Source organism: Bidens hawaiensis, unplaced genomic scaffold (genome assembly GCF_021521415.1).
Source record: "Bidens hawaiensis isolate Kalapana, Puna unplaced genomic scaffold, B.hawaiensis_p1.1 tig00025007_1, whole genome shotgun sequence".
Lineage (NCBI taxonomy): Eukaryota > Viridiplantae > Streptophyta > Magnoliopsida > Asterales > Asteraceae > Bidens > Bidens hawaiensis.
Window position 1 is genome coordinate 102,980 of NW_027493973.1, and position 72,089 is coordinate 175,068.

The following is a 72,089-nucleotide window of genomic DNA, read 5'->3' on the forward strand; positions in this document are numbered from 1 at the left end:
AATTTCTGCGTGACATTAGGACTTCCGCGGGAAGAATCCCCATGGAAAACCTTAAAACTAAACCCTTTTCAAAACCCTTTGCTTAAGTCCAAAAGTTCACCTAACTTATTAGCAATTCATGAGAAGAACATTGGACTGGGGGGACTTGAAGAGGTAGGTCCCAGCAGAGCACAGTTGGACCCGCAAGACTCACCTCAAAGAGAGACGTCTGCGCAGTTGAACCCGCAAGACTCACCTGCAACAGGGACGTCTACGCAAAGGCTAAACTCGCAAAGACTCACCTTGAAGAGAGACGTCTGCGCAGAAACCAACTGGATCCGCAGGAGCCACCATGCTTAGAGACGTGACGTCCTTACGCGCAGTACGCAAGCTGTTCCCGCAGGAAAAGCCTCCCAATGGTCGACGTACTCCGCCTGTTCCCGCAGCAACGGATACTAGCCATCAGGGAAGGCTACCCGCGCAGCAAGGCTACACGCACAAGGCACTTAACTCTTAAATAATTCAGTAATGTCACCTGAAGAGGAGATGAGCAAGCCGGGAACACTCCCGCACAAAGCCGGGAAAACTCCCGCCCAAATGAGCCAGTCCGTACGATACTGGAGGATCTTTTGTACTGTACCTGACGAGGTATGGACAAAAGATCTGACCAAAGATACGACAGCTCACTGACAACAGTATGACGAGCAGCACGCTCTTGTACTGTATCACTATCAGCCGCTGCCTACTCACCAACCTGTCGGAGGACGTGCATAGCCTGCAGTTGGTGGAACAGGAATAGTACACAGCCGGCCTGGTCACTATCAGCCGCTGCCTACCCACCAACCACCAGCATGGCATGTGCGTAGCCCACAGTTGGCAGAACAGGAATACTATTCAGCCGGCTGTACCTTCTTGGAAACCTACCTTCGGCTATAAATACTCCAACACCTTGGAACGGTATGATCATCTCATCTCATACCATCATATCTGCTCTAGTCATTTCTCTTAATATACACATATTCAAGAGCAATCTAGTCTGATTCTCACGCCGGAGGGTGGTCACAAGGAGGTACCCCCCCCCCATTCTCAGTGACGAGCTCACGGTGTCTGTTTTGCAGGTCATCTGAAGAACCATCTTTGCCGGATCTAACCCCTCGTGGGAAACATCTATTTAACCCCCAGATTATCCGTAATCTGCTTGGGGTCAATTAGTGTTTCTTCAAAATTAAAGATGGAAATAAAGGTGTAAACTTTGGAAAAACACATATATACAAGGTTCGGTTCTCTCATCATCATGGTCAATAACTCAATATCATAATTTCTATTTTTCTTCTCATAAATCTAACACCTAATATATTACACGAGAAAAGCATCAAACTTTCCTAGGAAACGGTTTATCGTTTGACCGCAAAGATGGACGAGAGATAATCTAAAAGGACTTACATGATCTTAGCAAATCCATGTACTCTTGATAAGAAATAACCCCGTCTCCATTAGTATCGATTTCAGACATCATACGTTGAACTTCTTCAACGATCACGACCCATACACTAGGGCGCTTGTGGGTCGTAAATCGAACCAAATCGGCTTTGGACCATATAATACTGCTACTTATTGATCTAAGTCTTATCGATTTGGGTCAAATCAAACAAAAACCAACCTGTTTAGCTTTCAACTGATATTTACCAACAAATGGATTGATATTTGATAATATGTAAGCCCGGATGTTGTTACGATGGGCCTAAACTGTTTTCTTTACAAAATTGAAACAAAATCTAAACCGACGGATCGAAACAAAAACCGGAAAAATGGACACGAATACTATCAGCAGAGTCTAGAGATTGAAATCGATGTATTCATCAATGTTAATAATGAAAAAAGAAATGAGAACAATGCGAAAACAATGTGAGAATATGGTTTCCTATTTTATGTTAAGGGTAATAAGTAGAGGTGGCAATGGGAGTGAGTTGAGTTGGATTTGGGTGATGGGTAGGATGCGTATGGGTCATGATGGATATGAGGTCATGATAGATTTTTAAAATAGAGGATTAGGATGGATATGGGTCAAGATGAGTAAAACTAACCCATCTTGACCCAAGTGAAGGTTGACATATAAAGGGTTTTAGAAACCCCTCAATAAAATATTTAAAAACACTATTAAAAATAACTCAAAATATAAATAAAAAACGCAAAATGTAAAATAACTAAAATGTCCCCCCCGTCATCCTCGTTCATTAAAAAAAACGATTTGTATTGGTTCAGGTTCGAGTTTTTCGGGGTTTTTTTCGGTTCGGTTTTGTTTTTTTCATTTCGGTCGGTTTCGGTATCTGCTCGGTTTCAATGATTTCGGTTTCGATTTTTCGGTTTTTTCGGTTTCAGTGTTGTCTAAAACGAAACTCACTTGTATATTACCAGCCCATCCTGACCCACTTGAAGAATTTTTATGATCCATCCGAACCCATTTTACTTTTAAAGTTTATCCATCTTGACCCAAAACAATCCATTCGGGTTGGGTTTGCCACCCTTAGTAATAAGTTAAAGAATATAAACGTTTACATAAAATAAATAAATGCACTAAAAGCTTTCATGAACAATATATACAGACGAGCATGAATGAACATTCATGAACACGTTATCGAACGCTCATGAACACAATTGAACGAACGGGGGCTTTGTTCATGTTTGTTTGCTTAACTAATAGAACAAAACTTTATGTTCATGCTCGTTCATTTATTAAACAAACGAATATAAACGAAATTTTCACCGAACGGTTCACAAATTGTTTGCTGAACGTTTTGTTCGTTTACAACCCTAGATTTCCGTATCCGAATGACCATTTTGTTGTTCAAACTCAACCACTTTATTATGAGTTGATTTTAAAGTGATTTGAGCATTTAGGTTCCAAAAAGTCTCCTGCTTTTTTTTTAACGACCAAATCCACCAAAACAAAAAGGCACCACCGAAACCACCAAAACAAAATATCAAAAACCAAAAATTACATTACACATTAACATGTTAAAATAACACCATCTTTCCCATGTTAATGCCAACATGTCTCCTCCTTTTAATACCAAGAAAAAAAAATGCATTAAAGTTGAAAAAGTGTCCTGTTTTTAATACCAATAAATATTTATTTTTATTTGTAAACTGGTCTTTGAGGATAATTGTGGAATGCAAACTGCAGTATTTGTCGAATTCCGTGGGGGCGAACCCACACCCGAGCCACTGCTTAGGCACAATGGACTGCTACACGGTCGTGCATCATGATCATGATTCGGTTCAATAATTGAGTTTTCGAATTAGAGCCATGATGGTATTGGTTTATATGTCTCGTTCCAAAACCGAACAGAACCCGACTTGGCAATTGAACCACAACGAACTTATTTGAATGTTTGTTACTAAATTTACGGCTAAGTTGATACTGTCGGGACAAGAGTTTGTTATTGGACTCTTATCGTCATGCATTATAAGCGTAAGCATAATGGCCCATCATACAATATATAGAAATTCTGACCAACCCTAAAACCTAAGGTGCGTACGTGAGCTCACACTAATAATAATAATAGTTGTATGCTTAAATTAATTCATTAATAAGTTAGTTAACAAAAAGATTAGTCTAAAAGTTACATATGGAAGTTCATTATTTGTCTAAACTTTTTTTCATGTCCAAAATGTTTAAAGCTAAAATGTAGAACCAAATATCGAACCAAACTCATACATAAAACCAAAAACCGTAAACAACAAAAACTAGTCTGATTGGTTTTGTTTTAGTTCGAGTTTAAAAAAACTCAAACCGACTCATACGCACTCCTAACTTAAAAGTTGGGTTGCACTGGTATTTAATCTCACTTAATCTATGGAAAAATATATTATGAAAATGTGTTTTGTTTCTCTTACTAATATTGCTAACCTTTATACTGCTTAGAAGACACTTGACAAATATTATTTATTCTGAAAATCTATTATTTTATTTGGTCTGATTCTCATATAAAATAAAAATAAACAAAAAATAAAATAAAATAATTAATAAAATATACCAAGTGAAGTACACCCTATCACGGGGCAAGTGACTCGTGTGATCAAAATCTCTGGCACACATATGATATATCTCTTCGATGAAGCTATAATAATAATAATATTATTATTATATTATAACAAATGTTATTCTTGGAGGAAAACAATTGTTTTTATTACAAGGTCCTAACAAAGTTTGAGTAGTTTAGAATTTTGATCCAATATGCACAAGGTTCATGCACGTATGACAAAATTCGCGTAGACTCACCATTTTAAATTCTTAATAATGAGACTGATACCACTGGGTTTGACCAACATCTTAGTTCTATTGATCAACGCCACTCCATTCGTCTACATCAACTTTTATATATTTTTTGCTTTAGCTTCGGTATCGTGAAAAATGTAACCGAACGAATTTTTTGTTTTAGTTCCGCTACCGTAACAAACATGAAGTAAACGGAACGAATTCCCGTAGACTCATCACCTCAACGATTGGGACTGACAACACTCGATTTTTACCAATAATGCTATACAGTAACGAAAGTAACCGAGATTGACAGAATTCACGTCGACTCCCCTTCGTAATGCTCATGTTTTACCACCACTTGGCACCAATAGCCGAGTTTTTCCGACCGAACAAATAATTTACTATGTTGTACGAGTGTCGTTACTTTTTTTTAGTTTATAATTTTATACATGTTAATTGAACGAACTTTTTATAGTTTTAATATCTATCGAATTCGCGTTAACTCTCCGTGACTAGTTCTTTCTAAAAACAAAAGTTATTGAAACCTACTGAAGCGTTTAAACAGGTTAACCTGGTAAAACTTGTTATGAAGCCGTAATTCACGTGTCCTTTTCATGCAATTTGTCTCATCTTCCTACTATTCTACCGTGTTTGTTAGTTTGTGTAGATATTATTATTATTATTATTAAACCTATGATTAGTGATTACATTACACAGTCCCTATTTCGCCTGTGCACCGGCCGTACGTTCTCCGTCGTCTTCCACCACAACCACCGCCTCCGCCGTCACTCTAAGGTAGTAATAGTAATAATAAAAATAATATTCTCTTCCTCCTCTTTTAACTGCGGTTATATTTACAGATCTGAAAGCTTTAGCGCCAAAACGAAAGCCGATTCTGTAGTTAGTTACTTTATAATATTTGAGTTAGGGTTTCAACGTTAGTTTATCTGCTAGTTTTGATTATTTATTCCGAGTGTGATGAAATATGATATTTGAAGCTGCATATTCGCCTTTCGCTTTATCGCAAACACTTTCGTGTTTTTTACAGTTTTTTACATTTTTTTTACAATTTTTACATACTTTTTTACAATTTTTACATAACATTTTACAATATTTTTACATTTTTTACGATTTTTACATAGTTTTATACAATTTTTTACATAGTTTTTCTTTCTTTACAGTTTTTACATAGTTTTTTAAAATTTTTACATAGTTTTTTAAAATTTTTACATAGTTTTTTTTTTCAATAATCTGTGAAATAAAGCAGGAATTATGACTTTGATGATATGCATATCTAGTTGAATTTAAGAATCACTCATTCAGAGTGATGAAGTGTGAATTTTGCAGCTGCATATTCGCCGTTCGCTTTATCACAAATAGTTTCGCGTTTATTTTTAACAAACTCGGTGCAGTTTTTTACGAGTTTTTTCAATAACCTGTGAAGTTAAACAGAAATTGTGACTTGATGATAGGCATATCTAGGAGAATTTAAGTAGTGCGCTAATATAGCCTGATTATGATCATATATTCATATTCTGTTTGAAGAATCACTCAATCGGAGTGATGAAATGTGAAATTTGTAGCTGCGTTTTACTAGTCACACTTATTAAAGGCGCATGGGCCTTGCTTAGGGCCTAAGTGCAAGGCGCAAAAAAAGGCGAGGCCCTAATATATTATGTATTTGAAAAATTATACTATTTTTCATATAAAATAAACAATAACTATTATATAAAATTTAATATTGTTTAATTAGTACCAAAAATTTTTAAAGAGTCAAGTTTCAAATGTAATTCCAAAACTTGAATAACAAAATGTTCAAAGTAAGGTACCAAGAGTTCAAATACCAAAATGTTAGAAACATGAAAACTAAAAGTTCAAAAAGTAATAAACAGTAAAGGTTCAAATGATCATCGTTCTTGATCCTCAATACCAATAGAGGTGTCGTCAACTTCAAGAAGCAAGGGCCTAGGAACTAGAAGCGCATATATTGGGCCTCGCCTGGAAAATGAGCCTAGGCGCAGGAGGCGAGGGCTTTTAATAACTATGCTACTAGTTAATGAAATTCGAGAAATCGATGCAATTTATCATAGTTTCATACTAATTTGTTTAATAATCTGTGATCTTTAAGAGAAAATGACTTGATGATATGCATATCTAGAAGAATTTCAGGAACATAGCCTAATTATCATCATATTCAGTTTATCATAGTTTTCTACTAATTTGTTAAATAATCTGTGAATTTAATCAGAAAATCTGACTTGATGAGGAGATTTTCAGGGATATAGCTTGATTAGTGATTATCGCCATATTCTGTTTGAAGCATCACTCAATCTGAAAGTCCATTTGCTTTAACAATGGCGAGTGTTCTGCTCGCCGTCATCGTTGCTCTCTGCTCCGTTTCCAGTATCGTCTTAGTCAACACTCAGGGAATTCGAAGGCCGATTAGAGCTAACGATACAGTACAACTACGGTTTAATAAAAATAGAGGCGAATTCAGGATTCTGCAGGTAGCTGATATGCACTATGCAGATGGCAATAAAACTCCTTGTGAAGATGTATTACCACAACAGTTTGCTCACTGCACTGATATCAACACCACTGATTTCATCAACCGTATGATCGAAGCTGAGAAGCCAGACCTAATTGTTTTCACAGGAGATAACATATACGGATTCGATGCAGAAGCATCCTTGAATGAGCCTTTTGCCCCTGCGATAGCTTCCAAAATCCCGTGGGCTGCGGTGTTAGGTAACCACGATCAAGAATCAACGTTATCACGCGAACATGTCATGGATCATATTGTTGGAATGCAGCACACTTTATCTCAATCAAACCCGTATGATGCAAATATTATTGATGGTTTTGGTAATTACAATCTTGAAGTTCATGGAGTCGAAGGGTCAAATCTCATGAACAAATCGGTTCTCAACTTATATTTTCTCGACAGTGGTGATTACTAGACAGTCCCCTCGATTCCTGGTAAGGATGGATCAAACCTTCTCAACAGTTTTGGTTTCAGAAAACGTCTAAACGCCTTCAAAAGAGATCAAAAGCACCGGGCCTCGCTTACTTTCACATCCCATTACCCGAATTTGCATACTTTGATTCATCAAACTTTACCGGTGTGAGACAAGAAGGGATAAGTTCTGCTTCTGTGAATTCTGGATTCTTTACCACATTAGTTGAAGCAGGTGATGTGAAGGCGGTTTTCACCGGTCATGATCATATTAACGATTTCTGTGGTGAGTTAACCGGGATTCATCTTTGTTATGGTGGTGGGTTCGGTTATCATGCTTATGGGAAAGCTGGGTGGTCGAGGAGAGCACGAATGGTTGTGGTTTCCTTGGAAAAAGTGGCTCGTGATGAGTGGGGTGCGGTTAAGTCTATTAAGACGTGGAAGCGGCTCGATGATCGAAACTTAACCACGATTGATGGTCAGGTTCTTTGGAGCCGACAACCGTCTGGGAACCGTAGAAAGAAGCATACTCATCTTGGTTGAATGATTCGTGGTTTTCGTTGTGTTTTACACTAAAAAAGACAAGAGATTAATAAAATGTTTTAGTTAGTAGTTCACACTATTAGATGAGGTAAGGAGTACTTAACAATGGTATTTCTTGTTGCTAGAAAGAATATATGAATCTTGTAGTTTTGAAAATGGGTTTATCATGATATGATTTTTCGTGTTATGTGTTTTATTTTTTTGTATAATTTGAGGACTTGTGGCGTAATCTAAATGATTGAAGTTGCAATTGTAACTTACATGAACACGTGACATCATTTGGTTGGTTCTAAAGCGGTGGGCACCGTGTGTGATTTTCGTGTTCTATTATATTTTCATGACCAAAAAGGTGTGATTTTACCTTTCGGGTTCATGGCATTTTGTTAAATGGTCCTATCACATAAAACTCTATTTGCATATATAATTACTCTACTTGATTTTCACAATTAGAACGTTAATTTTATTTGTACGTTAATACCTTATTACAAAAATGAAAATAGATATAGCAATAATAACTGTTAAAAGAAGTGCGATTAGTACGGCAAGTTCCACAGTTTAAACCATCAAACCTTAAAATCCGAACCGTAAACCAAAATGTTTGGAATTTGGATCTTAAATCAGCCAAACCGGCCAACTTGCTTCGGTTTTGACAGTCTGGTATGTTTCAACAGTTATTTAACACCTCTAACTAACATATGTTCTAGTTTATGCTCCAACCTTATCTTGATATACCAAGAAAGATGTACAAGTCTAATGTTGTTTAGAACAATAAGAGGTTAATGTACAATAAATACCAAGACACAGCCAAATATAAGGATTGCGGTAGTGAACTTTTAATTTGCGTTAGGCATTAATGGCACATACGATGGTGTATACATTAACTAATACAGGTTAGTCACAACTCACACCAGAAGCATACAGTTTGTGAAACACCTTAGAACATGTTAAACGCTTGGACGCATAGCACACGAGAACATGTAGTAAGTATGCCTGGCGACGCAGTTACATTAATATATACACTAAAAACAAAGACAAAATCCATAACCTACAATAACCCAAATGAATGCACTCATCAAGGGTACTACAATACACACGAATCCAAATAACCAATGTAAGCGTCAACTCACTACTAAACAATTATGAAACTCGATCATCAGCATCCTCGCCATCATCATCACCACTCTCACAATCAAAAAGATCACACAAAGCAGTAGCCTGCTGATTCTGAAACTCATCAATAGCATCTTTCGCACCAAAGACGAGCGCGTTTTTCGCAGCTTTAACCGCCTCCTTTCGTTCAGCAGATCCCTGTTTCACTACTTTACTTTTATTATTATTAGCCTTTTCCTCCTTAACACTTGCAGCCTTCCTATTAGCTTCTCTACAATTTAACAAGTCAATATATTTCTCATGTAATGCTTTATTTTTCACCTGCTTCAAAACCGGAGGATCACAAGTGTTGATCCATGTGAACCACTAAACCTTGAAACACTTTTACGAACTGTTAAAGATCTGTTGTGTACGCCCTCGGTTTCTTGGCTGCGATCAGGTGTGGTTAGGACTATATTAAGGTTTGATGACGGGTTAAACGTGGGCTCCAGAAGTGAGAACATGTCTGGTTCAGAATTTTGGTCCGGTTTATACTGGTTTTGTAACATGTGTCGTACGGTTCTCTGGATTATATGACTCTTTTGCTTACGATATCTAGGTGGTTTATTGGTGGGACTTGATGTTTTGAGTAATTTGCTTGCAGATAATGATGGATTTTGTGAACTTGCTACGCGTAGTCTGGTACGCGCACGTGGTTGAGGTGGGGTTAGGTGACTACCGTGTATTTTGTCAAAACATTCCTGCGCAGACTTTCCAGGACCTGAAATAGATATATTGATTGGTTACGAAACAGTAAATTATTGCGAGAACAAAAGGAACAAACCTAAATCATATTATTTTTTCTATAAATGGTTCTGTTTTTTTTAGTTTTACTTTTTACACACAAATGATCGTGTTATGCATACAAAAGAACCATTAAACTATTTTGTTCATACATTTTTTAACGTTTACCTTGTGTAGGTTATGTATAGAAAATATAACCTACACATTTTAGAATATTAAAAGAGGCGAATAAATGTTACATTTCAAAGAGTTTATATATTTTTTAAAGTTTTTTGAGATTGAGAAATGAATTATTTCTTTTGTTTTTCCTGTTCTAGCAAAAAACTGTGTTCTACCTAGAACCGTATGTATAAACATTAAGTTGAACAATCTTTTCAGAACTAATAATATGTTGGAATGAGAACCCAAACAAAAACCGACAGTTTGGTTTTATGTTTTCAAAAAAAAAAATTATTTGGTTTTGCATGTAATTAAAACTGGAAAACACGAACGAAATATATGCATTTCAATCTTTTATTGTAGATTTTAAGTAACTTATAAAAAATTTAATAAATAGTGTAACTCAAATATATATATTTTAAGTAACTTATAAAAAATTTAATAAATAGTGTAACTCAAATAGTGTAACTCATTAGTCTAGGCCATTTTCTTCCGGCCCAAAAATCTCGAGCCTTATGACAAAACCAAGCCCAATCCAAAAACTGGTACAGAACGGTTTTCAAAAACTCAAAAAACGAAATTTCGGTTTTTGGTTCAGTTTGACCCCAAAACCGACCTAAAGTGCAGTATGTGGTTCTCAAGGCTCTCAATATGTTTATTGATTTTAAAACAAACATGTTTATAACGAGGTAGTAAATTACCAGCCTGGAAACCTTCTTCCAAAAATGTGGAGTCGGTTTTGCTTCAAAGTAAGCTCTCTCCAATGCCAACTCTTGATCTTTGGTCCAACTTTGACCAATTCCGATATTATTCTCAATCTGGTTTCTTTTTCTTTTAACCCCAACTTTCCTTTCCCTTTTGTTAACGTCATCCCTCACTATAACAGGTCCTTCTTGCACTACAACAGCAGTGGTAACAGCAACTCTGTTCTTGTTTCTATCTCTGTCTTTTTTGGATAATCCTTCATCCAAAACCGGGGTTTCAATTATCGCCAATGTATCACATTGATCAAAATTACTGTCATGATTTTTGTTACTGCGTTTCACTTTGTTTTTTGGTGACTTACACTTAGATTGTTTGGATATATTAACACCCTCTTCATGTATCCTCTCGTTTGACGAACAACCATTGCTTGTATTATCCAAATCTTTACGAGAACTACATTTTATCTTAGATTGTTTGGATACATTAACGGCCTCTTTATGTATCCTCTCATTTGATAAACAACCATTGTTTGTATCATCTAAATCTTTACAAGAACTGCGTGTTATCCGCCTCTCCAGTTTCCCTACAAATTAGATCACTAACTGTTACTGCAAATAATAACAAAAAAAAGTAGAACATTTGAGGTAAAAAAGATAGATAATCCTCCATTTTTATATTAAAAAAAACTTGATTAGCAATTACTAGAACTTTGTTTATTTACAACCAAGTAAACAATTCATAGCTTCTGCATCGTTTTAACCAGTGTTAGAACTCACTAGCCGCTACGTGAGAGGTGGGGGCATCGACTAGCGATTAATCGGATTGGAATTTTATATGTAATTTTTCATAATTACATGTGTGTGTGTATACACATAATTTTATATATAATTTTTCGAAACAAGTACAAATTTTCAATCACTTCAAATATTTTGACCAAATTGACTGAAATTTGGCCAATTTGACCGATTTGGGCCAGATTGACCGACTACCGATTACATGAAATCGAATCGGTAAGTCACCGATTAAAGACTTGTCTCCGTCTAATTCCAATTTTTATAACACTGGTTCCGACCGGGACCCGTTCCCACCCAAACCAAAACAACTTCCTTTTAATTGACCCGTTCCAACCCAGACCCGTTACGACCCGAACCAAAACAACTCTTTTTTTAATTGACCCGTTCCGACCCTACGCTTTTCGCCCCATGACCCATTTCAACCCGACCCATTTGCCACCCGTAACTGAACCCTAGTTTTGACCTAACTTAAAACCTAAATGCTACACTCCATAACCCTACATTAGGGTTTTATAAGCTTCTAAGTTAACAATGGTGAATCAAATAATAACAACTTAAATAACCTAGGGCTTATTCCAGCTAAAAGTATTAAAACACATCTAGGGTTACATAACTACCATAAAGTAAATAACTAATTAACCAATCAAACAATTAACAAACCTGGAAACTTATCCGTATTACAAGACTCATCAAGCTTCTTCTTCGAACATTTTTCCGGCTTAGATCTGCGGCTTCTACTCCGGTGGGGCTCCGGCGTAGGGGTTTTCGGGTCGACAGGATCCGCCAGCACGATTTGTTGAAGTCTCGGAGAACGCCGGAGGATAACCGGCACTGTTGTCCCGTCAATCTTGCCGGATGTTCTGCGAGGCATTTTATCGAACAGTTGGTGTAGTTTCAAGGTGAATGAATATTATTATTATTATTATTATTATTATTAAGAGGGAAAACTAGTGGTTTGAAAATATGGAGTTTGATAAGTTGGATAAAGTTTGGGCTTTTAAGTTATTTTGGCCCAAATGTTGTGAGTTTGTTTTAAAAGTTTTTTTATAGTTTAGTTTAATTTGTGTTGGTTCGTTTAACTTTAACCGATCGAGTGAACTAATTAAACAAATGTAATTTTTTTTGTTAATGAAGTTTTTTAAAATGAACACACACAAACACAAACACAAACACGTGCTGAAAGTATACAACAGCTTCTAAACTAAAGTCTAGATCCTGTCATTAGCTAGACTTATTTTGCCGTAAAATGTTTGTGAGTTTGAGTTCTCTGGTTCAAATAAGAGATCAAGGATTTAAATTCCAATCACTATAGAGGTAACACTTATATCTGGTTAAAAAAAATGTTTATAAGTGATCAACTGATTTTTAACCAAAAATAGGTACTTTTGCTAGGCTGGGGCGAAGGCTGCTTGTCAAACAACCAACCTTCAAAATTTTGAATATCTTTATTTTTAATGTTTTGTAATATTCAATTTTTTAGAAAAAATATACATAGTCTTTTTTTAAGGTTTTTTTTTTAACATTCCAGTATTTAATTTATTAAACGCCTAGCCCTTTTAAAATAATGTATTTTTGTCTCGTAAAAGTAATTTATTTTGAAATAACTCAGTTTTTAGTAAAATGTATACTGAAATGTCGAATTTTACACGTTAGTACAATCATGCTTTAAGTTGAGGGCCTTTGTAGGTGGATCGTTACAGAAAAGTACAAAAGCTATTTCAATTCACTATCTTATGCTCCTAACAAAAGTACAAAACCACAATGATATTACACTTATCTCAAACAAGGGCATGTTTCTAAATTTGTTTTATAGAAATTTGCCATCTAGGATATTCATGATCAAATAACATCTCTTTAATTAGATTAGTTTTCATCGTAAGGTTGATGATTCAAGTTTCATGATGGATAAATGTATAGATTTAAAAATAAAATTAAAGGATGTGTGTTAGCTGTTAAAAAAAACTAGGCATCACCATCAACTGTTTTACATGTCGATTTTATGTATGTGATGATTTTTTATTGTAGTTTTTCAGCCACTAGCTTGATAAAGTGGTGGTTATAATTTTACACACGTAAAATGTTAAGAAGATCGCTTGCTGTACATATTTCGTGTTAATTATGAGTTTCGACAATAGCTGGTCAATAGCACAAAAATTAATCATAGTTTATCCAGTCTTAGACAAACATAAAAGGTTACTTGGGTTGCTCAATATACATATATTGGATGCATTAATTTTATGCCTTTATCATTGTTAGGATCATTTGAATGGTTTATATTAGCCTCTTAACAGTCATTAAGAGGCTATCTCTTAATGACTCATAACCTCTTAATAGTTAAGAGGTAACCTTAAGTCTGAATGGTTAAGAGACTACGGGGCTGTTTGTTTACATCTGAATGGAACCATTCAGATGTAAACATCTGATTCATTCAGACTTCAGACTGTTTGGTTCCAACCATAAAAACATCTGAATGGTTAAAATTAGGTCTGAATCATTCAGACTTATTGTTGTTGCTGAATGAGACAGAGGTTCATTCAGATCTTAATGAACTAAACAGCCGCTACCTCTTAACCATTAAGAAGTTATGAGCCATTAAGAGGTAGCCTCTTAATGACTGTTAAGAGACTACCAAACAGCCCTAACAAAAAAAGCTAATGCATCTTCTGGTAGTAATTTGGTTTACTATTTGCTCCATTTAGACTAATGCATCTCATTATGATAATTTCTATACGTTTAATATTTGGTAGTAAATTGTTTGAAGACTGTTACATTGATCATTTTAGTCGTACACTCGAGATCAAAATAAATGAAAGAATATCCAATTTGGTGGTTTTGGAGTTTTATTGCGAATGTCGTGTCACCTTACTGTTGTGCATGACTTACCAGTTGCATGATATTTGCACATAGCATTCTTGACTTACCATATGACAAGAGTACGATTGGTAAACTGGTAACGACTTAAGAGCTAGATATACATTTTACTCGACACACGTAACCATCAAATCCAACTAGCATAGCTTCCTAGTGGTTGGTACTTTATCATCATTACATTGATCATGCTCTTAAGTAACGTTCACACATTCTTGTTATATGGTAAGTGAATAACATCTACATTTTTTAGGCCTCAATAAGTTAGTGACAACCTTTAGTGCTTGATTGTATTACGCGTCTCACAATAGTTGTAAAAAGCAAAGGTAAGCAATACAAAAAGCTAGAAACACTACTTTGCTATGGATCTATATATTGCCAAATCTAGCAAAGTATTTAGTTGTGGGGTTTTTGAACAATTGTCATCCTCTTTCGAAAAAACTAACAAGAAAGTCAAGTATTGTAATGTCACCAATGTTACTTATTTTGTTAATTGATCATTAACTTACTAAGGACATAATATCGTGTGGACGTTCTTAACTTACCCATATAACAAAGATGTCTGATAATCAACAAAATGTTCAAGATAATATTATTGACACCTGACTATGTTAGCAAAATTTAAATCAAAATTCGTGTTTTCTACTTGAATTAATCAAGCCACATAATGATTCATAAAGCTTACAACGAGTTTCTACTTGAATTAATCTCATTATGCAAACCTGGCATCCCTTAAGTGACGATCCAACGAAACTTACTTCGATCAGAGATCGAAAACATGAAATAAGTAAATTGACTTAAAAATGTTCCTCATATTCCCAAAGTTGCAAAAGGATTGAAAATGGTTAACCATTTTCCTTAACCCTTATAATCATTAGGAAAAAGTAAGATGGTAATGGAAAAGATCACTTTAGCTGATATGATGGAAAAATTAGGTCAAGAAATTAAAGTAGGCAACAAAATAAATAAAATGCATTTTCAATATATTTTTCAAATCTCAATCTATTGCCTAAGTTTCTACTCCACCTTTTTTTTTGTCGTTTATTGTATTTTACATTACATGATATGATGAAAAATGGAAATGCCATTATAGATTTTATTTACTTAATATGAAACATATATTAAAATAAAAAAAAAAGTTGAAACATGAAAATAACGTAACACTCTAGACCCACTACTAGATGAAACATCACCACATATTCATATTTTGTGAAGTTCATACTAGTGGCATATCAAAGCTACAACAATCAACAATGTAAACATCATTACAAGTTATATGCCATTTTGTAAGATAAGATTAGGTTCACACAAGTGTAATAACTATTATATATAGTCACGTAACGTTTAGATTTTTTCTTAAACATGTGTGACATCACTATATATATAATCACGTGACAATTTTTTAGGACTCAAAATGTTGCATTGTAGGACACGGCAATGTAAGCAATCATATGCGGTCATTTTATTTTTTATTTGTAAAAACCTATAATGAATGTATATTATCGTGAGGACTATGCAAAACATAACACAGTCGCATGCCATGTGCCAATTCCAATCGGGATCAATTTCTAATTTAGAAGTTTTTTTTCTAAAAATGCCCCAGTTTATCTATATGTATTCATTAAGCATGTCCATAGGTGAGTTATCCTAGATGTTATAATAGTCGCAATACAATTTAACTCACAAAAACATCTATATTTAAGATTAAGAACTTACAGTGATACATGAATATAGATGACACTATATACCAAACTACCAACACATTAAGAACTTACACTGATACACGAATATAGATGACACATATTAGACGTGAGTCAGTTTACACATATTCTTAAAATTTAAGCTCTGTACGTGCAATGAACACCCTAAGTTAACCCTTGTAGCACCACTTTGATTCAGGCAAGTGTGGTTGCGAATGGCCAAAGGTAGCCCATGAAAAGGTGACGATTATTTATGATGAACATAAATATACAAACTAATGAAAAGTTAGGGATTAAATTATTATCGACTCAAATTGTTTTATCTAATGATGGTACAACACTTAAATATTTTGAATGAATCTGGTAGATATGATTTTTGAATAAAGAAATGGTTTTTGACTAGCTAGTTATCAATTGGAACTTAAATAATACAAATTAATGTCATTCTTCACAGCTAATCCCATTAAATATCTAAACTTTGGCTTAGCCTGAGCTTGTAAGGTTGTGTAATAGATCAAAAATAATATCGTGTATAAATGTTTATTATATTATAAATAAAACGAAAATGACAAAAAACTTAAAAGAAAAATTAGAGGTTGATTTTAGTTGTTTAGGCATAGTTTGCTCATGGCTGGATGTGTTTATAAAAGTGTTACATGTGATTTTTTTAACTTATAAAAATATAGTTTCTTACTAAAAGAAAAGAAAAAGAAAAGAAATTTCCCTCATATGAAGGTTAAAAAGGCTAAAATGTACATGTTATTCCTTAACGTGTAAAATCATTTTCATACTAAAAGAAAAAAGAAATATTCCTTCATTTGATAGTTAAAAGAAGGTTACAATGAAAATTTGTGTTAAAAAGTACCACACCCTCTTTTGGTTGTTTGATGCTATTCTTTCACTTGTAAAATCTATTTTTATAATATATAAAAGAAAAGAAAAAATTCCAATTGTTTGATGGCTAACATCTTCCGGAGATGCAACGTTTACAAAAGATGGTACATTTAGTTGACATCTTTTATGAAGATGGAATGCTCAGCGCAACATCTTTTCTTGAAACAAATTACGTTGTTTTAGAGCTTGAGTCGGAGTATCATTAACTAGGACTTGGTTTTTATACACTATCTTGATTTTTATACCAATTTACTAATCACAATTTTAATTTTTACGTCAGCTTACTACACACGTAAACTGCTTAGTTACCTTTTGCTTTTATACCAATTTATTGATCATAATTTCAATTTCTACGCCAGCTTACTAGACACGTAAACTGCCTAGCTATTTTTTGCAAGTGATGTATGAAAGTATAAAAGTAATAAAACTACAAAACCTAATTATTATTATTATTATTATTATTATTATTATTATTATTATTTCACGAAAATACACATCATTCCCTTATGTTGTACTTGGTAACAACTATGGCCCCAAGATTGTTTGACGGCGGGTCAACTACTTCTGTTGTGTAGCAGAATCACAAGTTCGATTTATGACCATAATCAACGTACTAGAATCACATACATATTCCAATTTCAAACTAAATCTTACATATGTACAAACAAAAATATATATTAACATATCAACTCATTGTGATGACTACATGCGGTGGCTTTGGTGGTTCACATGGACACGGCATTGCAATAAACCTCGGAAACTGTTCTCCGGCCATTATCACCGGCAAACTCCGATCCTCGTCTCGCTTGTTTTCCTGTTTTTTAAATACAGGATATTATTAATCAATCTATTATTAAGGAGTAGTGTTTACATTGTATAGAAAACAAATAAACGAATAACAAGTTCCGCCGTTAATTAAGCTTTTTAAATTCAAGATATCACTAATCATGTTCCAAATTTTATTAAACCAACCGGATTATTATATAATAAATACCCTTTTTTTAAACACATTTCTTTTTCATCTAAAATCATTCACTTTCAAGTAATATTGGTTTTCAGTTTTCATGCTACAAATTACTTTTCCATTTATTTTAGTTTAAATTTGTGTCATTATACTTAAATAACATACGCTTTCAACAAATTTTAATTTAATTTTATTTAAAAAAAAATCAAAATACTGAATACTAGTGCTAAAGTTCTTTCAACGTTTGGTATACATTTAGTTGAAAACAAAGTTATATTAAAAATAGAGCAGATATCTCTTATTATTTTAAGTTATATGAGTATCACTATATACTATTTTAAGCATATGACAGAGTGTTTTTTTTTTTTGCTTTTATTTTCTCTTTCATTTGCTAAAGGGAGAATTACGGTATCATACCACATCAATACCAACTGAATTCCTACCGCATCAGCGACAAAATGAATACTTTCAATATCTTTTCAGTCGTATTACGACTTTATATTTAAATTTTCTCTTTCATTGCCATAAATGATAAAGTTATTCAACAAAAAGTTAATAAATTGATATCCGAACCGAAACCGAAAAAACTTACCAAGGAAAGAGGTTTAGGTTTGGAAAACTGGTGGTCGGTATGAACAGTATCGTCATCAGCAAAATCACCTCGTAGGTGACGAAGCTTGTCCCAATGATAGCAACACGAGAAGATGCCACTAAGCGTGAATACAACGATCAAGAGCAACGCGGTGCCGAGTGGAAAGCCGATGGTGGGACGAGAAGACTCATGTTGGTGTTGCAACGGCGGCGCGTGGTAAGGTGCTTCCATTAGCTTCATGACTAGTTCCATAGCCATGGGTGGTGTTGCGGTGGCGCGTGGGAAGGTCATGGTTGTTGCGTTGTGTGGGTTGGGGGGGGGGGGGGTATATATGAAAATGGTACAGCTGTTTGTCCCTGGTTGTGGTACGGAGGGAGGACTTTTTTGGTAGCGGTGGTGGGGCCTACTTTGGGTTTTATATTGGATTTATGGGATTGTGGAATAATCTTTTGGCATTTATATTATTATAATTTATAATATATTTTTTATGTTAATGTTTCTAACGACAATTTTATTGTGTTTTTAGAATACTAAATTGGAGAATTCAGTCGTTTTATTCTAGTTAAAATATGTTGTTTTAACGACCAGACTTATGCTGACATCAATTTGACTTAGACATTACCTCGAGTTAAACCATATTGTTGCTGTTATTTGGAAGTTGTTGTGTTATAACAAGAACAGAATTCTCTAGCTTAACACACGGTGGGACAGAAACCCAGGTGAACTAAGGATTCGAATTGACAACTTCACAAGACATAACTTAAATTCTTCATTGCTATAAACAACCAAAAATAACATAAATAGTGATTGAACTTGGGTCTTCACTTGACAACCCAAATAAACCTACCACTGTTTCACAAATGGAGATAAATTATTATATATCTATATATATTGAACTATTATAATATTTATTTGGTAATTTTATAAACTATTTATATTAATTAGCTATGTTTGTACTTTGGTTGTTTGGAGTTTCATTTATTTTGAAAGTTTATTTATATATTTGAAAAATAACCTTAAAATGAAGTACGAGTGTTCGGCTACTCGGTGTTAGCCTGATCAGTGAAGTGTTCTAGAGATTGATGATTATCTCCTCTCTCTTTTCTTCGTATGAATTTCCCACATTTTCCTCTCATTCTTCTAACAAAAACCCACAGTCTTCACTCATGGGTTGTCCACGGCTATAGTTAGTGGTCTCTCACACCTATACCATCTCCTCCACACCGACCACCTTTCCTTCATCTCACTTGGTATGTGTTCGTATGGTCGATCGGCTCATTGTGGATACTAATCAATGCCAACCTCATCTTATAGCAACTAACATGACTAAGAACTTATTTCACGGTAAATATGTCCTTTTTAGGTGTAAATTCGATAGAAAACTGATTTTAAGTAGAATTTTTAAGAATTATATAAATGGACATTTGTAAGTAGTGTATATGTAAGATAACCACACATATTGAATGAAACAAGGAAGAACTATTAAAATCGTCTTTTATATTTAAAACAATAAGTATATTGAATGAAGCAAGGAGAAATTAAAATCATCTTTAAATTTATTACATTTAAAACAATAAATATAAGTGTGTCTGTTGTCTAATGTAATTGTGTTTTAAAGTACTTTTATTCAAAGATAGTTGTCTAAATATTCCTCATTACTAATTCAATAATAATTGCAATTTTCTTTTCACAAGTATAAGAGTTACGTTATTGAATAGCCTATTCGGAATATCCGGAAGTACAAAACTTTGACATTTAGTAGTTAAATGATGATAGGTCAACTAACTTGATTAAAATTGGACAAGAAGTATATATATTTTTTGCATTGCTTGAGCTTCTCTTTTTATTTTTTTAACCCTTTTTTTAATTAGGCGGCGTTATTTAAATATTCCTCAATACTAATTCGTTTTGTCTTAGACTCCTTAGGCAAGCGACAACAAATCCCAACCAGTGTTGTGTCGGATGTGCAAGCACGTTGAGGCTTAAACACCTTCTTAACATTCTGAGACCGTGTCTGTTGAAGTTTGGCCTAGCCAACACGCCTAATCGTATTCAAGTACAGTTTAAGATTTCAAACGATTGACATCTGAATATTTGGTACGCAACACTTTTCAACTTTACTGTATTAGTTATGTAAGTTTATTCCGTAGTCATATTCATCAAATCATATTTTAATAATAATCAAAATATCAAGCTATTAGTCATTGTCAAAACAACAAAATAACAAAAGAAGATACAAGTTAAGAAATAATTCGTACGTTAACATTTCAACCACCGAATACAATGGCATCCGAAAATATCCTTTTATGTGTTCACGATGTTTCTTATCTTCGATTACGTATGAATATTATTCAGTCATAAATTCATGATCTTTTGTCCCAACAAGGCTTTTCTTACACGTGAACTGTCACACAAGTGTAGATTACCGGTATACTTTAAATGTATACGAATATTTTATCTATTTTTTTTACAGTAACATTCATATAGATAAATTATTTTAAAAAAAGTTAATATATATATTATAGTTCGTGGCAGCTACATTTTCTTCAAATAGACTCAACTTTTTCTTCGATATATAAATGAAATTTTACATTTCTCGTTCTTGTGGTACAGTAGCATAAATCGTAAATGTAATATTTTTAGAATCGAGTGACTTAAGAATCCTATATTGTATTTGTAATATTTTGTGTTTTTTTTGTTTTAGCTACTTGATAGGATTGTTTTCTTTATTTATATAAAATACCGCATTTTAAAAAAAAAATTAGTTTTAAGTAGCATTTTATTATCAATGAGAGCCAAAAATAAACAAGACTTTAACTTTAACAAATATTAACTGTCAGATTTTAAAAAGTATTAAATAAACAAACTAAATGGGTTGAGCATTATAAAACTTAAGGAAATAAAGTTTTGCATGTTTTTGTTTTCTATCGTATAGGATAAAGATAAAATTAAAGGGTTTAAGGCTTTTTTTAAGGCAGCTTGAATTACTAATGAACCATTGGTTCATCATACATCTTCAATCTACCAGAGACCATTCTCAAAAGATAAAAATACAAAGACAAATGGATAACAAGTCGTACCGCAATCCTTTCTCAGATTAAATGGTCTTTTAACACATGCAACGTACCATGGCCGTGGACAATGAACATAATAGTTATATGATGTGCTTTCCGTACGCACATAACCATGAACCATCTTTACTCACATATTAGACGTGGCTATCTGATATTGCTAATGCAAATCATAATTAAACAAATCATGTCGGTTCATTGCTTGCTCTTGGACACTCACAATACGGTGCTAAGATCATGTTCTTAACATGAAAAAAACGAGCAAAGTTATCCAAAGTTAAATATTAAATTATATTAAAATAAAACGATCATATAGACATGTTAAGGCGATCGAACCGCATGCTATGAATACTTATCCTAGTAGATAACACGAAGGCAGACTTGTCAGCAAAATATGCACATGGGTGTGACATGGCCCTTTGTAAACTTGGGTTTTGAATATATATTTGTAGCAATTTTATTTTCTTCTAAAAGTTATAATGTTATTTGTATTTAATATTTATTATTTTTATTCAAAAGTAAATGTAAAAATGATTTAACCATAACTGGCCTTTGGCAGTCCCAAAGGTCCAACATCTTGTGAATGGGGTGGTCTCTTATCTCCTGGTTAGACAGATTATTCTGTCTCCAAAGAATATCTTCTGTGTTGCAATAAGATATTCGGCTAGTCAATATATATATATATATATATATATATATATATATATATAATTATATATACACTAATACACACAATATATATTTGAACATTGAACATGTATGAACATCAATTTTAACATTGTAATCTTATAGGAAAACATGTTTGTTGAAGATTATATAAGTATGTCTCCTTATCATATAATATATGGACTATGGTGAAACAGTGTAACAAGTGACTCACGAGTCACAACACAAAACACATGGGGCAATGAGTTTAGATTTTGATAGAACGTTGTGGTCTTTACGTACTTTTTGTTGTAGTTTAAGTCTCTTTTAATAATATTTATAAATTATAATTGTCCAAAAATTATATTTATAGAACATGGAAATTGCTTCAGATTAAAAAAGAACAAAGTTGAACTCGGTATCGTGTTCATTTTGGCATGGGCGAGGTAGGAACTCAGTGATACCGGTATCATTTGTGACCAAAAGATATATTTTGTGACCAAAATTGAAAATATAATAATGAAGAGTTTAAAAATGAAAAAGTTTTTCGTGACCAATTTATAAATGCCTCAAAGTTTTCTGACAAGAGTTGAAAGGTTAAACATTTTATGCAATTTGTAATCTTTTGAGAATAAACATGATGAAAGCTTAAAATGATAGATAGTAAAAGATAAATTAGTAGTTAAAGATATATATATAGTAAAGTGTAAAGTAAAAGAAGGGTATTCTTGAAAGAAGATCATTTAGTTTCAATAATTTATTTTTTCAAGTTATTTTTTTCATAAGTCATAGAAAGTAAAATTTTACTTATGCTTTTACTTATAATTTAAGGTTAAATTACTGAGTGAATATTAATGGTTTTGTATTTTATAAAACTTCAAATATCAAGGGAAATACTTCCACTAACTAAAAAGGAAACATATAGAAAAAGGTTACAATATTGTTTGGTAATTTTCAAGTTACAATATTTTATATAAAGAAAATAATATAAAAATATGATGTTCGTTATTGCACCATATAAATGAACAACAAGCGTAAAGTTATTCGTTCAATCCAAAAACTCTCATGATGTCTACAATATAGTTGGTTTCCACTGGATCGAAAAGAAATATTACTTGCCCCCAAAAGTTAAGAATTAGGAAGAACCGGACCATTGATTTAATGCAGGTTTAAATATTCTTTTGTGTAATAACAAACTAATAATACATAGTAATATAGATAAGATACTATATTATATATGCACTAGGAAACATGACAACTATATAGTCATTTGCAGTGACGGATCCAGGATTTTTTTTCAAGGAGTGCACAGTTTTTAGATGTTTCAATTTCATGGAGCCGGTTATAAAAGTTTCTGGTCGGTTTGACGGTTTGGGTGGGTTGGATGGTTCGGGTCGGGTACGGTTTAGCACATAATAAAAATACGATATTATAATATAAAAGACACCATCATTCAAGTAGCAAAAATCAACTTTCAAAACTAAACAGTAATTGCTAATAAGTAACTATTCCATATAAAGACTTTCATGACACCTGCTAGCTACAAAAAAAATGCCAATATGGCTCATGTTATTATTGTAAATTTTTCATGCAATTATTGTTTTGTTTGTTGGTGAAACACTCTATTGTAGATAAATTAAAGAAGATTGTAAATAGTTTTCATGCCTGCTAGTTGCTACAAAAAAAATGCCCAATATGGCTCATGTTGTTATTGTAAATTTTTCATGCAATTATTGTTTTGTTTGTTGGTGAACACTCTATTGTAGATAAATTAAAGAAGATCGTAAATAGTTTTGATGTATTACAAACCGTGGAAAGGAGGCTAGAGGCGGAAAATCGTCGGAGGAGGTGGGAGCATAATTTGCGTTCGTCAATTATGTGGCTGGAAATTTGCAAGTTAAAACCCTAAAATATTAAAACACAAACCTTAAAAAAAGGGGGGGGGGGGGGGGAAGCAAAAAACAAAACAAAACAAAAACGGCATGAACAAGCCTCGAACTTGGGACATCAACTGCAGCAACAAGTGTTTTTAACCACTCCAATTTTTAGTTTGTTAAGATGGTGCACTTCAATTTTATAAGGGGGTGCACTTCATATTTTATATATAGAATTACACTATAATTTCAAAACTCGGGGGGTGCCCGTGCACCCCAACCTTGTACATAAATCCGCCCCTGGTCATTTGAGTTAACTAATAAGATCATATGTTACTTATGTTATTAAATAGTTATACAAGGAGTTGAAAAGTTGAAGCTGTAATTGAAATACTTAATTTAGAGGACTACGTGTATTTTCATTTGTGAAAATACAAGCTTATTTTGAGTAGGATGAATTCGGACGACAATATCTTTATGTTTTATACGTTAATTTTGAATTGCGTTAATTGAAAGATACCTAACATTTTTGATGGCGTTGTCACAATAAACAATAATGACACAAAGTAGAAAGATGAAATTCAAGCTTCAAAGTTTTAAGAGTATAAAATTTTGTCATTAAATTAGTACCATATGTATCTAACTCTAACTTTTAATAGAGAAATAATAGTCTGTCGTTTAAAAGACCAAGATAATACTTGCATATCATCTTCTGGGTGTTTTGATCGTAGCCGATAATACATTTGTGTGTCTGTCAATGATCATGCATTTGTAAACGTATTTAATGCTACATGTTTATAGATTACCGACAAGAATATGATAAAGAGCAAAAGAGGTGGATTTTAAATAACTAAAATTCTAAAATTTATTTGATATTTTATTAATACTTATTGAATCATAAGATGATTATAAAATTATAATTATTAAAATTTTTGTTACTTCTTATTCCACTAATTGTTGTTACATCTATGATCCAACATACTATTTTTCATAGAAAGTTATGATTTACAACTGGTTGGATTTATTTAACTCGTGTAACAAATAAGTTTCTAACCTAGAACATTAATAAATATGGTGCAAGTCAGTCCATCATCTGAATGAAAATAAACTCGTTTCAACACAAAACACTTCAAGACAAATTTACTACTAGGTCCGTCCTCTCCATAGACTTTACTTCTCATAATTCTTACACTTCACATATAGCTTGCATGAATTCATACATCATTAAAGTTCATTGTATACATATATAGGTATATGACCCCAAAAAAGAAAGTACACCACTTAAAACAACTTTAAAAAGTTGATGTATTGGACAATAACTGTTGGCCGTGGACCCATTGTCCCTAGCATGCTCGGCCATGTCCTAAACAAAGGAAAGGTAGATGATTACGTTATCTAGTACTTATACAATTATTATGACTGGTTTTCCTTTTTGACACTTACAAAAGATTTAGAGCTTCATCTCAAATACTAGTAGCTAAAAAAATCTTGGAAATTATGTATACCGAAAAGGCGAAAACAAGGATGTCACGAAAGTGTGATATTTTACTTAATAGTGCTTAAGATGTCGGTGGCGACCCTTGAGCGTCTCGCAACATGGAAAATCCAATCCATCGTGTTGACCTTATCGTTCGAGCGGGAGTGCCTGCTTTGATGACAACTTCGAGCTCAAAACTATCGAATCGTAAAATCTTAAATTTGAGGGTGATAATAAAGATTTTTAATTTATCAAATGTTTAATAAAAATGCATCTAGGTTTTTAACACTTTGCATGTAAATAATGTAATAGTCATTAGACCAAGCGTAGTCATGGTTTTATGATTAGACCAAGCGTAGTCATGGCTTTATGGTGGATAAAGCTGGGGTCCCCCCCCCCCCCCCCCCCCCCCCCCGCGTTTTGGTCTATTCTTTTTTGTGCCGTTTTGTAGATAACGCAGGTAGAAGGCACGAACATTAAAAAAATAAAAAAACAAATAACAAAGTTATGGTTTTATGGAGCCTTTATGGTTACACCTTATTTTTTTAAAAAACCATAACTCTGACTGGGCGTCACGTGACGCATAACGTCTAGGGGTGAGGCTTTATGACTACACATGGTCTTAACTATATACGAATGTTAAAACGCTTGGACAACACAAATTTTGAGGGTTTTGTGTGTGAGAGAGAGAGAGAGAGAGAGAGAGAGGGGAAGGAGAGAGAGAGGTGTTTGGGGTTTTTTTCCCATTACAAATGTTCAAAAGTTGCCTAAGCGTCACATGGCGTAAAATGCCTGAATGTGTTTAGTTTTGACTACACATGGTCTTAGTTGTTAGTAATATGTCTCCCAGTATATGATTCAAATATCATTTCACCTTTAGAAAAAAGATTTAGCTTGATATTGATTTCTTGCTTAATAAAAAGGTAATAATTGGAGTAAACTTTTCTTCTTCACTAATTACAATCTTACAACATCAAATTACTTGCTCTTTGTTAGGGCAAATGATACAGAAATTAACACACGACAATCCATAGATATTTATTTATTAACTATATTTTTGGATATATAAGATTCCAAATAAAAAGGCAAGCCTAAACCTTTTTTCTAATTTTTATTTTTTTGGAATGGCTTGATTTAAAGTTAAATAACCCATTTCCTCCTTTTTTTTCTAAATGTCAAGAAAAAAACTTTGACACGTAATTTGTTTAAAGTCAAAAGTTGAAATAAATTTTGGATTTTTTTTCCCTTGGTCCACTCGACAACTCAATGACCCGACGTTGTTTATAATAATAATAATAATAACAATAATATAATAATAATAATAATAACAACAACAACAATCATAATATTTATAAGTATAATATTTACTACTATTAATATAATTATTAAAATTCGGACATATATATGTTTCATGAGAGATATAAACGTTTTTTAATAAGACTTTTACTTCATTTAATTTTGGTAGTTGTGTTTTTATGTACGTGTATGAATTTTATTTGGTTTTGCTTAGTACATGCTTATGAGTTATGAAGGGTCAGGCTAAACGTACCCCCCTGGTTGCTTGTCATACCCCCTTCCTTGGAAAAACCAACTTTCATATTACCCCTTAAAATTATATAATTACCAAATTAGCACAAAGTTAAAGATTTCATATTTTTTTTACAAGTCTCGTTTTTTTTTATGATTTCGGGTTTAGGGTTTAGGTTTTCGGGTTTAGGGTTCGGGTTTAGGGTCTAGGTTTTCGGGTTTAGGGTTTAGGGTTCGGTTTTCGGGTTTAGGGTTTAGGTTTTCGGGTTTAGGGTTTAGGGTTTCGGGCTTAGGGTTTATTTTGTAAAAGATAAAGAGGTAAAATAAGGATATTATAAATATATAAATACTATTAAATTAAAGAGAAGATGTTATAAAATTTACAAAATTAATACTAAAAAACTAAATTAATAGTAATACTTGATAGTTTTTAATTTGATATATAATTGGAAATTATTAAGTGAAAAAAATATTGTAGGGACTAATATGTATATAAATAATGTTATGGGGTAATAGTAATTAATCTAATAACTTCAAGAGAGGAGTATATTTAGTAAAAATGATGAAATGAGAGGTACATTTAGCAGCACCCGTTATGAAGGTGATTTCAATTTTATTAAGTTAAATATTTGAATTTCTCTGTTGAAATTGCTTCCAAAGATGAGAAAACATTGTTGGGGTCGAAAGCAATGTTCGTACCTTACCCAATAATCTCATACGCTTACCAGCTAATTGTTAGTCTAGATTAATCACTAGCTTGATATAGTGATAAATATTTATAACCTTCAATCAAATGGTTTTAGTTCTAATCTCACTTGAGAAATGAGGATAAGATAAGATAGAAAAAAAAGTTAGCTGTTGAATACAAAAATTGTTAGTCTAGCTTGTATCCACGGTCAATACCAGACGTAGAAGATGTAAAAGTTAAAACATGGCCCTAATTAGTGTTCATAATATTTTGATTTTCTTTGAAACTTGTAGCACAATCCAGCTTGATCTAGAGACATCATTAAATTGATTACAATAAAGATTTCATGATGTTTCAATTACTTTTTCCTACAAAGTTTCATAGATCTTAAGAAATGAATGATTATTGATTAAACATGAAAACATGCCTTCAATAAAGTAATAAAAAGTTAATTTCTCGCATAGATTTAAAATTTAAGGATGATAATTAGTAAAAAAAAATATACAATATAATGATTGCTAATCAATATTATATTTCGTAATCTACACAACTAAACTTTGAGAGAATTAGTATCTTGTATAAATCTAAGAACATAACTATGTTATTATTGTTATTATTAAAAAGAAGTAATAATAAAAAATTAAAATAAATTAAATTAGCCTTTACTACAGTAATTATATAAGACGTTATGCTTAATTTGCATTATTTTTTTAAAAAACTTTTCATTGTTATTATTTTTATCTTACAAATTTAATTGTTTAAATTTTAGATATGAACAAGGGTTCCGTGTAATATATGAGTTTCAATCATAAAATATATTTTTGAGATTTGTGAGCTCTATCATTTGATTTTTTTTATTTTTTTTTTTTGGTCATTTATACTTTGATGAGGTGTTAAGTTGGTTAATCACACCCATTTAAATATGTAATAGTGTACAAAAAAATACCATTGTTTAAAAAAAATAAATTCTATCATTTTTGTTAATCACACCCATGTAATGTACGTGATTCTAACACTAGTATATAATACTAATAACTTGTTTAGTGTTTTACGTGTTTTTCCCGCGTATGTAACTATGCAAGAGTGGTAACACTTGGTGGTTGTGTTGAGTGGTGGTTGGTGTATATTAACCAAATCAACATATTTTCTTTACTTTATTCTCTTGGTTGGATTGTTGTTTATAAAGAAGTGAAAATGTGAAGTTTAAACAAATATTATCTTTATTCTTTTGGGCATGCTTACATAATACTCCATTGATGTGGTTATTATATTTTAGATTTTGAAAAATTATGGATTTAATTGAAATGATAAGTGCCAATAATAAAGTTAACACGATGTTAGTAAAAACGACAAGATTTTATATACACAACTCATTTGATTTTTATTAAGTGCTTTCTTAAGATCATGATACTTGTGTCAGAAAGATCAATTTTATTGGATTAAACCAAACTTGCAACTCATTTGATTTTTTACTGACTACTCTTAACTTTTACCATATGTTCATTCACTACTAATTTTTCACCTTTCTATGCTTTTGAAGTTGTTGGTTGTAGTTTCCTTAAAATGTTCTAGTGAACCACTGAATGTCATACAATAAGTTCATATTCTACAAAAGATAATACATAGAATATAAAACAATATATCATGTAAATTTTGTCTGAAATGAAAGTAAACATATTTATTTTTGAAGTAGGTAGTGATAAAGATTTGAAGCAAACATCCCTCTCCAAGGTTCAGGTGGTGATAATGTTCCTTTTGGCAGTGCGAGTCTCTACTGAGAGGTCACGGGTTATATCCCTCATTGACGGCCTGGAGTGAGGGTTTTTACACACACATGATAATGCAGCCTGGACAAGTACTTTTACTTGCTCAGCAACTTGTTCAGCAGGTGGAGGAAGACGTATGTCCAAAAATTCAGTATGAGGTATGCCTTTTGTGTCTTCTAACAACGTGAGAAGATCTCCTGGATGCTTACCCATTGTAACTTCCAGCGTTAGTACCCCAAAGCTGTAAACATCACACTTCTCATTCACTTCCATCGTGTATGCAAGTTCTGTAAAACCGAAAATCAAGTCAACGCTTTGGAACGCAATTAGTTGCAAGATTGATTTATTATTTATACCTGGAGCAATGTAACCAAACGTTCCGGCAAAAGAAGTCCAGTTGGATGAGTCTGGCTTTAATAGTCTGGCGGTGCCAAAGTCAGACACATGAGCAACCCAATCAGAATCAAATAGAACATTGTTGCTTGATAAGTCCCTATGGATGATTGGTTGTGAACAATCATGATGCATATAGGATAAAGCCTTTGCGATACTTTTAACAGCCGTCACCTTTTTTTCCAATCAAATTCAAAAGCTTGTTCCATGTGATTCAGTATGTTCCTTAAGCTCCCTCCTGCCAAGAACTCAAACACCAAGAACGAGTGTCGTGGATGTGAACAAAATCTGTAGAATTTGACAATGTTTTGATGGCGTATCTCAGTCAATGCTTGGATCTCATATTCAAAACTCTTGACATTTTGCACCTCACCATCGTCTAGTGCGTGAATTTTTTTCACCGCAAAAACTTCAGATGACATTTTTGCTTTATAAACAGTTCCATATCCACCAACCCCAACAACATACTTCGGGTCAAAGTCCTCCAAGGCCTCAATGATTCTCTCATACACCATTTTCCCATCATAGCTCCAAATGGTAAAAGGTCTTGCTCGTGTCTCTTCCGGCCTAATAGTTGCATTACCCTTTCTTTTATGGAGATAGCAGAATATGAAAGCAATAAAAATCATGAGCAACATGAATACCAATGTAGGAAGTATGATCACGATCACGATCACGCTCGAACCTTTCGTTGGTTGGATGGGACAGTCTAATCCCGTGTGATTTCCGCATAACCCCTTGTTGTGTGCAAGTGCCTCCATTGGAGCATCTTCAAATGCTTTCATCTGTGGAAGTGGGCCCTTTAGCTGATTAAAGGATATATCGACTGTGGTTAAACTTAACATTCCAGTGAAACTTGAAGGAATAGAGCCCGTGAGGTTATTGTGAGAGACGTTCAACGTTTGTATAATCGCTAAACCCCTAAGCTGGAGCGGTATCCTCCCAGTCAAATTATTTTTACTTAGATCAAGGGATTCTAACTTTTCTAGCTTGGAAATATCTTCAGGAATACCTCCCTCAAGTTTATTACTGCTTAAATTCAAGATCCTTAACTTAAAGCATTCTCCTAAGTTTACATTGATTGTGCCGGTAAGAGAATTTTGTGCCAAGTTAAGTTCTTCTAAGTTGTGTAGACTTCCCATTTCTGAAGGAATGGCGCCTGATAGCTTATTGTCATCCAAGTACAAGCTCACTAGTGAGCTTAATCTTTCAAAGCTCGTGGGGATTTCGCCAAACAAGTGATTTGATGAAAGATTAAGCTGGACTAATCTTGTTGCTCCTCCGAGCTTTGAAGATATTTTTCCAGACAAATTGTTGTTGGACATCTTTAAGCTTGTTAAATTACGACAAGACCCCCAGTTGCTAGAGACCTCACCAAAGAACTTATTGTTACTCAGATCCATATAATTCAACTCCGGATATATCCCAAAATCTTGAGAGATGTTTCCGGTCAGTTGGTTATGGTCAAGGCGAACTCTAGATAAGCTGCTACAGTTTTTCAAGCTCTTTGGTACAAGGCCAGAGAAGAAATTGCCATTCACAATGAAATAAAAAAGAGAGCCAGAGGCACATATTTTGTCTGGTAAAGGACCAGAGAGCTTGTTGTCATATACGACGAATATGTACATCTTAGTTAGATTCATATCTCGAGGAATGGAACCTACAAGCTTATTCATGTGCAAACACAATACATGGAGGGCTGATCTCTTCCCTAACTCAGGCGGTATGAAGCCACTGAATTTCTTATCAGCTATGTGCAATTTTTTAAGGTGAGTGTAATTAGCAAAATAATTTGGTATTGGTCCAGATATGAGATTACTCCATAAGATTATCTCTTCTAGCCTACTAAAGTTTTGGAATGTAATTGGAATGGTACCGGATATAAGGTTTTGGCAAAGCATAAGAACTATGAGGTCTCAAGCTCTAGAAAGTTCGGTTGGAATGGACCCGGAAATATAATTTGAAGAGAAATCAATGTATTTGACCAAACTCAGTTCCCCAATTTCTAGAGGGATATGACCATTAAGACTGTTGTTGTTCAAACCAAGTTCACGTAAGTTTGTAAGGTTACCTATGCTAGTTGGTATATGACCATTAAAACTGTTGTTACTCAAAAGAAGGGAACGTAAATTTGTGAGATTACCTACGCTATATGGGATATGACCAGTAAGACGGTTAGTGTCCAACCAAAGCAAAACCAAAGATCTTAGCATTCCCATCTCTGACGGAATTTTCCCGGCGAAATTATTACTGTCCAGATCTAAATATCTAAGATTAGACATGTTCCCGATGCTGGAAGGAATGGAGCCATAGAGAAAGTTAGATGAAAGATCTAACGTTTCAAGATTTCGTAGTGACCATGTATCAAGATCATCAAGTGTACCTGCTAAGTTTACACTTTGAACTATGATGCTTGTAACAACACTTTCTGTAACTACAGTACCGTTACTGCAACCGATTCCAATCCAATAGTTATGGCACGGGTTGCTTCCAACCAATGATGAGAGAGCTGACTGGCTTTCCATTTTAAAAGGGTGGATGCTACAGTTATTGGGGTAGCATTTGCAAGTGAAGGGACACACATTATTAGATTATAACAAGAGAATAATAATAATAATAATAATGCAACTGCAACTGAGAGGGACATATTGGAAATAGAAGTAAAAGGTTATGAAATTGCATACCGAGATTAAGTGTTACTTATAGAAAATATACACAGTAAGCCCCTAATGACCTATCACTTTATCATAATGATCCTCTGTGTTGGCTATATATGAATTTATGTTAGTTGTTTATTTTTAGACAAGTTACTCAAGCTTTCCTAATTCTTCTAAACACCATCATGAACTCATGGCTATCAACAGTTTTAAGATTTTTATTTTTTATTTTTTTAGTATAGTTAAATATCAATCTAATGAATGTTGACATTTCCCTGTTCATGTTTGATGTGCATGGCACTAATGAGCATGGTTGGAAAAATCCCGTCTAACCACCTACTAATCCCCGATTAATCATTACTCGGTACCCAACCACCTAGTCTTCAATTAATCCGTATTTGGTCAAATCGGTCAAAACTTAAAAAATTATATATAAAATTCAGTATATATACGTATAATAGAAAACTTACATGTAAATTGCAATTTGATTACTCTTGATTAATTGCTAATTCTTACCACATCGCTCGACTAGCGACTAGCAAGTTCTATAACACATTAACACTACTAATGGGTATACAAAATTAGGAATGTAAAGGGTCAAAAATGTATTTTTGAAAAAAAAATGAGAAAAGAAGAGGATATGCATATTATTTTTAAGGATGATCACTTGTTTCATTACGTGTCATAAATCTTGGTTTCAGTCTCTAAACTTCTTTTCTCGGGGTTATGTATCTGTGATATACATTTCTTGCCAGTTTTTGGCACCAACGTCATTACATTATGATGTAAAATGAAAGTGTGTTAAGTGTAAATTCACCTTAGCTACTTATTAATATACAGAATGTAAAAGCTTTTAATGCAAGGTAAAAGTAAGAATAATGAGCAACTCCTCCATTCACTTGTTGAAATTTAATCTTGAAACGAGTTATTGAGAAAACTGAAGGAGGCTAAGTGAAAGAGTTTAATTACTAGTTTGAATATTTAGATTTATTGGTTTAGTAGTTTATGTTTATCTTATTAATTTGAATGTCTAAAAGGTAATATGAGTCATAGTATTTTTGGAAGTTAATTAACATAAATAAATGGTTAGGGTCATGTCAAGAATTATAATAAACAGAAAACAGTCGATCTTGTTTGAGATCAAATTTTATGTTTTTGTTGTTAGGCCTGATTTCTAAAACTTCTAAATTACATGGCCGAGTTATTTCATTTATTTACTGTATATAACCTTCTCAACAAGAATCGTCATAACAAAATTAATATATATTATAGTGTATGAATGTACCCCACTTGTTCTTTTATCTTGACTTTGATAACAACCCAACGAAGACTTCCATTAAGTCTGTGTCCTTAAATAACTGATGGCCACACCTTTTTGGGAGATGATTGGTCTATGACAAGCATGTTTAATTTGAAGCATTTCGAAAACTACATTGACTAGTTAGTTGTCTTATTAGAGGGGAGCGTTATGAACACGGCAAGCTGTCACACAACAACATTAGGCTGACACGGTCGATACCTCCTCAAAACAAGCCCACCCGAATTCCGAACACCTCGTGTCCAGTGACGGCCCAACCTTTTTAGTGGCCCAAAGCGAATTAAAATATATGGGGCCTTTCTCCAAAATATGTAACTTTTTTTGCTTACGATCATAGCATATTAGCTAATAAGATTTTAAAAGAATTCCAAATCCTTCCAAAATGTTCCGGGTCAGTTTGGTTCGACGTTCCAGGTCAGTTCGCGTTCGATTCAACGCTCCGGGTCAATTCACTCCGGTTCGACGCTTCGTGACAATTCGCGTTCCGTTCCAAGTCTTTTGCTTTGACGCTTCGCTCCGCGTCAAAGCGCATGTAATTCAACTGTAAACCCGAACGTGACCCGTATCGTCGACGCAAACACGACCTGAACACCTTACCGATCGCCTACTCGAACGCGATCCAAATCAACGACCCAAACACAACCTCGGAACGTCGACCCGAAATCGTTCCAGAGTGTCGACCCGAATACATCCGGACCATCGACTCGGAACGTCGGCCTGAACACGACACATGTCACTCTAATACCGTGTCTTTTGGTTGTTTTCCCGCTCAAACATTCAAGCGAATACATTTACATATCTGTGGTTTATTAAAACTGTTTTGGTTGCTACTTTGTAACCTTGATTTCATCAGTTTAACGGTACAAAGTGGAGAGTAAGACCGTGTGCATCTTACTGCAAAGGCTTATTCCCGGACCCTGGGGAGTTAAGTCAACCACCAAATACGCCCTTAGAATCGGCAAGGGCGTTTAAGACTATCAGGAGGGGTGGCAATCTTGATCCAAACACCCCCTAACTTAAGAAAAGTCAACATTATCCCATCACATAGGACCAATGAGTTGTAATATGAGACATAACTTATTATAAGGTATGCATTTGTCCCCAAACATGTAAAAAAAAACTAATTAAATACCGCTTCACGACAACAAAAAAATCATCTACATAATCTCCACAAACACACCCTTAATCGAAGTTGAATAGCAATTGCATAATCCGCATTGACCAAAATATGTGGTATCCTAAAAAAAACCACCTCAAGCCAACATTAAGCTTGTTCAAATGTGTAGGCTAGAAGCTTGTTCCATGTCAACATTAACAACATACAAATTTTCATCTACATATAAATAATCTAAAAGCATATATATTGGACCTTACCTCACAATAATTAGTCACTGCTATGATCTTCAAAACGTTTCGATGCCCAAATTGCCAATCGGCTTTGTGTTGATCGATTCATAATACTCTTCTTCCCCATAAAAACGCCTGAAATTAAGCATATCAAGTAAAAAACAGATTAAAAACTTATAAACGGTTTAAAATGATTCATTATTTTGTCACGATAACTAATAATGACATACGCGATATCAGCCAAGTTTTCTGATTTTGTCACCGCCTTTCCTTCCGGAAGCTCCAAGGAAGTATAATGCATTATCATCTCTTTCAATGTGTACTTGGTGGTTTTAATATCATGATCCCATAAAATACTCTAAAACCAAATAAATAAATAAATAAACATTTTTATAGTTTTAACCTATGATTATTTAATAACATACCTTCCTAACAAACTCTCTTTTCACTACTTCAACGGGTGACCTTACAGATTGGAAAATAGAAGCATTCCAAAGAGCTCCTCTAGCAACCATCACAGACGAGGCGCCTATGATAAATGATTAGTTATTAGCAAATTTATTTTATATAAAAATATAATTTTATTTAATTAATGAGTAATTACTTGATTACCTGTCACGTCCCGAATGCGCTGAAAATCATCATACTCGAATACATCACCGTTGGCAATGACGGGAATAGAAAGTGCATCTACAACATTTGTAATTTCACTCCAGTTAGCAGGATCTCTTGGTCTATCTGCAACTCTTCTGCAATTTACTTAACAAAATACATAAATATTAGAAAAATTACACTTTTCGTTTTTAAACTAAGGAAATTACAGAAATCACCCTTTATGTTTATATTCTGTAATAGTTTACGTCCTTTCCACAAACGAATGTTAATTTTTTCCGTTAAGCCAAGTCTTGTGCAATTGTGCATTGCACATGAAGACAGTTTGGTCAGTTTACCTTAATCACGCAACAAATAGAAAATAAAAAAAGTAATAACTTGTAATTATAAATAAAATACATATACACAAAATTTTCACATCTCTTCTCTCTCTCTCTCTCTCTCTCTCTCTCTCTCTATATCTCTATACATAATTACAAATAATTAATTTTTTATTTGATGTGTAAATAGAATAAAATGACCAAAATACCTCATGTGACTGGACTTAACAGAAAACTTAACGTCCGTTAGTGGAAAGGACGTAAACTGTGACAGAATGTGAACATAAAGGATGATTTTTGTTATTTTGTTATTTTATTAGTTTTAAGGACAAAAAGTGAAATATGCTACAAACCTAAAGAATGCTGTTCCAAAAAATAGTACCAATTATTTAAAATAAACAGAACCGTTCTATCGCATAAGTAGTAATAAAGTATTACCTTCCATGGACAGCTAGAGCAGAAACCATGGTTTTTTCAATTCGTCTAGCCAATTCTACGGTATCATGAGTTGAATTTAGCAGGCGTATTTTGCATGTAACCGGTATACTCAAGTTCCTCTTTAATGTTGTCAAAATCTGGAATAAAAATATATGTTTTTGAAGGGTCAGATATCGGTGACAAACATTAAACAGAGAATAAGCGAGCACGATGAGTTGCATACATCATGAATGAGGTCTGGTTTCTTTAATAATGCAGCTCCCATTCCTCCACTTATAGAGAACGCTTTCGGGCAACCCATGTTTATATCTATAGCTGCAACATCTTTACACCTGAGTGAAGACGCACAATTTAAGTAATTATGAATTTATAATAACTTTGGTTTTCATTTCTGAGTACGAACTTTCACTTTTACTTAAATCGTGGCCCGTGGTTTCAAATATCTAATGATTTTTGTCCTTTTCACCACGTTTTATTTTTCTGTTAAATGGAAGGGTATTTTGGTCATTTTAAACACGATGGACTATTTACGTAAATTACCAAGATCATCCACAAAGAGGTGAATAAACACACTTTGTTCGCGCGTGTGTGTATGTATATAAAAATATTGAATTTCAAGAAGGTGAAAAACAATGCATTTAACCATTTTCTTATATCTTGAAAATTTTAAGATTTGAAAAATGAATGATTTTTCTGAGGAACATGATGCCTGATGCCTGATGTGTGTATGTATGTATATATAAATATTGAATTTCAAGATGCTGAAAAAACAATGCATTTAATCATTTTCTTATATCTTAAAAAGTTTAAGATTTGAAAAATGAATGATTTTTTTGTTCTGCGTGTTATCGTAAATAAACCGTCTTTTGCCTAGAACTCTCCCCAAACATAATATATATACTCTTTATAACTATTATTTTAATAATTTTAGTAGAATCCTAAACCTATTAGCACATAAGCACATAACACACAGAACTTAGAAGAAAGAAACTAACACCAGCTGTGCAGCAGTTAAAGCCCGAACAGCGTCTGAAGTGCCCAACTGAAACACCACATGATTTCTTTCTTGATCACATGTTCGAAAAACAACATTCTCTGTACCCTTCTCCACTATATCAATAGAACCAATAGCATCTGGGACGCAAAAACAAATCAAATCATCAGCCACATTTTTTTAACATAAATACTGTATCTAACTTATTGTTATAATATACTACAATATCTCTTACACCCTTCCAATACATCTCTTTTGTGATCAAATGTGTTGCTTGCAGGCTTGTAAATGAACCGAACGAACACGAACAAGGCGTGTTCATATTCGTTCGGTTAACTTAAACCAGACAAATGATTGAACACAACCCATTCAACGAACAGGGTTTTCTTTTCCATTTTGTACGTTAAGAAAATGAATGCTTCGTGTTCGTTCGTTAAAAGTATCACGAACGTAAATGAATGAACATAACTGAGCTAATAATCTGTTGGGCCTAAAAAGTTTATAAAACTAGAATATATTAATTCCAGAAAATTAGACTAAACTGTGATGGACCTAAAGAATTTAAATTAATATAAACACTAACTTAACCAAACGTAAACCAGTGACATAATGAACGTAAGCAAAATAACATAAACGAACCAACATAAATACGGACTATGTTTACCATTTACGCGTCTTTCACATTTGAGTAATTTATGATCGATAATCTCTTCGCCATATGTAATATCTGCCCCATATTCAGCTGCCAGCAATCTGAATGGCAATGTACCCTAACAAAAACACACAAAACTTGCATAACTAAAACCAGAAACTATAATTAACAATTGCAACAAAAAAGAATTTTAAACACGAATGCAAAAGCACATATAAAATTGATACGATTCCGCCCGCCCGCAAGCACCTAGTATATATAAACTAAAATTTACATATAAAAACTCTAATCTAATTAACTGCTAGTAGGTACCCACCTGCTGACTAGTGCCTAGTATAGTTGTAAAAATCGCGCATAGGCTTCGATTAATCGCTAGTCAGCCGTCCGACTAGCCGCTAGCGAGTTACTAATCACTATTTGGTAAAAATCAGTCAAAATTGTAAAATTTAGTTATATATAAAATTTGGCATATAAATTATAATTAATCACTAGTCCCTGCCCCACAGCCGACTAGCGCCTAGCTAGCTATACAACACTGGATTTGCATCATTATTGTTTTTTGAAAGTCTAATAGTTTAGTAAAATATAAAGGACAGTGTATAGTGTATGGTAAAAGTATAATAATAAATGAACTTACAACTCGAACCATTGGAGCAAGAACAAGTTTGTTCCTGTACTCCATCTCGCAGAATTTGATTCCTTCAGTTCGGTCAAACTAGTTGACCATTTCTACTTTTAATCAGATGGTATTTGGTATGAAACATATTGGGCCATAATAACCCGGTGGGTTGGGTTGGAGATTATTTAAGTATGTGGAAAAGCCCAATTTGGAAATTAAAGTTGTATATATTTTTTTATTTATTGTGATAGGTGTTTTCAGAACCGGACCGGAAACTCAAGGAGTTAGAAGTTTGATTGTATGTATTTGAACCGATCGATTTTATTTGAATATGCCAGGGCAGGAACCAGACTAGATGGTCGATGGTCGAGCGGGAAATAAAAGCTCAGTAATTTTTATGTATAAAAATAAAGTATTTGTTATAGATTACTTGAAGTTTTCAATACATTTATATATTGAGCTTTTTATTTTATGTAAAACTAGTTATGATGTTACATGGTTTTAGAAAATGGTGTAATCAGTGAACTAATAAGACGGCTGGTTTGAAGGCTAGTCCGGTTATAAAAATATTGGTTGTGATATAAACAATAAATAAAAGAACAAAAAACTAAAATTGTACAAAAATAAATATAATGAAAACAACAACAGTCGTACCTAGTAAATTCCATAAAAAGCAAAAACTATTGGTATGTAGGATTCGGGGAGGGTGGTGAGTAGCTAAACCTTACATTTATTCATATGGATAGAAAGACTCCAAAAAGACCATCGGCTCCAAAACCAACAACATAAGTATACTCATAGTCTAAGGAGCTGTTTGTTTATATCTGAATGGAACCATTCAGATGTAAACATCTGATTCATTCAGACTTCAGACTGTTTGATTTCAAACAGAAAAACATCTGAATGGTTAAAATTAGGTCTGAATCATTCAGACTTATTGTTGTTGCTGAATGGGACAGAGGCTCATTCAGATCTGAATGAACCAAACAACCCTAAATACAATAACAAATGGTTAAACATAAAGTCTTTCAATGAATCTAATGAAAGCAGTTTCATTATGTCCTGAAAACTGATGTCTTCTGAAGATCACAAGCAGGCTGCCATTTCAACGAAACCAATTCTTTGTCAGATTTCATATCATGCTCTCATCACCAACAATAGTATGATTGCACTTGTAGTGGTTAAGCTACACCTAATGATATTTCAACATTATAATCACTCATCCCAAACCCGGAGTATACAAGTTAGTGTCTCAAATGAGAAATTTAGGAGTTTTGGGTACATAAGCTTATTGGTGAGTGATAGAGTATCATTGTGATCTTTGTAAAATAGTTTATGGTATCATGATATTCGATTATTTCATTATCAACATAACATCCTTTACAAAGGGAAGAATACAATTGGTTAATATTTAATACAATTGGTTAATATTCACATCATAATATAGCATCTAATATTCTCCCTTAGTTTGAGTGTGAGTCTGACGAACACTCAAGATGTCTCGAAAGGCTTGGTTAAGATGACGAGGCAAGCCTTTGGTGAAAATGTATGCGTACTAATGAGTGGGTGGGATACGTAGCACCCGAACTTGACTGAGATGGACTTTTTCTCACAAGAAATGGACATTGATCATTCTCTATACGTAGTATTGAACTAGGTTCCTTGATAGACATAATGCTGACACATTGTTAAAGTAGAAGTTTCGGCTACGAAATTAACCACCACTAGTTACTCACGTTTTACAAGTCGTCATATCAGCTCGTTGCAGAATGTCAAGAATGTATGTCGCGTGAGATAAAAAAATACCATGCGAGTCGCAAGTAGTGGAAATCTCAAGATAATGATGTAGGCGATGGTTGGTTAATTTGTTTATGTTTTAGTTCGTTTATTATTTAGGTTTAATCGTTTATTTTAGGAACTTCGATACTTCATATGTGTATTATTGGATTTCAGGTCACAGGCGTTAAAGTACTCAATTTGGACCTGTTGTGACACGGAATGAAGACCCAGGACGTCCAGCACGCGAAACGAGACAAAGATAATGTTTGCTGGTGACAAGACCCATCGTGATAAGCGATGGGCTTGCTTGAGGACCCATCGCGTATCGCGCTGGGATTTAAATTATCTGTTGACTTTCTGGTCCATCGCGCTATTGCGATACGCGATGGACCAGTGAAGACCCCATCGCATCTCGCGATTGGGTGGTCAAACGGGAGTTAGGGTTTTAAATCATATTTTTCATCATAAACAACCCTAACTCGTTCTGGACGAAAAGAGGCAATTTCCAGCAGCTCCAAGAGGCGATTTCACCATCATAGCTTGTGCCGAGACCTTACACATGATCCATATCATCCATATTGAAGATTTAACAATGTCAAGGCTCGGATAATCTCCTCGAATATCACCCGGGATGTATAGTTTGTCACTTTTACAGTTTTTCTCATGTGATTAAGAACATTCTTGTATAATTACTGATGATTGATATATGATTATTGATGTTTAGTATTTCTGTGTGTTCAGTCGGTTTAGGTTTACGTTGGTCTGAACGATTTGTTACCAGTTGCTAGATAATCGATCATATGATTGTTTGATTAGATTGAATACGATAAAACATATAATTGCCCTTAACCGAGTCACACTAGCAAGGATCGTTTGATAACCAGTGCCGTGCGTAAAACAATTATTGTTGTTTAAGGTTTTGTCTGATTGATCAGTTTGTAGTTAACCAGTAATAATTAATCTGTTAGGTTGCATGAGATTGCTGTAGGTTGCTTACTTGAATTCCCGGGTGTAATTTGCTTTGTTAATTGATTGAAACTTGTTTATTCGTTTGCTTGTTTAATTCTAAATTCAAATCATTGCCTGTGTGATCAGCACTAAAACCAGTTGCTTCATAATATTAAATCTGTACACGAATCACATTGATCACATACTCCTGGTGGATACAATACCTTACTTATCCTATCTAGGTAGTTTAATTAGGTTTTTGATTGACTCAAACGACGGTCATCAGTAGGGACCCCAAGTCTATCATGCCAACTTTAACATAAACCAAGTCTTTCTATTGTTGATCAATGACACTGATCATTCATATTGTAATCCTTATTTTCATCCATATCATATAAATTAGTTAAAAAATACATTTATCCATAAAATTTGTTTATCTTTTAAAACCCTCTACATCTAAATCTGATTCTTCATATTTATTTAGATTAAGTTAAACAATGCTTATTTATCCTTTCTTTATTATATTTTTTTTTCTTACATTCACAACTATGGAGTCCATATATATGGAGTTCTTATATATATGAAATCACTATTTAATCCAAATACTTGTACCATACTTTAGTGAATCAGTTGTAGTGCAAAATATGATTAAACCATTAAACTTTCCTTGAGTTATATGATTTGTTATGATATAGTATTTTCAATGTGAATGCTCTTATAAGAGTGTTTAGTGTTTCGTTCAGCTGACTTTAGTAATGTTTTTGAGTCAAATCTGGATATAGGGTTAATTAAATTAGCCAAACAGATCAAACTTCAGTGTTTTCTTTCTTACTTCAACTTCTTTTTGGGCTTATTATTAGATTTGAAGACGTTTTAAATTTTCTTTTGGAGGTATGTTATTGTTAGTTGTACTAAATGGCGGTTTGTCCTAAACCCTTATTAAAAGTTGAAAACAATATATTTATAAAGAAAAAAAAACGCATAACATGTTACTATTCTGGAAAGTCAGAAAGGAATTCAAAAACATTTTTTGATTTTAAAAAACAATTCAAAAACGTTATTTTCTTTGTGTGTACTTGTTCCTTTTTCTAGAAACCAAATCCTACAGTGACCACATTGATTATAAATAAAAGGTTAAAATATTAAACTATTATTAAACTTTTATTGTCAATGACATAAAGCTTGGTCCCTCACCCTCTTCTAGAATCCTTAATATTTGACATTTTAACGTTTATCGACTATAAATCATTATATTTCACACATTATTTTGTAACATGATAAAACTTACGCTTAGTTTGTAACAATGTGTAATATATGTGACACTTGTAACATGACCAATTATTGATGGGTGCGGTGTCCTTTATATTTGGGTTATAGGATTTTATTAATGCAATTAATCCTAATTCAGGAAATATTATAGATGTTCTTAATTTTAAACGTATTTTTCTTAAACGGTCTTATATTAATCAAAAGTTAGTTTTGTTAGTTTTTTTATGATGTAAATTGTTTATGTGACAAAAACATCTCTTACTACAAATTAAGAGGAAAACTTAACACACATGACCTAAATTTTTATATCTTGAAAATTTTAAGATTTGAAAAATGAATGATTTTTCTGAGGAACATGATGCCTGATGCCTGATGCCTGATGTGTGTATGTATGTATATATAAATATTGAATTTCAAGATGCTGAAAAAACAATGCATTTAATCATTTTCTTATATCTTAAAAAGTTTAAGATTTGAAAAATGAATGATTTTTTTGTTCTGCGTGTTATCGTAAATAAACCGTCTTTTGCCTAGAACTCTCCCCAAACATAATATATATACTCTTTATAACTATTATTTTAATAATTTTAGTAGAATCCTAAACCTATTAGCACATAAGCACATAACACACAGAACTTAGAAGAAAGAAACTAACACCAGCTGTGCAGCAGTTAAAGCCCGAACAGCGTCTGAAGTGCCCAACTGAAACACCACATGATTTCTTTCTTGATCACATGTTCGAAAAACAACATTCTCTGTACCCTTCTCCACTATATCAATAGAACCAATAGCATCTGGGACGCAAAAACAAATCAAATCATCAGCCACATTTTTTTAACATAAATACTGTATCTAACTTATTGTTATAATATACTACAATATCTCTTACACCCTTCCAATACATCTCTTTTGTGATCAAATGTGTTGCTTGCAGGCTTGTAAATGAACCGAACGAACACGAACAAGGCGTGTTCATATTCGTTCGGTTAACTTAAACCAGACAAATGATTGAACACAACCCATTCAACGAACAGGGTTTTCTTTTCCATTTTGTACGTTAAGAAAATGAATGCTTCGTGTTCGTTCGTTAAAAGTATCACGAACGTAAATGAATGAACATAACTGAGCTAATAATCTGTTGGGCCTAAAAAGTTTATAAAACTAGAATATATTAATTCCAGAAAATTAGACTAAACTGTGATGGACCTAAAGAATTTAAATTAATTTAAACACTAACTTAACCAAACGTAAACCAGTGACATAATGAACGTAAGCAAAAGAACATAAACGAACCAACATAAATACGGACTATGTTTACCATTTACGCATCTTTCACATTTGAGTAATTTATGATCGATAATCTCTTCGCCATATGTAATATCTGCCCCATATTCAGCTGCCAGCAATCTGAATGGCAATGTACCCTAACAAAAACACACAAAACTTGCATAACTAAAACCAGAAACTATAATTAACAATTGCAACAAAAAAGAATTTTAAACACGAATGCAAAAGCACATATAAAATTGATACGATTCCGCCCGCCCGCAAGCACCTAGTATATATAAACTAAAATTTACATATAAAAACTCTAATCTAATTAACTGCTAGTAGGTACCCACCTGCTGACTAGTGCCTAGTATAGTTGTAAAAATCGCGCATAGGCTTCGATTAATCGCTAGTCAGCCGTCCGACTAGCCGCTAGCGAGTTACTAATCACTATTTGGTAAAAATCAGTCAAAATTGTAAAATTTAGTTATATATAAAATTTGGCATATAAATTATAATTAATCACTAGTCCCTGCCCGACAGCCGACTAGCGCCTAGCTAGCTATACAACACTGGATTTGCATCATTATTGTTTTTTGAAAGTCTAATAGTTTAGTAAAATATAAAGGACAGTGTATAGTGTATGGTAAAAGTATAATAATAAATGAACTTACAACTCGAACCATTGGAGCAAGAACAAGTTTGTTCCTGTACTCCATCTCGCAGAATTTGATTCCTTCAGTTCGGTCAAACTAGTTGACCATTTCTACTTTTAATCAGATGGTATTTGGTATGAAACATATTGGGCCATAATAACCCGGTGGGTTGGGTTGGAGATTATTTAAGTATGTGGAAAAGCCCAATTTGGAAATAATTTCTTTGGAAATTAAAGTTGTATATATTTTTTTATTTATTGTGATAGGTGTTTTCAGAACCGGACCGGAAACTCAAGGAGTTAGAAGTTTGATTGTATGTATTTGAACCGATCGATTTTATTTGAATATGCCAGGGCAGGAACCAGACTAGATGGTCGATGGTCGAGCGGGAAATAAAAGCTCAGTAATTTTTATGTATAAAAATAAAGTATTTGTTATAGATTACTTGAAGTTTTCAATACATTTATATATTGAGCTTTTTATTTTATGTAAAACTAGTTATGATGTTACATGGTTTTAGAAAATGGTGTAATCAGTGAACTAATAAGACGGCTGGTTTGAAGGCTAGTCCGGTTATAAAAATATTGGTTGTGATATAAACAATAAATAAAAGAACAAAAAACTAAAATTGTACAAAAATAAATATAATGAAAACAACAACAGTCGTACCTAGTAAATTCCATAAAAAGCAAAAACTATTGGTATGTAGGATTCGGGGAGGGTGGTGAGTAGCTAAACCTTACATTTATTCATATGGATAGAAAGACTCCAAAAAGACCATCGGCTCCAAAACCAACAACATAAGTATACTCATAGTCTAAGGGGCTGTTTGTTTATATCTGAATGGAACCATTCAGATGTAAACATTTGATTCATTCAGACTTCAGACTGTTTGATTTCAAACAGAAAAACATCTGAATGGTTAAAATTAGGTCTGAATCATTCAGACTTATTGTTGTTGCTGAATGGGACAGAGGCTCATTCAGATCTGAATGAACCAAACAACCCTAAATACAATAACAAATGGTTAAACATAAAGTCTTTCAATGAATCTAATGAAAGCAGTTTCATTATGTCCTGAAAACTGATGTCTTCTGAAGATCACAAGCAGGCTGCCATTTCAACGAAACCAATTCTTTGTCAGATTTCATATCATGCTCTCATCACCAACAATAGTATGATTGCACTTGTAGTGGTTAAGCTACACCTAATGATATTTCAACATTATAATCACTCATCCCAAACCCGGAGTATACAAGTTAGTGTCTCAAATGAGAAATTTAGGAGTTTTGGGTACATAAGCTTATTGGTGAGTGATAGAGTATCATTGTGATCTTTGTAAAATAGTTTATGGTATCATGATATTCGATTATTTCATTATCAACATAACATCCTTTACAAAGGGAAGAATACAATTGGTTAATATTTAATACAATTGGTTAATATTCACATCATAATATAGCATCTAATATTCTCCCTTAGTTTGAGTGTGAGTCTGACGAACACTCAAGATGTCTCGAAAGGCTTGGTTAAGATGACGAGGCAAGCCTTTGGTGAAAATGTATGCGTACTAATGAGTGGGTGGGATACGTAGCACCCGAACTTGACTGAGATGGACTTTTTCTCACAAGAAATGGACATTGATCATTCTCTATACGTAGTATTGAACTAGGTTCCTTGATAGACATAATGCTGACACATTGTTAAAGTAGAAGTTTCGGCTATGAAATTAACCACCACTAGTTACTCACGTTTTACAAGTCGTCATATCAGCTCGTTGCAGAATGTCAAGAATGTATGTCGCGTGAGATAAAAACATACCATGCGAGTCGCAAGTAGTGGAAATCTCAAGATAATGATGTAGGCGATGGTTGGTTAATTTGTTTATGTTTTAGTTCGTTTATTATTTAGGTTTAATCGTTTATTTTAGGAACTTCGATACTTCATATGTGTATTATTGGATTTCAGGTCACAGGCGTTAAAGTACTCAATTTGGACCTGTTGTGACACGGAATGAAGACCCAGGACGTCCAGCACGCGAAACGAGACAAAGTAATAATGTTTGCTGGTGACAAGACCCATCGTGATAAGCGATGGGCTTGCTTGAGGACCCATCGCGTATCGCGCTGGGATTTAAATTATCTGTTGACTTTCTGGTCCATCGCGCTATTGCGATACGCGATGGACCAGTGAAGACCCCATCGCATCTCGCGATTGGGTGGTCAAACGGGAGTTAGGGTTTTAAATCATATTTTTCATCATAAACAACCCTAACTCGTTCTGGACGAAAAGAGGCAATTTCCAGCAGCTCCAAGAGACGATTTCACCATCATAGCTTGTGCCGAGACCTTACACATGATCCATATCATCCATATTGAAGATTTAACAATGTCAAGGCTCGGATAATCTCCTCGAATATCACCCGGGATGTATAGTTTGTCACTTTTACAGTTTTTCTCATGTGATTAAGAACATTCTTGTATAATTACTGATGATTGATATATGATTATTGATGTTTAGTATTTCTGTGTGTTCAGTCGGTTTAGGTTTACGTTGGTCTGAACGATTTGTTACCAGTTGCTAGATAATCGATCATATGATTGTTTGATTATATTGAATACGATAAAACATATAATTGCCCTTAACCGAGTCACACTGGCAAGGATCGTTTGATAACCAGTGCCGTGCGTAAAACAATTATTGTTGTTTAAGGTTTTGTCTGATTGATCAGTTTGTAGTTAACCAGTAATAATTAATCTGTTAGGTTGCATGAGATTGCTGTAGGTTGCTTACTTGAATTCCCGGGTGTAATTTGCTTTGTTAATTGATTGAAACTTGTTTATTCGTTTGCTTGTTTAATTCTAAATTCAAATCATTGCCTGTGTGATCAGCACTAAAACCAGTTGCTTCATAATATTAAATCTGTACACGAATCACATTGATCACATACTCCTGGTGGATACAATACCTTACTTATCCTATCTAGGTAGTTTAATTAGGTTTTTGATTGACTCAAACGACGGTCATCAGTAGGGACCCCAAGTCTATCATGCCAACTTTAACATAAACCAAGTCTTTCTATTGTTGATCAATGACACTGATCATTCATATTGTAATCCTTATTTTCATCCATATCATATAAATTAGTTAAAAAATACATTTATCCATAAAATTTGTTTATCTTTTAAAACCCTCTACATCTAAATCTGATTCTTCATATTTATTTAGATTAAGTTAAACAATGCTTATTTATCCTTTCTTTATTATATTTTTTTTTCTTACATTCACAACTATGGAGTCCATATATATGGAGTTCATATATATATGAAATCACTATTTAATCCAAATACTTGTACCATACTTTAGTGAATCAGATGTAGTGCAAAATATGATAAAACCATTAAACTTTCTTTGAGTTATATGATTTGTTATGATATAGTATTTCCAATGTGAATGCTCTTATAAGGGTGTTTAGTGTTTCGTTCAGCTGACTTTAGTAATGTTTTGAGTCAAATCTGGATATAGGGTTAATTAAATCAGCCAAACATATCAAACTTCAGTGTTTTCTTTCTTACTTCAACTTCTTTTTGGGCTTATTATTAGATTTGAAGACGTTTTAAATTTTCTTTTGGAGGTATGTTATTGTTAGTTGTACTAAATGGCGGTTTGTCCTAAACCCTTATTAAAAGTTGAAAACAATATATTTATAAAGAAAAAAAAACGCATAATATGTTACTATTCTGGAAAGTCAGAAAGGAATTCAAAAACATTTTTTGATTTTAAAAAACAATTCAAAAACGTTATTTTCTTTGTGTGTACTTGTTCCTTTTTCTAGAAACCAAATCCTACAGTGACCACATTGATTATAAATAAAAGGTTAAAATATTAAACTATTATTAAAGTTTTATTGTCAATGACATAAAGCTTGGTCCCTCACCCTCTTCTAGAATCCTTAATATTTGACATTTTAACGTTTATCGACTATAAATCATTATATTTCACACATTATTTTGTAACATGATAAAACTTACGCTTAGTTTGTAACAATGTGTAATATATGTGACACTTGTAACATGACCAATTATTGATGGGTGCGGTGTCCTTTATATTTGGGTTATAGGATTTTATTAATGCAATTAATCCTAATTCAGGAAATATTATAGATGTTCTTAATTTTAAACGTATTTTTCTTAAACGGTCTTATATTAATCAAAAGTTAGTTTTGTTAGTTTTTTTATGATGTAAATTGATTGTGTGACAAAAACATCTCTTACTACAAATTAAGAGGAAAACTTAACACACATGACCTAAATTTTTAATGAACACTTAATCAAAGCCCTAAACAATCAACAAGGCCAACTCTTAGTAACTTTCAGTTAACCTGGCATGGCATACTTAATGAGCGCTTAATGTAGAGTAAGAGACGCATATTTGCCATATAAGCAGTCCATGTTATAAAAAAGAAGTGGAATTAACTTTCACTTAGTGTGAATTTCTATACAAAAATGCATTCAATGTTGGAACTGTTAACAAATATTTTCCAAATGTCGTAAGTTATAGTTAAAATTATTAAAATTCAATATCTTTTAATGATGAAACTTTATTGTCGACCATATATTCAAACTTATGGTTGATATTTGAGATTATAAACTTTTAGGTGTGAAGGCCACATTCTTGGAAGAGGCACGTTTATTTTGGAGGCAAAAAAGGTGGAGACAGAGAGAGAGAGAGACGTATTTGATTTTATTACTATATTTAATGTTATAACGTCAATGTCATCTAAAATGTTAGCTTATATGTATCAGCACTCGTTAGGGTTTAATTATAAGCATTTTTGTTTCGACTCGACCGAGGTATATAAATTCTCGATGACAATCCTAATTAAATATGCTTATAGTAATATCCTAATTAAATGTCAGAATCAATATAAAATGTGGTTACAGAGTTTGTAGTTCGTTTAAAGACAAAAACATATATATATATATATATATATATATATATATATATATATATATATAACCTTATTACTTCTAGACACCGAAGGTTCTGTGGATAGTCAAAAAGAAAAGAATTCTTTTAGTTAAGGGAGAACACAAACATCAAGTTAGTTGAGGAAATAATTTAATAGTTTAAACAGGACAACAAAGCAAATGAGATTTATTTGCCAAGTGAAAGTTAAATGAATATTTAAATACTAGAAAGTTATGCCCCTTTACAAACAGAATGAAATAGATCACAGGGGAGAAAAAATGTTTTGTTAGTTAATGAAATAGAATTATATAATATATATTTGTTTGTTTATTTATTAAAAAAATTATATTCTATTCTATTTTTCACTCTCTCATCATACTTTTTTGGCACCCTGGGATGAAGCACAGTGTGGGCCTGGAGTGGCCCTGACCCACTATTTTTACGCATTAGTATATATTAACATGACCTGTTTTTTTTTCTGAAAATTTGTATATGTACTGTAAATTTTCCTGTTTTCGGCTGAAAATTTGAGTCCGACACCCTCATTTATGAAAACTTACATACAATTTGACTCTCTCAGGCGCTTTCATCCAAGCTTCGCCAATGTTGACACCACCACCACCGCTTTTGCCGTTGTCGTTGCCGCCAACACCACCACCTGATCACGAATCCTGTGGTCCTGGTCCGTATCAACTTTGATTAAGGGGGTGTTTGGGATTGTTTATTTTATGTAAATTAATACTTATTAACTTTTGAAAAAGTTAAAAGATGTTTGGTATTGTGTGTTGAGGGGATAAATTAATAAGTTACAAAGTTGTAACTTATTAACTTACGAGAAAAGTTATAAGAAGGTAAAATATTCCCCCCCCCCCCCCCCTTAAGTGGTAGTTTAACAAGTTTGGTATTATCAGTTCTTAAATCCCAACAAGATAAAGGATATTATGTAAGTCCCCGTTCCCGGTGCCTCACATTTGAGCGTTGGATTTACTCATAAACATAATATCAGAGTTAATTAAAACATTCGCGGAAACGTTAACTTCGATCATTCGTTACAAAACATTTAATCATTTCCTTTAAACCATAACATAAAACATCGTATTCAAAACATCATTTCTTCCATCTTCATATGCCAGCCATTCAATCCATGCCATGTGCCATCCTCATGCCAGCTCAATAAACATATATATATTTGCGTGCATACAAAAAGTCAGCTACGCTGAGTGAGTTCTAGTTAATCAGGCAACATACAATACATTCACATACTTACTTATATACGTATCCGAAGATACATATTATATACTTAACCTATTCATCGTTCTTCCATACACATACTTTCATTCTTTCGTACTTTCTTTCTTAAACATACACAATACACACGTAACTAACCTTACATTATAAAGAGCATTTCGCCCTACATACCTCGGATATTATCAGGGTCCGGTCACCCTCCATCCTCGGATATTATCAGGGTCCGGTCACCCTCCACCCTCGGATATTATCAGGGTCCGGTAACCCTCCATCCTCAGATATTATCAGGGTCCGGTCACCCTCCATCCTTGGATCTTATTAGGGTCCGGTCACCCTTCATCCTCGAAAATTATTAGGGCCAGGACTCCCTTTGTTTCGTACTACTATAACATACCTGTCCTTTGCGTACTTTCCTTGACAATACGTGGAATCTCCGAAGAGCATTCACGTACCAGCAACATATCATACTTACATCATACTTAATCATTCATACATCATTTATACATCATATTATTCATACAAACAACATTCATACATCATATATATCAATCATATCGTTAACTACCACCTGACGGTCCATGCAATATCCGAAGATCGTTCATGCACCGTCAAGCAATCATCATACCTAATTCATACAGGGCATACACTTACCACTTAAGGTAATTGTATTAACTATCACATCGAGTATGCACACAGCCCCGAAAACATAACAAGGAAGTGGGGCTAGAAACTCACCTAGATCCTGTTACGCTCGCCGTTAATGGTTAATCCCTTCTTTAACTGTGCCCAGCTAACTGTTAAATATATACATATTAATTAACCGTATAATTGTTTAAGTTGGTATTTTAATTAACCAACACACTTTCTAAGTTGGGCTCATTTGTTTAACTTATATAGATGGTCCAACTAGTTAACTCAGGCCACTGTTCATTTTGGCTTGTGGGCCTAGTTGGGCCAGGCCCACAACATAACACCAACTGGCCGAGAACTCTAAGGCAGAGAACTCAGCCGAGATCTCGTGACCGAAAACACTGATTTGATTGAAAACTCTTAAGGTGGCCGAAAACTCTTGGTGACCGAGAACTCTCATTGACCGAGAACTCTCGTTGACCGGGTTCTTGCATTGACCGAGAACTCAAGGTGGATGTTCAGGTCACCGAGAACCATTGTTTGCTGCTTTCAGCTCCTATTTTACTATCTTAAAATCCATTCTAAGTTCACATAACGGTTAACGGTCCAAAATTACGTTTCTAATCGCTTATTTCCCATTAACCGTTTACATCCGTTATCAACCCATTATCAAGATTTAACCCGTTTCTAGCATAAAGCTTGAACCTTTATGGTTAAAACGTTCAAAACTAGATCTAGGGTTTATTTAAACGAGCCGTTCATAACCATGAGTTCGTTAAGTCCATTTTAATCTTCAAGTTGGCAACTTTATGGTATAACTATACTCGATTTACTATCCTACTAAGTTTCATGCAAAACCGACTTCGTTTACCCGTCCTTTTCACAAACCGAACACTACTCGTTTTACCCGAAACGAACCAACTAACCCGTTTATTATCAAGTTCATTACTTTATCAATAATCATGACCCGATCTATCATCCTATTACTTTTCACAAACCGAACACTACTCGTTTTGTATGAAATCACTCGAGATGCTCAAAACCATATCAAACGAACTCCAATTTGAGTGATTCAAGCGACCACGGAACCGTCTTGTCTCGATCTACAAACCCATCAGCTCACCTTCGCCGGAAACCGCCGCTACAGTCGCCGGAACAGCTGAACAGTCGCCGGAATCTTCACTTTTGAGCTGCTGTGGTTTCACTGATAAAAATCGGACTTCCGGACCTCTGATCGAAGATTTTTTCGGTGGAAAACTTCATATATATGTCAGGAATACTCGGTTAAAATTTGAGACCGATCCGACGGCTAGATCTCCGGGAATCTTTGTGTCTTTGTGGGTGTTTTTCTCAAAAATGGGAATTGGGTTAAGTGTGTGTTTTGATGGTGTAGGCTATGGTGTGGAGATGTATGGAAATGGAAAGGATTAGGGTTTTAAGGGGTATTTATACTTCCTTAAGCCCATGGACCTTAGGCCCATCTTTCCTTTTTGGCTCATAATTAATTTCATCTAATTAGTCTACTTATCCATCCATCTTTATTATTTTATTTCTCTACTAACTTAAGTAAACTTTTCCATCTTAAATAAATAATGTATTAATTATTTATTCTTAGAAATTTCTAGATGTTACATATTAGGTTGAAGTTGATAAACTTCAACATGACCAAGACTTTACTGAAAAAGAGAGTACTTATAAAAAGAGAGAGACATGTTTTGGCTATGACAGACAAAGATCTTATTCCTTTATTGAGGAATCAACGTCAACTTTGGAATCTATTTTTCACAAAGAAACAAAACCAGATGAAATATTTTAAACAAGTTTGTGGTCATAAACTTTTATAAAATGAAAGATAAACTTCTGAAACATCATATGTGTAAAAACATCATATGCTAAGAAGAACTAGAAGAGTTAAGCATGGAAGAAGATCCTTATTGTCAAGCTAGTTCATCGACCAATGTGTTAAAACATCATATGTTAAATTGAAGATTTATCTAAAGACGAATCTGAAGTAAATTAGATACAACGGTTTTTTAAGAGAACTGAACTAGCTGAAGTAAATTAGATACAACCGTTGATGTTAAAACATCAACGGTTTTTTAAAAACATCATATGCTAAGAAGAACTAGAAGAGTTAAGCATGGAAGAAGATCCTTATTGTCAAGCTAGTTCATCGACCAATGTGTTAAAACATCATATGTTAAATTGAAGATTTATCTAAAGACGAATCTGAAGTAAATTAGATACAACGGTTTTTTAAGAGAACTGAAGTAAATTAGATAACCTCTAGCTAGACAATGTGAAATATAATTTTGGTTGAAAGAACCTATAAATGTTTCGAAAATCTGAAAAAGTCAAGGAGAGATGTAAGTATGGTGTAAATGACTTATTCATAAGAAATTAATTAGAGAATGATCAAAGAAATTGAACCTTGTGAGTGAATTTAGGGTTTTATTATCGTATACATATGTATGAGAAAACCATTGTGTAAGTTAGCCCTACACATTCTAATTCTTACAAATTTCTCTTGTCCTTGTTAATGTGAATTTAGGGTTTTATTATCATAAATCTATAATTTATGTATTTGTGATATGATGTTTATAAGTCGAAGAATAAACTTGTGTTTTGTTTACTTTATGTGATTCGAGGTGGTTCATATACATTTATATATTAACTTTTCAAAGAGATGTGCGATTAGGTAGCCTTGACATGAGTTTAGTCCATATTTTACATTGACATAATTATATTGTATGTGTTTAATATTGCATGACTTTAGGGTGGTTATTGTGCGTCTATTATTCTAGTTTTTCAGAGAGTCATATGATAGATAGTTTTGACGGGGTATGGTCTACTTACATGTATCAAGTGTAAAAAATGATCTTAAGGCGTGTTGTTATTCCTTAATTGTTTTTCTTCTTTTTTTCCCATCTTTTTTACTTGCTTAATCTACGTTCTTGCTAGTTAATTTATTTTGTAAAAATGAAGAAATGATTTTCACTCGGAACTAACTACACAAACAATAAGCAACAAATATACCTAAAACATAATTGTACAGTTTTATCAAATATCGATTTATAAACACGATACCTCTAAGTAGAAAAAGCTTCTCATTATCTTACCAATAAAACATATATAGTTTGTTTTAAATAAATAAAAAGAATGAACATTAACAATTTAATTCATCGGCCATAAATGGGACTATGTATGTCTGGAGGGACTTAACGTGAATGCTAACATGCTATAGTATTTATGTGATGTCGTAGTTCAAATATATGACCGAGAGGTCTTACATACGTAGACCAACGAGCCACAACATTGTCGTTTTGTATCAAGCTTATGAAGCAAAACCTCACCTTCAAGGGATGTGGGGTAGCCTCGACTGGACACGTCTCACTAATTATAGAATGTGTCCTCTCGATCTGCGAGGTCAATATATGAGAGGTGATCACGATTACTCAGTGGTCATGGTCGAAGCGGCGGCTTCAATTATTTGTGGCTTTGGCATGCGTTTTGTGGTCCTCTGGGATCTAACAATAACATCAATGTTCTTCACCAATCTCCTCCTTTTTCTCACCCATCCACCTTTCGCTTCGTTTCATGTAAATGGTCAAGAATACAAACGTGGTACAATCTTTCTGACGGGATCTATCCTACTTGTCGACATTTGTGAAAATGTACCTATATCCCATCTTGCCGAAGGAAAAAGGTTCTCAAAGCTTCAAGTGTCAGCAAGAAAATATGTGGAGCGTGCTTTCAGTATTCTAAAGGCAATATGGGTATACTTAAATGACCCATGAGGACTATGATTGTAGACAAGATTTGGTGTGAGAAGTATACGTACGTTATATTGTACTATACAATCACAAAAGACGGAAACAAAGCGATATAACCGGTCTACATAAGAATCCTTCTGTTGAGCCAAATTACAACAATAACGTGGTAAATGAGTTACAAGATGCAACAACTCATTTCTAACTTTAAACGGATCTTGTAAATCATCTTGAAACTCCAAATCTTGTGTACCTCGACGACGAGTACTATTTCTATTTTTTAATTTTATTTTTTAGTTTGTCATTTGTAATCTTTACTTTTATTTATAATGAAAGTTTTTATTTATTTATGTTTAATTTTGTTTAGTAATTTGTAATTAAAAATTAAAATTCTTTAGGGTAGTCTAGAGTAGTGCTTTCATTCTTAGGGTGGTCTAGGGTAGTTTAGAGTGAAAATCAGGTGAAAATATATGATTGATTAAATCTTAAGGTAGTTTGAAAACCTTAGGTGTAGTTTGTTTATAAGATATAAAATGTCTGCAGTCTACGGACTATATCTGTAGACCTCTGTTGAATGAGAGGTGAACCAAAAGTTTGTAATATGTAATAAGAAGGTGTTTGTTTTTAATTTCTGCAGATTGTTAAAATAAACTGAAATTTAAATAAGCCAATTTTTATACTTAAAAGAGTCTTTCAACATTGAAATTCAAATAATAGTTATACATCACTGAATAATTAAACCACAATAACATTTTTTTTAAATCATTCATTCCACACTTTGCATTAACTGCATAGCTATTTTATCTCCTAACTGAGTCATATATTCTCGATCTGATGCAGTACCATGTGCTTTAACCTTCTCAAGAAAAGAAAAAAAATCAAACCTAGGTCCTTCCAATATGAGTTCTCAAATGTTGTATACATTGATTTCAACTTTCATATACGCCAAAACCTAATGACTAATTTCAATCTCATCACGAGAAAATTTTAGCAAATAAAAAATTTAAAAGTTTTTAATTTCACTTACGATCAACTTCGAAATTAAAATGTAGAACTGCCGCCAACAATTCACACTGAAGAAAGGACTCACTAAGCCGGGATCACTAACTAAGACTAATCTATAATGAATAATGCTAATATAATAGAAAAGACATGTCTTTTTTGTATACTTTCCCCGATTTCGCTACTACCGCGGGCTTTACCCAATCGATTGGATTATATAGATATCCGTTCAACACAACATAGGTCATCAAAAGGATCTTGGAGACCCACCAAAGCACGAAAGCCAGGATCTTTCAGAAAATAGATTCCTATTCGAAGAGTGCATAACCGCATGGATAAGCTCACACTAACCCGTCAATTTAGGATCCGATTCAATATTTACCTTGAGAGGTATCAGGAAGGAATTGGAATGGAATAATATTGATTCAGATAGAAGAAAGGTTCTCGATTGATTCAAACACTATACCTATGGGATTGAGGAAGAGGAAAAAACCGAATATTTCACATAGTGTTTTTAATCAATCTAGAGACGGCAGGCGGTGGTGGAGAGAAATTGGGACGACATGTAAGGAAACTGGGTACAATAGTTTTATGCCTCGAGTGTTGGATTTCGATAGAAGGACGACGCCGGTGGAGGAGCGACGGGTTGTGGCTAGGGTTGAGAGTGCAAAGGAGAACAATGATTTATGAGGTTAGAAGAGGTATAAAGTAGTTGGGCCAGATCAGCACTAAGAAGAGCTCACACAGGTTTTTTTTAATGAATCATCTACCAAAAATCAAACACTCTGCAGAATCTTATGTTCGCACGTGATCTGCGCAGCACAAGCATAAGAACGTCTAAAACACTTTTTTTTAGAAAACAAACACAATCTTAGTGTTGTGCCCCGTCCATTCTCATGTTCACTTGGTTGTCTAAGAGTGTGTGGTGTATAAGTTTTCACGTGCTAGTTCATCCAAATTAAAAGGGAAGGCAAAGTGCATTTAACTAACATTTTACAACCACATATATTGTTTTATGAAATTACTTTATGGAATTAGTCAAATATAGACATCTCAATTATTGTGGTGAAAACTCCACACACACTTTAGTTAACGGATTACCAAGTGGTGACATTGAGGGATTACCGAGATATATTTATTAGTTGGGGATTATTGGTTACTTGTACGATGGCTAACAAGTCTTCTCCCAGTGAAGCTAATATGATTACCGACTATTATTACTTAAGAAAACAATTACGACAAAAATCCCCTCGGAAAACCCATTAGCGACCGAATTGTAAACAAAGTAGGTAAAACTGTTCAAATTTGAAAATTTAATACAAGTTATGGGAATTAATCAAAAATTCACAGATTTAATACAAAATATTAAAATTTGTATAAACTCGATCTAGAATTTAAAAATAAATTAAATAATTAAATAATTAAAAATAAACTCAAGTAACGAAGTTGTTTTCAGCTCGTTATTAGCACATCTTTCATGATATAAAAAATTTAGAGTATCATATTAGAGAAGAAAAAAAATCCAAATATCTTTATAACATGGTATTTAGAGGCTCCATCTACGCAGAAAGCTCAATGAAAACCACACGTTTTTTTACTCTAGCTTCCTCATATGGGTTTAAAACTTAGAGAAACGACAAATATGTTGTTGACTACAAGCGCTATAACGAAATTAAAGCCAATGAGTGAAATACGTGTCTTAGCCAGCTCACACTGACACCAAACAAACACAATCATCATACAAATGCACAAACATAGACGTTATATACATATTTAAACCAACAAGCACAATCATACATACGTACATACATTCATACATATGGACATACACACCCCTAGGCAAATTGCTCATTAATTGATGACAAGACAGATTATTAGTTTATAAGGAATGTCTCGCATCAAATATCAACAATGTGTTTTGAGGCACATCGGTTGTGCTCTAGTGAGTTATTTGAGGCTTGAATGAATAACATTGTTTTTCATAAATCATTCAAATCCCATTGCATCCGAATGGAAAACATCATTTGGGGTTTGAAGCATGTTCTATCTTTCTTGAAATTTCTCTCTCATGCCTGTATTAGCAACTTATTAAAATTTCATGATGGCAACATTAACCATTAGTGAAGCTTCCATGCTTTCTTTGGGTACCTAGTCCACGTGTTCATCACATGTCTTTATTTTCAGAAGTGGCATATTGTCCGTATGTATTTGCTTTATAATGTTTGTCAAGGAAATAATATTAATAATTCATATTTAGATATTCAAAGGGGGTCGGGTCAAGGAGTCAAGGGTAATGATATATATATTCTACTGAATATTTCAATGTTGACGAAATATAAACACACTAGACGTCAGTTGCATCATTAATCATGACTCGTGGGTATTTGTTGAACAGTAAGTTATAACAAATTATTTGGGTTAAAACTAAATATTTGGGAAAATTCCCAAAATGATCCAAATGAGGAGAGGGAGAGAAAAAAAATAATCCTAACTATATCAAGATTCCCAAAATAACCCTTAAAATATGTACTGAGAAGACGCATTGGGAAAATAAACGACCATATTTTTTAACCAGTCAAAATGTGACACGTGTAAAAGTACTGACACACCAGACTAGATTTTTAAAAATCTCGTCTGGTCCGACCATATTTTTAAGTTAATTAACTATTTAAAAAACCGGCTCTCCAGACGGTTTTTTTATGTTTCTCGTCTGATCCGTTCAAATCATTATCAATCCTAACTTCATCTTCATCTTCATCTTCTTCTTCATACCTACAAGATCTAATGTCATACATTTTTTTTCAACTTCATCTTCTTCATCTTCATCGTCTAGTGAAGACCGGTTTAGGGGAGTACCCGTGGCGGCGACGGGTGGCGGTGGTGATCATTATGGTGGCGAAGGCGGTAGTGGTTATAATGGAGATGGACGTGGCGGAGGACGTGAAGGTGGGTATGGTGGTGGTGATCGTTATGACGGCGGAGGTGGTGGTTATGGAGGTGGTGGAGGCGGTGGTGGTTGTTTTAAGTGTGGGGAGGATGGTCACATGGCTAGGGAGTGTCCCAATGGCGGTGGCGGTGGTTACGACGGTGGTGGCCGTGGTGGTGGCGGTGGTCGTGAAGGTGGGTATTAGATCTTGTAGGTATGAAGAAGAAGATGAAGATGAAGATGAAGATGAAGATGAAGATGAAGTTAGGATTAATAATGATTTGAACGGACCAGACGAGAAACATAAAAAAACCGTCTGGAGAGACGGTTTTTTAAAAAGTTAATTAACTTAAAAATATGGTCGGACCAGACGAGATTTTTAAAAATCTCGTCTGGTGTGTCAGTACCTTTACACGTGTCACATTTTGACTGGTTAAAAAATGTAAGGCCCCGAACCCGGTGGCCCTAATTTAGCGTCGGATTTACTCATAAACACAGTTCTTCAAATCAGAGTTTATTAAAACTTTTCGCGGAATATAAAACATCAATCATTTGTTACAAAACATTAAATCTTTTCTTTGATACCATAACACAAAACTTTATATTTAAAACATTTTTACTTCTTTCTTCGGATGCCAGCCGTTCAATCCATGCCGTGTGTCATCCTCATGCTAACTCTATAATCAGCTCACCTGCGTGCATACTAAAAGTCAGCTACGCTGAGTGAGTTCTAGTTAATCGAACGCCATACAATACATACACATACATACATATCTGTAGATACATATCCATACTTCACTAGTTCCCTTCTGTTCTACATACATACTTGCTACCATACATACATACATATCTACAATCACTAACCTCAGTCTACCGAGAGTACGTTCATAGTTCACCGTCTATACCTGTACTCAAGGTCGTGAACACGTACAAGGTTCGCAGTCCTTACCTATGTTCACAATTTATGGTACGTACAAGGATCGCGGTCCTTCCCTATACCATAGTACATCCACAACACGTACAAGGTTCGCAGTCCTTCCCTATGTTGCAACCTAATTCATAGCACGTACGAGGTTCGCAGTCCTCCCCTATGCTACAAAATCAGCACGTATAAGGTTCACAGTCCTTTCCTATGCTGAAATACATCCACAACACGTACAAGGTTCGCAGTCCTTCCCTATGTTGCAACCTAATTCATAGCACGTACGAGGTTCGCAGTCCTCCCCTATGCTACAAAATCAGCACGTATAAGGTTCACAGTCCTTTCCTATGCTGAAATACATCCACAACACATACAAGGTTCGCAGTCCTTCCCTATGTTGCAACCTAATTCATAGCACGTACGAGGTTCGCAGTCCTCCCCTATGCTACAAAATCAGCACGTATAAGGTTCACAGTCCTTTCCTATGCTGACACCTATCTACATTACGTATAAGGTTCGCAGTCCTTATCTACGTTTACATATATCATCTACTTCACGTATAAGGCTCGCAGTCCTTAACTACGCCATCACCAGCCGAGTCTAGAGGTGCACAAATCGGTTTTTTAAAAAAAACCGGTTCGGTTATTAACCGGACCGGTTTTTTTTCACCCGGAAAAAAACCGGTTCGGTTAATAACCGGACCGGTTAATAACCGGTTTTTTTATCTGAAAACCCTAACCGGTCTAACCGGTTAGGACCGGTTTAGAAACCGGTTCATACCGGTTAATAAACCGGTTTTTTTATTAACCGGTTTTATAAAAACCGGTTTTTTTTTTTTTTTTTTTAAATAACCATTATTTTTTCACAGTATAAACAAACCGGTAACTACAAGGCAAAATGGACTCACTCCATTCTTTGCTTTCGTTGTTAGGGTTCTTTGCTTGGAAGATTAAAAACACATAACTTTCATTTATAGCTTTTACATTAAAAATACAAACATTAAATCGTTATCGCATATTCGTATCTCAAAAATACAAACATTAAAGAATGCTTAGACACGATTACATTAACAATTTGCTGTTTCTTACTCATTATTTGCCTCCATGTTTGCTGTTTCTTTAACTAATTTTCTTCGCTACCCGATCCCGAGCTATTCCTTAGGTAATCGTCGTACGCGGCTTCTTCATCGGTCATTGGTTGAGTGTGTCATTGATTGACCTCGTCTTCATACAAGCCCGCCTCATACTCCATTTCCCCCTAGAGTGAGCGTTGATGTTGTGCCCTATCTAAAGAGTCCAAGTAATCCTTGTAGCAAATCGACATCTCTACAGCTGGTGGAGTGAGTCGAGTCCTCCTAATCGATATAACCCTGCCAGAAACAGAAAAAGCAGACTCCGAAGCTACCGTGGAAGCTTGGACCGTTAGTAAATCTTTGGCCATGGCGGCAAATCAAGACTTCTAAATTCATCCGGAGTCATGTGTTTCACAAAGTTGGTACCACCATACCTTCCAAGTTCACTGCTTGGGGTGTTTACCTTTTGACGTTTACCGGCGTCTTCCCAAATCATGTAGTACATCCCCATTTCAAGGTCGGTTTACGATTGGGATTGGGCAACAGCTCTTAACGAGTCATGAATTTGGGAAGACGACCCGTATTTTGTAAGGTAAACATCATACATGTTTGACAAGGTGGTGTTGAAAGCATTCTTTAAAGTTTGGTTATAATAGGGGTTTTGATCGTCGTTTAACTCTAGCTCGTCACAAATTTTTTCTATTAAAGCTTCAACACCACCAACATTGATGCAAGGGTTTAACGCAGCATCACATGTCAAAACAGCGGATAGTTCTTGAAAATATTTTCGGAATTTTTCTTTCATTTTTACACCCATATCAAAATAAGGTGCACCCCGACAATGAAGTTCACTCAACTTTGTGCACATGACAGCAATTTTTGGTAAAGCAATGGGGCTTGTTGGATAGTAAACCCCGGATAAACTAGTTGTGCAAGATTTAAAAATTTGAAGGACCTCCGTAACGATCTCAATCAATAACCAGTTTCTAGGATCGTACGGTGCACATTTACCCCTACTTGACAAAATTTGATGAAACGCAATTAATGATTCTTTTTGTTGGATGGCTTTCTCAAACATATCACAAGTCTAGTTCCATCTTGTTGGACAATCCCAATTTGGCCCCAACCATTGACAATTAGCTTCTACACAAAATTTTTTGTATCTTGAAAAAGTTTTATTGTTGCTAAAAACATCTCGTAACATTCTTTTAAAATTGTTTCTTTGCGTTTCGATCACGTTTAACCCGTCTTGCACGGCCAAGTTGATAATATGTGCAATGCATCGGCTATGAAAAAACGCTCCATCACAAATAGGTTTATACTTTAATTTTAAATGGCCAACCGCGGCCGTATTGTTGGACGCGTTATCAAACGAAATTGAAAAGATTTTATGTTTAATCTTGTATTGTCGAATGACTTTATCCAAGAGTTTAAAAATATTTCTACCCGTATGCGGGTAATCAAACAATTGAAACGCAACGGTTCGTTTCATCATTTGCCACAACTCGGGGTCAACCCAATGAGTCGTCACACAAATGTATGAGTCGGGTGAACCATTAGGTACCGACCACACATCCGTTGTTAAGTTTACACCAGTTTGTAAGTTTGAAAAGTATGAAATTAGTTCGGATTTAGCGTTTTTCCATGCTTTAAGACAATCTCTTCTAAGGGTCGAACGACTTACGTGTTGGTAGCGTGGTTGAACATACTTTTGCATTATCTCCGTGAATTGAGGGTTGTCGAAGTGGTTGAAAGGAAGTGTTTGTTGAATCACAAAGTTTGAAAACTGTTGACGTACCGCTTCAAGGTCGTACGTAAACACCGTTCCTTGATTCGTAATCTCCGGCTGCGAACTACTTCCCGATTCGTCCTTCAAGGGCTTGCAAAAGGGCCTTTGTACATGCGCTTTTAAAGTGGAGTTTGCATCTTTGCCATAAAACTTCAAACAATGTTTGCATCGAGCTTTTTGGCTACCGTTAGACATTTCGCATAGGTCGAAATGTTGCCAAACATCTTGGTTTCGTTTCGTGGAGATGACCCGAACGACCGTTTCTCCCGTGTTCGAGGCACCCATGTTGACGGATGAAGCAGCACTTTGGGAGGCCATGATAATCGACTACGAAATAAGAGCGTATGGAGTGGTAATGTGGTATAATTGAGCGTGAGATAACAAAATAATCGCGTATGAAATAAACGTTTAGAGCGTTTGGAGCGTTTGGAGTTGTATAATCGAGTGTGATCTAACCAATACCCAACCTAAACTATATATAGATGTTTGTGGGGGTAAAATGGTAAAAAAAAAAAAAACGGTCAAAAAAAAAAACGGCTATATAGCCGTTTTACAACGGAAATAAACCGGTTTTTAACCGGTTAACCGGTTACTAAAAAACCGGTTAACCGGTTTTTCTATAACGGTCATAAACCGGTTTATAAAAAAACCGGTTAACCGGTTTTTTAGTAACCGGTTATTTAAAAAAACAGGTTTTTTTTATAACCGGTTTGTTAACCGGTTTGGGCTCTAAAAAGTGTAATCGATATACAAACAGGCGGTTTGTAAACCGGTCAAACCGGTTTTAAAAAACCGGTTTTTTAAAAAACCGGTTTCCGGTTTAAACTGGCAAACCGGTTCCCGGACCGGTTTTTTTGACCACCTCTAGCCGAGTCTATGTCCGACAGAAGCTAGAGGGATTTGCCATCCTAACTTACTATGTCGAACGTAGAACTCACATGCCATTCGTGTACCTAAATACACATACTTACATTATAACATAAGAACACTATAGGCATTCTTTACCTCATTCATTTAACAACCATACCCCTTGTCGTTACGTGCAATATCCGAAGATCGTTCACGCCCCGACAAGTATTCATTTGAAATATTCATACATCTACGATATATAATATTCGTACCTTTATTTTTAACCTGACAGTACGCGCAATATCCGAAGATCGTTCGCGTACCGACAAACAATCATTCATATCTATCACACATATCACATATGACATACACTTATCACTTAGGATAAATGTATTAACAACACATCGAGTATGCACACAGCCCCGAAAACATAACAAGGAATGGGGCTAGAAACTCACCTGAACACGGTTACGTTCACCGTTAATCGTAATCCCTTTCTTCAGCTGTGCACAACTGACTGTATAACAAGTACACGTATCAAACAACTATCACTACTCATATCATCTTTCCAGTCTTAACTACTACCCACAACGAACAGGGGTCCGGGGGCAGCGCCCCTGGCAGCGGGGTCTAGGGGCGGCAGCCCCTAGCAGGGTCCAAGGGGCAGAGCCCCTGGCTGGGGTCGAGCTGCCAGGTCAGCTTGGAAAAATTTTATTTCCATTAACCGTCTTAACACATTTTTCATTAGATTTTTAATTTATTTTCTAATCGAACTTGACTTTAGGCAAAGTTAACCTTAGGCGAACTTAGCTTTAGGCGAAGTTACCAGCTAGGCGAACTTAGCTTTACAGCGAAGTTGCCATCAGGCGAACTTGGCTTCAGGCGAAGTTGTCATCAGGCGAACTTGGCCTCAGGCGAAGTTACCAGTTAGGCGAACTTAACTTTACAGCGAAGTTGCCATCAGGCAAACTTAGCTTGCAGGCGAAGTTCATCAGGCGAACTTAGCTTGCAGGCGAAGTTCGTCGCTTTGAAGGCGAAGTTGCCCAGATGAAGGCGAAGTTGCCCAGACAGCCGCTGTTTTAGTTTCTGATCGGCATTTCGAGCGATTTTAACACCCTTGCTATGGTTCAATATCACCCACTACGCTACCCGACCATTTTTGGTCGTTTATACACTAAAAAGCTTGGATCTTTAAACTTCAAAGATCAAGAATCATACCTTTTTGGGCTTGTTTGGATCTCGTTTACTTGCTTATCACCACTAATCGCTCTCTCTCTCACTCGGGTCTGCCGGATCTGCCCGGATCTGCCTTCGGTCCGGCGGCGGTATGTGTGGTGTGTGTGTGTGTTAGGGAGTTTGGTGAAAATGAAGATATTTTGGGATTTTGGGGGTATTTATATCCCTGAAATCCCATTCTCATTTAACCCATCTCAATTAATCCAAATCCATAACCAACGTCCATTACCCGACACTAGCCCGACCCATACCAAATCCTATTCTTTTATTTATTTCCCGAACCCGAGTCAACTTTCCCTCTATTATTAAGTAATATAATTAATATCATTTTGGAAATTTCGGGATGTTACAAGTCTTCCCTCCTTAAAGAGGTTTCGTCCCCGAAACCTAACTTATTCCCTATAAAAGGAAAACTTCTTATATTTACACGCTTTATTGAATCGCCTTCGCTTTTTGAGTTATCCTTCTTACTTCCGACTTTGCAGTCATCGAATGGTGGTCATGTGTTTTAGCTATTTAAGGTAGCTTGTCCATGAGACCCTCGATGTACCACAACTCATCTCATACCTCCCAGGGCTTCGATTAGTACTTTTAACACTATTGTCTAAAACAACATTTCATCATAACATAATAATCATTCATAACCTACTCAATATATTACACGTCACTGATAACCATAAGTTTTAAACCTTAACACACAACAAGTCCTTAAGCAAAAGCAACTTAATAAAACCATTGCATGAACAATTATTCCTTCATCAAGCGTTCCTCTCTGCAGTTTCCCCAAGTCTTTATCTTTCCGCACCTCCCGCCCCTGATTCCTTGCAATCCCTAGCCATGTGGTCAGCTTTTCCGCATTTGTAGCACTTTGGACGATCAGGGCAGTCTCGAGAGTAATGCCCACCCTTTCCGCACCGATAGCACCTGTCTGTCCCAATCCTGCATTCCCCAGGGTGCACTCGCCCACACGTCTTACACGCATCCTTGTTCCCAACCTTGGCCTTCCTCTCATCAGTTGTTGTCACCATCTCGCCAGACCACTTAGCAGAGGTAGCCCATTTCTTCTCCTTCTTTTCCCCCACCACCACATCGTCCTCAGCCAGGTCAGCATAAACCACCACTGCAAGTTCAACAACAGAGTCAAAAGTAGCAGGTTTATTTTCCCTGACCAACATGCGGACTTTTTGTGGCAATCCCCTCACATAACATTTGATTCTTTTGACCTCAGTGTCAACCATATCAGGCACCAACCTAGATAGTCGGTTGAATTCAGTAGTATACTCACGATGCGTCATCATACCGGCCTTTAAATTCAGGAACTTCATCTCCGTCCTTTCAACCTCGGCATCTGCGCAGAACTTTTTCATCACCAACTCCTTCAGATCGTCCCATCTCAACGCCTTGATCTCATCCCTAGTCTTTCTCTGCTCCACACCTTCCCACCAATACATAGCTTCTTCCTCAAATGACTGAGTAGCATAACCCACAGCTTGGTCGGGACGGCATTCGCTAATGCGGATAACCTTGTCCATTGTGGCTATCCATTGGAGAGTAGCGATTGCGTCTCCCAAACCAGTCAGCTTTGGCGGGTCGCATCCTTTGAAGGACTTATAGTTGCACCCACCTTGGCCTCTTCTCCTGTCATCGACTTTCACAGACTTATCCTCACTCGAGGCCCCTCTTTCTCCTTCCCCATCCTTCCTACCATCACCACCCGCCCCTTCAGCAGTTCGTTCACGGCTTCCAGCAGATCCTTCGGGATTCAGGTTCTTCACAGCAGCAACTACAGCTTGAACAATGGCTGCTTGAACTGCAGGGCTAAGTTGAACTTCTTCGTTGTTGTTCTGGTCTCCTCCAGCGGCGCTTCCTTCATCTTCGGTGTGGGAAGTTTCTTCTACCGAGGGTTGCCGGACAAGACGAGGCCTGCCACGACGTCCAGTGCGACCCCTAGTTCCCACAAATTCTCCAGCTCCAGCCATCGGTATTCTAAAAGGGACAACACAAACATCCTCGCTCAAGGAACTATATAGTACAAGGATAGCAAGGCTAACAGGTAATAACAGTGGCCAGCTGTGACTAGCTGATCACATTGCTTTCCGTGTCCTATACACTTCCCTTTATGAGTCTCTTTGTGCTGGTTCTACTTAAGCAGTTAGTCACATCAAACAATCAATTACTTCTATCCTTATCGTTCACATATCTTTCATTTCTCATTAACATATATCATTTAATCATGCACTTTACCTTTACTGATCTTGCTTGAGCGACACATGGCATTCTTGAACTGGCATCTTCTTTCCTTTCTTACTTAAATCCCATTCTCTGTTCGAGTCTAAGCATGTAGGATGCTTAAATCTCTCGAACTTATGCTCTGATACCAACTTGTAAGGCCCCGAACCCGGTGGCCCTAATTTAGTGTCGGATTTACTCATAAACACAGTTCTTCAAATCAGAGTTTATTAAAACTTTTCACGGAATATAAAACATCAATCATTTGTTACAAAACATTAAATCTTTTCTTTGATACCATAACACAAAACTTTATATTTTAAACATTTTTACTTCTTTCTTCGGATGCCAGCCGTTCAATCCATGCCGTGTGTCATCCTCATGCTAACTCTATAATCTGCTCACCTGCGTGCATACTAAAAGTCAGCTACGCTGAGTGAGTTCTAGTTAATCGAACGCCATACAATACATACACATACATACATATCTGTAGATACATATCCATACTTCACTAGTTCCCTTCTGTTCTACATACATACTTGCTACCATACATACATACATATCTACAATCACTAACCTCAGTCTACCGAGAGTACGTTCATAGTTCACCGTCTATACCTGTACTCAAGGTCGTGAACACGTACAAGGTTCGCAGTCCTTACCTATGTTCACAATTTATGGTACGTACAAGGATCGCGGTCCTTCCCTATACCATAGTACATCCACAACACGTACAAGGTTCGCAGTCCGTCCCTATGTTGCAACCTAATTCATAGCACGTACGAGGTTCGCAGTCCTCCCCTATGCTACAAAATCAGCACGTATAAGGTTCACAGTCCTTTCCTATGCTGAAATACATCCACAACACGTACAAGGTTCGCAGTCCTTCCCTATGTTGCAACCTAATTCATAGCACGTACGAGGTTCGCAGTCCTCCCCTATGCTACAAAATCAGCACGTATAAGGTTCACAGTCCTTTCCTATTGTTGGTGCATAGATGTCAGTAGTTCATATGTCTAAAGTCTGTAATCGAGTCTGTAATATTGTTTATGTATTTGTTTGTTTAGAAGCGAAGTTGTTGACAAGTTCGCTTAGGCGAACTTGTTAACCAAGCGAAGTTGTTGACAAGTTCGCCTAGGCGAACTTGTTGAACGAGCGAAGTTAAGGACAACTTCGCCTGAGGCGAAGTTGTCGTGTATTTATATTGTTTACTGTTTACAGTTTACGGGTTGGTCGTTAGAGAGTTTAGTTGATCGAGTTGGTTGTAATTCAGTAAGTCTATTGACGTGAGTCTGTAACACGGTTCGAGTTATCAATATAACGTGTGGTTGTTCGTATTGTGTGTACGTGTGTTCGTGAGCTAATATTCTACGTCCGTAACGATCTACACAGGGATTCCGCACCTGTGTATATCGGGATATCTCGTGTGATCCGTCCAGGGAACCTACAATTGGTATCAGAGCAATTGCTCGATTGTGTGGTTCGGGATATTCACGCGGGTGTAGAATTCGTTCCATTTCGGGTATTACCGGGACGAGTTTGTGGTGTTTTTGCTCATTGTAGCCTCCTACCAGTGTGTTCAAGCCATTAAACCTTCAAAATCGTCGTTAAAATCCGTTTTTCAGATCTGCAGAAAGTTTCAGTTCGTCAGGCGAAGTTGCTGTTCATCAGGAGAAGTTGCCGTCAGGATACGTAGGGTTTCAGCGAAGATATAAGGAGAAGCGAAGTTATTCACAACTTCGCCTACCTCCTCAACTTCGCCTAACTCAGCGAAGTTCTCATCAAGTTCGCCTAGTTCAGCGAAGTTCTCTTCAAGTTCGCTTACTTTCTATGTTCGCTTACCCTAAGCGAAGTTATTCTCAACTTCGCTCAGTCACGCGAATTTAAGAAGAATCCAGCGAAGTTATTACTTAACCGAAGTTATCCTTAACTTCGCCTACAGTACTGTTCAGAAGAAATTTTTTAACTTCGCCCTTTTCAGAATTTTTTCGGGTTTCTTAGTCTTCAAGAAGGATGTCGTCGATCAACATTTCAGAGCTTGTAAAGATGGAAGTTGAAGCGGGGTCAGCTACAAAGGCCCCAAGGTTGCTGAAAGGAACCGATTTTGTCGCGTGGAAGGATCGGTTCATACAGTATGTTAAGTACCAGGATGCGAAAATGTGGGTATGCATCCAAGATGGATATATTCCACCGATCATGGAGTATGAGGGTCGAGACCAAATCAAGAAATACAGTAAAATGGAAGAAGAGGAGAAGAAGATGTATGAAGCCGAGAGCAAGGCTCATGCTGCAATCACAATGGCTCTTCCACAGGAGATCCTCCATACTTTCAGAAAGTATACATCAGCTAGAGAGCTTTGGGAAGCTCTTGAGAGCAGATTCGAAGGAAATGTAGGTATTCGGGCGTCAAAGATAAAGTTACTCAAGACTCAATTTTCAGTCTTTAAGTACTTAAAGAACGAATCTCTTGATGATATTATCACTCGATATTATCATCTAATGACTGAACTGAGTAATTACTCCATTTCCTACCGAGAAGAAAAGATTGTAGAAAAACTTCTCGATGCTCTCCCACCAAAATGGGAGATGTATACGGTACTGATGAGGGAAGACAAGGACTTCTCTACGTATGATCTTGAAACCGCTGTTAACAAGCTCAGAACTTTTGAGCTTAATATGGTAAGAAAAGAAACATCTATGGATCAGGTTCAAGATCCAGGAATGTACGGCGCGAAAGTGAACTCCAATACAAGTTCAAAGACTGACTCTGCCGCCTACTACTCGAAAGGTGAGTCGGGTGCCAATTCTTCACAGGAGGGGCATGTGTCAGTAAACACAAATGGGGATGTTTGCTTTGTTGCGGGTGGATCAAGTGGTACTCAACAGACAGCAAGCCAGAGTAGTGGATCTTCAAGTTCCTCAAGTAATAATTACACTAAGATGCCAATGAGCGTCAAATCTGCTGAAGAGCAGTTTGGCCTCTACGCTTCATTTATTGCTTCATATGAAAACTATATTCAAGGAAAGGTGGTTGATCCAGCGATGCTAGATGAAGACTACGACCAGATCGATGCTGATGATCTGGAGGAGATGGATTTACAATGGCAGATGGCCATGATAGTGAGGAGGGTGAAGAAATTCATGAGAAAGACGGGGAGAAAGTTTGTTGGTGGCAGGCCAGGGTTTGACAAGTCTAAGGTGAGGTGCTATAACTGTCAACAAAACGGGCACTTTGCCAAAGATTGCAGAAACGAGAGAGTTGAACGTGGTCAGGGCCGGTCTGCACAGCACACTGGAAGTACTAAGGAAGTCAATGCCATGCTGTCCAGAGAAGCAGGTGAATACAACTGGAACCTGCATTTGAATGAAACTAGTGAACAGGCAAATATGGCTAAGGTTGAGAATGAAGAACGTGAGAAGACTACCGGAGAAGAGAAAGCTACTGGTAAGGAAAAAGCTTTCATGGCAGATAACAATGATCAAATCTCCGAGGTAAGTTCTAAATCTATTTGTACTAAATGTGAGAATTTGTCTGAGCAACTTGCTACCATAACTGATCAGTATGTTCGTTTAGATGCTAAATTTAAAACTCTTAAAGAAGATCATCACTTCACAAAAGCAAGAGAAAACAGTTACAAAGTTAAAATTAAAGCATGTGAAAAAGATGTTAAAAGCTTAAAAACTAAACTTGCTGAAAAAATTGAAGTAATTGATCTAAGTTATGAGGTTTTAGAAGAAAAGACTAAACTGATTGCTGAACGAGAAAAGCAGATTGCTGACCACCAGGTGAAAGTGGTGGAACTGAACCGAAAACTTGAACAGTTCAGAAATTCCTCAGCTATTCTTGATCACCTTGTTAGTGATCAAGGTACCACTACAAAGAGAGGAGGAATTGGTTATCACGAGGTTCCACCACCTTATAACCACAATTACACTTTTAACCCTAGTGTTCAGAAATCTGTTGATTTTGAAGTTCCTCAGACAGTTCCAATCAAGGTTACGAGTTCAGAGCCAAGTGTTAGTAGTGGCGAAACGAGTTCGCCTGTTTCAAGTGTGAAAATTTCTGTTGCGAGTCCAGTCTCATCGGATTCGGATAAGTTGTCCGAATCAGGTAAGACAAAAGAGAAGGTAGTGTTACCCACTGGTGGAGAAAAAGATAAAACTTCTAAAAAGAATACTCCACTCAACCCGTACGTCCCACCTTATGTGAGACGAACGGACGGTAACACAGCCTCTACATCCAAAACAACATTTGAAAAGAAAATGGAGTATAGGTGTTGTTTTAGGTGTAATAAGTTAGGACATCTTGTTGCAGATTGTCCTTTGACGCCGAAATTCAGAGGAGTGAGGCCTATTAAAACTGAGCATAAGACTAATGGTAATTTTAATACTGTTAAAAATGAAAACCCTTCAAAGTTCCGAAATGTAACTAAGTCAGGTTTTCACAGAAACAAACCTCAGTTTTACAATGCTAATAACCTAACTGCTAGATATAATACTTTCAATACACATAGGTTTGGAAGGCCTCACACTCAATTACCAAGGAGATATCCTAATAGGACTGACAGGAATTATCCAAATGCTAACTTTGGAAAGCAGAAGTACGGGATGTATAGATCCAAGACCAATTGGTCTTGGGTCCCTAGATTCTAATCCTTTGCTTTCTTGTGCAGGAACAGTTGAACAGGGCTGCCCACAGTCTTTGGATTGTAGATAGCGGCTGTTCCCGGCACATGACGGGTAACAAATATTTGTTACACGACTTGAATCCTGTTCAGGGAGCGAGAGTTAGTTTTGCTGGTGAAAGTGGAGGAAGAA

The 72,089-nt window shown here is 35.1% G+C and overlaps 1 protein-coding gene and 3 pseudogenes across 4 annotated transcripts; 1 reads left to right on the plus strand and 3 right to left on the minus strand.

Moving 5' to 3' along the window:
* Nucleotides 1-4,952: 4,952 nt before the first annotated feature.
* On the plus strand, nucleotides 4,953-7,926 carry LOC143570559 (putative inactive purple acid phosphatase 29 pseudogene; annotated as a pseudogene). The gene is made up of 2 exons (XR_013141952.1): nucleotides 4,953-5,035; nucleotides 6,489-7,926. The product of XR_013141952.1 is annotated as a putative inactive purple acid phosphatase 29 pseudogene (transcript).
* A 943-nt stretch (nucleotides 7,927-8,869) lies between these two features.
* Nucleotides 8,870-12,172, minus strand: LOC143570548 (uncharacterized; annotated as a pseudogene). Its single transcript, XR_013141949.1, has 3 exons — nucleotides 11,951-12,172; nucleotides 10,491-11,079; nucleotides 8,870-9,608 (listed from the first exon to the last, which is right to left on the minus strand). The product of XR_013141949.1 is annotated as an uncharacterized LOC143570548 (transcript).
* A 17,083-nt stretch (nucleotides 12,173-29,255) lies between these two features.
* On the minus strand, nucleotides 29,256-32,610 carry LOC143570549 (uncharacterized; annotated as a pseudogene). Its single transcript, XR_013141950.1, has 2 exons — nucleotides 29,713-32,610; nucleotides 29,256-29,643 (listed from the first exon to the last, which is right to left on the minus strand). The product of XR_013141950.1 is annotated as an uncharacterized LOC143570549 (transcript).
* A 2,300-nt stretch (nucleotides 32,611-34,910) lies between these two features.
* On the minus strand, nucleotides 34,911-38,802 carry LOC143570550 (uncharacterized). Its single transcript, XM_077056173.1, has 9 exons — nucleotides 38,725-38,802; nucleotides 38,100-38,205; nucleotides 37,437-37,575; nucleotides 36,665-36,773; nucleotides 36,442-36,578; nucleotides 35,684-35,820; nucleotides 35,497-35,600; nucleotides 35,302-35,429; nucleotides 34,911-35,206 (listed from the first exon to the last, which is right to left on the minus strand). Exons 1-9 carry the CDS (start codon nucleotides 38,767-38,769, stop codon nucleotides 35,128-35,130), a joined length of 984 nt encoding a protein of 327 aa, XP_076912288.1. The 5' UTR covers nucleotides 38,770-38,802; the 3' UTR covers nucleotides 34,911-35,127.
* Nucleotides 38,803-72,089: the final 33,287 nt, after the last annotated feature.

Bases quoted from the DNA above. Each gene is read 5' to 3' on its own strand.
- LOC143570550 (XM_077056173.1), bottom strand. From the start codon at position 38,769: ATGGAGTACAGGAACAAACTTGTTCTTGCTCCAATGGTTCGAGTT. The intron at 36,579-36,664 runs GTATGCAACTCA...TTTTTATTCCAG, and splicing joins AACCAGACCTCATTCATGAT to ATTTTGACAACATTAAAGAG. The intron at 35,207-35,301 runs GTATGTCATTAT...GCTTAATTTCAG, and splicing joins GAAAACTTGGCTGATATCGC to GCGTTTTTATGGGGAAGAAG.